This window comes from Ascaphus truei, chromosome 18 (genome assembly GCF_040206685.1).
Source record: "Ascaphus truei isolate aAscTru1 chromosome 18, aAscTru1.hap1, whole genome shotgun sequence".
Taxonomy (NCBI): Eukaryota; Metazoa; Chordata; class Amphibia; order Anura; family Ascaphidae; genus Ascaphus; species Ascaphus truei.
The window spans coordinates 31,497,972-31,570,060 of record NC_134500.1 but is presented as its reverse complement, the minus strand read 5'-3'; the positions used below and the strand labels follow the sequence as shown (position 1 = coordinate 31,570,060).

General features: G+C 48.6%; 1 protein-coding gene across 1 annotated transcript; it reads left to right on the top strand.

Annotated features, from left to right (window-relative positions):
* The first annotated feature begins 16,461 nt into the window (after positions 1-16,461).
* LOC142469117 (cathepsin S-like) lies at positions 16,462-56,444 on the top strand. Its single transcript, XM_075576042.1, has 8 exons — positions 16,462-16,561; positions 19,720-19,823; positions 26,416-26,558; positions 28,127-28,321; positions 29,861-30,043; positions 41,252-41,411; positions 52,042-52,141; positions 55,547-56,444. The coding sequence occupies exons 2-8, from the start codon at positions 19,721-19,723 to the stop codon at positions 55,665-55,667; spliced, it is 1,005 nt and encodes a 334-aa protein (XP_075432157.1). The 5' UTR covers positions 16,462-16,561; position 19,720; the 3' UTR covers positions 55,668-56,444.
* Positions 56,445-72,089: the final 15,645 nt, after the last annotated feature.

Genomic DNA, 72,089 nt, shown 5'->3' with positions numbered 1-72,089 from the left:
GGAGAAGGATTTAGGGGTGCTTGTAGACAGCAGGCTTAGCAATAGTGCCCAATGTCATGCAGTAGCTGCAAAGGCAAACAAGATCTTATCTTGCATCAAACGGGCAGTGGATGGAAGGGAAGTAAACATAATTATGCCCCTTTACAAAGCATTAGTAAGACCACACCTTGAATATGGAGTACAAATTTGGGCACCAATCCTAAGAAAAGACATTATGGAACTAGAGAGAGTGCAGAGAAGAGCCACCAAATTAATAAAGGGGATGGACATTCTAACTTATGAGGAGAGGCTAGCTAAATTAGATTTATTTACATTAGAAAAGAGGCGTCTAAGAGGGGATATGATAACTACATACAAATATATTCAGGGACAATACAAGGAGCTTTCAAAAGAACTATTCATCCCACGGGCAGTACAAAGGACTCGAGGCCATCCCTTAAGGTTGGAGGAAAGGAGATTTCACCAGCAACAAAGAAAAGGGTTATTTACCGTAAGGGCAGTTAAAATGTGTAATTCATTACCCATGGAGACTGTGATGGCAGATACAATAGATTTGTTCAAAAAAAGGTTGGCCATCTTTTTAGATGGGAAAGGTATACAGGGATATACCAAATAAGTATACATGGGAAGGATGTTGAACTAGAGATTAATCCGATTGCCAATTCTTGGAGTCAGGAAGGAATTAATTTTTCCCCTTAATGGTTTTTTTTGTTTGCCTTCCTCTGGATCAATAAGTAAGTATAGATATAGGATAAAGTATCTGTTGTCTAAATTTAGCATAGGTTGAACTTGATGGACCTACGTCTTTTTTCAACCTCATCTACTATGTAACTATTAGGGAATATTTGATTACTTGTATTGGGACTGTCCACTATTTTCCCTTTAGTGTTACCTATCACCCTTCTGTTTTAATTGTTTTTATGATAATTAGAGTATGCGTCGTTGTTTTTGAACCAACAAAACTTTATTATTTTGGCCTGCAATAGGCTTTTAGTGGCAACTGTCCTCCCACAGTGTTGGGAGCGGTTACTTCTTGTACCCCATACAGCTCATTAGACAATTTGTCAGGGAGTATTATACCCCTATATATTACAGCAGCCTGGTTGTTCAATTAATAGGGATCTTTGGGAGACATTTTGATCTCCTTGTTTGCTTTTGTGTGTTGTCACCATTCCTTTGCACCGGCTGTGTTTTGATCACTTACCCTATTTATCTATATGTATTGGTGAGCGGTTTACCACAAGTTATATATATTTCACTTAAGGGGGCATCGCATTACTTTACAGTCAGTTTGAGCGACTACAATCAAATACAATTATTTTGTTACACAAGAGTCCGGCAGAAAGAGCCAGAATTATAATAATACATGTTTGCATTAAATGAACAGAGATTATACATTCAGTTTACAGACATCTCATGGACAGTTAGGGATATGATTATGGGCATAAGTTATATTTACAGACAAACTAAATATTGTGTTAGAAGGGGCAGGATAGGCCTGCAGTGTGCTGTGTTAGTAGAGGTAGGATAGGCCTGCAATGTGCTGTGTTAGGAGAGGTAGGATAGGCCTGCAATGTGCTATGTTAGAAGAGGTAGGATAGGCGTGCAATGGGCTGTGTTAGAAAAGGTAGGATAGGCCTGCAATGTGCTGTATTAAAAGGTAGGATAAGCCTGCAATGTGTTGTGTTAGGAGAGGTAGGATAGGCCTGCAATGTGTTGTGTTAGGAGAGGTAGGATAGGCCTGCAATGTGTTGTGTTAGGAGAGGTAGGATAGGCCTGCAATGTGCTGTGTTATAGGAGGTAGGATAGGCCTGCAATGTGTTGTGTTAGAGGAGGTAGGATAGGCCTGCAATGTGTTGTGTTAGAGGAGGTAGGATAGGCCTGCAATGTGTTGTGTTAGGAGAGGTAGGATAGGCCTGCAATGTGTTGTGTTAGGAGAGGTAGGATAGGCCTGCAATGTGCTGTTTTAGTAGAGTTAGGATAGGCCTGCAATGTGCTGTGTTAGTAGAGGTAGGATAGGCCTGCAATGTGCTGTGTTAGGAGAGGTAGGATAGGCCTACAATGTGCTGTTAGACGAGGTAGGATAGGCCTGCAATGTGCTGTGTTAGGAGAGGTAGGATAGACCTACAATGTGCTGTTAGACTAGGTAATATAGGCCTGCAATGTGCTGTGTTAGATGAGGTAGGATAGGCCTGCAATGTGTTGTGTTAGGAGAGGTAGGATAGGCCTACAATGTGCTGTTAGTCGAGGTAGGATAGGCCTGCAATGTGTTGTGTTTGATGAGGTAGGATAGGCCTGCAATGTGCTGTGTTAGGAGAGGTAGGATAGGCCTGCAATGTGCTGTGTTAGGAGAGGTAGGATAGGCTGCAATGTGCTGTGTTAGGAGAGGTAGGATAGGCCTGCAATGTGTTGTGTTTGACGAGGTAGGATAGGCCTGCAATGTGCTGTGTTAGGAGAGGTAGGATAGGCCTACAATGTGCTGTTAGTCGAGGTAGGATAGGCCTTCAATGTGTTGTGTTTGACGAGGTAGGATAGGCCTGCAATGTGCTGTGTTAGGAGAGGTAGGATTGGCCTACAATGTGCTGTTAGTCTAGGTAGGATAGGCCTGCAATGTGTTGTGTTTGACGAGGTAGGATAGGCCTGCAATGTGCTGTGTTAGGAGAGGTAGGATAGGCCTACAATGTGCTGTTAGTCGAGGTAGGATAGGCCTTCAATGTATTGTGTTTGACGAGGTAGGATAGGCCTGCAATGTGCTGTGTTAGGAGAGGTAGGATAGGCCTGCAATGTGTTGTGTTAGGAGAGGTAGGATAGGCCTGCAATGTGCTGTGTTAGGAGAGGTAGGATAGGCCTGCAATGTGCTGTGTTAGGAGAGGTAGGATAGGCCTGCAATGTGTTGTGTTAGGAGAGGTAGGATAAGCCTGCAATGTGTTGTGTTAGGAGAGGTAGGATAGGCCTGCAATGTGCTGTGTTAGGAGAGGTAGGATAAGCCTGCAAGAGGATATGATAACTCTATACAAATATAGTTGGGCACAATACAAGGAGCTCTCAAAAGAACTATTCATCCAAAGGGCAGTACAAAGAACACGGGGTCATCCCTTAAGACAGGGGTGCGCAATCGTCCCCCCCTGCGCACCCATGCCTGCTCTCCTTACCTGCTCGCGCCCCCCTCCTCCCTTGTCTTCGGAATCAAATGATGTCACGTTGCCGCCATGGCAAAGTGACACCTCGAGACCCCGCAGCGGCATTTGACGCCGCGTTGCCATGGCGACACATCGCCGAAGACAAAGTAGGAGACATTGCAGAGGCCTCACGCGATCCCCAGGCATTTAATTTAAATGCCTTAGGGAAGAGAGCGGGTCCTTTGAGACCGCCGCACCCCACTTTGCGCAACCCTGCCTTAAGGTTAAAGGAAAAGAGATTTCACCAGCAACAAAGGAAAGGGTTCTTTACAGTAAGGGCAGTTACAATGTGGGACTCATTACCCATGGAGACTGTGATGGCAGATACAATAGATATGTTAAAAAAGAGATGGACATCTTTTTAGATAGATTGGTATATAGGGACATACCAAATAAATAAACCTGGGAAGGATGTTGATCCGGAGAGTAATCTGATATTTGGAGTCAGGAAATCATTTCTTTTCCCCCTTATGAGATATCATTGGATGATATAACACTGGGGTTCTTTGTTTGCCTTCCTCTCGATCAATATACTGTAAGTACGGATATAAGATAAATTTAGCGTAGGTTGAACTTCATGGACATATGTCTTTTTTCAACCTCAACTACTATGTAACACCAATAGTTCAGTAATAATAACCAGGGCAATCATTTTACACATACATACTTGGCTAGATAAGCCACGATAGGATGAATATACAGGGCTACTGTATCCTGTTTATCCATCCAAACGGTGGGGCAATGGCTGGGACTTACCCTATATTTAGAAGAGCCACATTGCACCTAACGTCACAATCATATCAAGAGATCTAAAAACAATGGAAGAAAGCCGTGTAATAGGAAAGTATAATCACTGCAACTTGACAAAGGGTAAATATCCACCAAAGCTCCTTCCTGCAGGGCTGTCTCTTCACCTAGATTCCCAAAGGGGCTAGATCTGAACACCAATTAGGGATAGCAGGGCCACAAGGTCATTTTGACTACGAGACTTTGCAAATCTGTATAACACCAGCAGCGTATATATTACGTCAAAATAAATTCAAATTACTATTTCTTTCAAATGCATGAAGGAGTGGGGAGGAGAGGCTAAAGGAAGAGAAACATTTTGCACCATATTAATTCTGGTTTTAGGTTTTAACCGGAAAAACACCACCGTCTGATCATCTTACACGTTCAGTTAAAACGGAAAACGGAAATGAAGCCTCAATTCATATTGGGTTCCATCTTTTTTAGTAACCCAGCCACAGGAAGGAGGTGAAGGCAACGCAATGGAGTATGGAAACATACTTAAAGTGCACACATCAACTGATAAACACTGATTATTAATAATACATTTTAAATATCGGTTTCACAAAACAATATACACCGTGTAACCCCTCCTGGCCCGGCTCTTACTTAAAGGAGGGTCACGGGTGTGTGAGGTAGTGATGTAGACTCTCATACATATTTCCCAGGGTGCTGGTGTTCGGGCTGGCTGGTTCTGCAAGCTGCTGTATTAAGACGGGTTACCTGGGACTTTTAAATTACAATACAGGTTTCTTTATTGAGACAAGATGATAGGTCTCTAAGCACTTCTTCCCTGAGTGCCAGATAGCTTCCCAGGGAGGTACACACAGCTTATAATCACCTTCCCTTGCCTACGGTTAAGGGGAAATGCATTTCTATAACTTCAGTGATCTGGAGATTAACCCCCAGGCACTTTCCTAGGCTCAGCATAGGGGTGTAGAAAAAACAAATAGGTAGCGCTATATCCCACAGTGAGCTGGCAGCCGGTGATATAACCCTGACCCCTAGTCAGGCTATAGAAGTGGAAAAGAAGTTATATCAGTGGCGCTCAACACTGTAATGATCAAAGCAATTCTAATAGATATTATAAAATATATATTATAAAATATACAACCAGAGCCACGGAAATCGCCCGTCCGATTGGATGCTCCACGTGGTAAGGGTAAACATGTAAATATACAAAGAAATCAAATCATAGCATAATACTGTAAAACATACAAAAACAAACAACACTTAACAAACGCTGAGAACAACAGGTAACTACTCACAATGGCATTTAATATGGCATATCATTAATATCATAAAATACACTTATTACACATAAAATAGTACATAAAAACATATATTAGGTTCAGGCAAGATTCTCCAACTCGGGTGGGGGTACCTGCTTACCGAAAACAGGATGTAATCAGGCAATGGATAATTCAAAGAGTATCCCCTCTTATGGATAGCTGCTGCTGCTGCTGCTGTTGTTAACACCTGGGCTCAGACGAGGAGTCTATTATGGGCAGGGACAGGTTTTTCCAGCTAGCTGCGTCTGCCTCAGTCCTCTCCCAGCACTGCAGAAGCTCCAGGACCACACACAGAGATACTTCCTGGTCTGCCCGCACCACGTGCACCAAACACAGCAATGCTGAAATGTTGGATATTCCTACGCCAGCATGTGCTTTCCCACAGCTCACAGCTCACAGCTCACAGCTTCAGAAGGGTACAGCACTCACACCCGAGTAGTGGGGACCTCACAGAACCACCCTACGCGTTTCGAAAGTCTTGCTTTCTTCCTCAGGGGTACACACAGCTTATAATCACCTTCCCTTGCCTACGGTTAAGGGGAAATGCATTTCTATAACTTCAGTGATCTGGAGATTAACCCCCAGGCACTTTCCTAGGCTCAGCATAGGGGTGTACTGTGACTGCGAAGGGGTTAACCAGGCTCATCAATAAAGGTTAAGCCCACTTGATTAACCCTGACCCATGTGTTGGGGTCATAGAGTGTCAGCTCTGGGACTCAGATGTCGAAAATGCATTGCTGAGACTCTGTGCCACTTTTGTGACATTAAAGATTTATTTGTCTTTTGCCTTTACTGGGGTGCTGGGATGGGGAGATTTCTAGGCTGTAAGTTTCAGGGTGGGTTTGTCGGAGAAAGTCCTTACAGAATGCGTCTATGTATCCGGGTTCCAGAGTTATGGGATACCCCAGGAATTGGATCCGGGAATCGAGTGAGAATCTCAGACCCAGCCAAGCACATTACTCCGGGCAAACTCTGACTCTGAAAGCGCTATTACGACTCAACCGCCAGGATTCCAGCTGCAGCATCATCCAGACAAGGTAAACGGGTATGAAGGGGTTAAACTATAGCTGCAGCTACACACAGAGTACCTAGTGTAGCAGGGGTTCCCCATTATAGCAGAGGTACCCAGATACATGCCCAGGTACACTGAATCTGGTAGGGGATGCTACAGCTAAGTGATGAAGCTGAGCATGATTGCAGTGTCTAAAAGTTTTAGAAAGATATTTTTCTAATGTGTGCCATGAATGAGGCTAGTGACTGTAGGGGAATTATACAGTCACCCCATCCCTGACACCAGAATAGGAACTCACATCTTTTAGCACACAGAAGACAGGACACAATATATTTTATTAAATCGTTATGTTTTAATAGGTATATATATTGATAACCGGTATATGAACTGTGGGATTTCCAAGTCCTGGATTCCAAGGGACCATATGGCTACCAAGCTTGGTGCCTCTGTGTCTGTGCGGAGTCCGTACTTGAAAGCTTCAGGGATTCCAAGGTTTCTGCTTGAGTACCCACATCCTGGGCTAACACAAGGCTATCCGGCAAACATTTGCCATAACCCAGACTCTGGAGCCTGGACAGCTGGTGGGCGCAGTATGCAAAGAGGCAGAGGTGCCAGGTTGGCGCATGCCCCTTTACAGACTGAGAAAAGGTGCCCTCCTGGCTTTACAATACATGCAAATCAGTGATTTGCTGGCAGGAGAATTCCCACTCTCTGATAGGCTGTAGAGGTTAGTGAATGAGAGCCTGAAAGCCTTAAGAGAGCTTGCAGCCAATCAGGAGCGCAGATTCCAAGCGCCAAACCAACAGCGGCAAATTCAAAGATGCTCTGTACTGAATAGACGTGAGCCGGCTTCAAGGATTTTGAACTCAGAAAAGTTTCTACGTTCCGCTTTTGAGAACGTAGCGGTTGCGGCTGGCATTGCATGCCCAAAACAGTTCCAGGACTTTTGTGAGTAACTACCGGTCAAGGACAAGTGCTCCTAAAGACTTAATTTTTGCGAATTTCGTTCCAAGGATAGATTTATTCGTTAGCCCCGTTCCCAGTAAGTGTGTTAACCTTGTAAATTGCTTAACAAAACACAGAACCCCAGTAAGCTCTTTTTGGGAACCCCTGAGCCCCCACAAAATATATATATGTATATGTGTCAAAATGGAGTGCTATTGAGCGTGGCATATGTATACAACAGACGACAGAGAAGCCCAATGCTACATCCAACATGACAGAAATACACAGTAAAATACTTATATATTCTCTTGAAGTAGGGTCATTTCGTTTAACCCTTTGGCCAAAGCGTTGTAAGCTTGCGAGCCACGTCAACGTGGCTCGCAAGCTTACAACGCTTTGGCCAAAGGGTTAAACGAAATGACCCTACTTCAAGAGAATATATAAGTATTTTACTGTGTATTTCTGTCATGTTGGATGCAACCTTGTAAATTGTGTTACATTGTGTGTATTTCTTTTCCTGAAATAAATTACAATTTATTTTTCCTCCTTGTTTTGCTCAATCATATGATCCCGGTATAAAAAGATGTTAAGAAACCTGGTCTCCCGTGACATGTACTTCAATCCAGGTTCCCACCTATCTATCATCCTTACAATATCCTACCAGTCTTCACTTAGCTGGTGTGCCATATACAAAGAGTTGGCGTTACAGCAACCTTAGTTGTGACTAGTGGCGTAGCTATAGCCCGGGTGAAGCCCGCTGGCCCATACTCATAATGGGCCTGCACCCTCGCAGTTATCCCCGACTGCATTCACGAATCTGGCAACCTGCTCGGCACCTGCCGACTGCGCATGAGCGATCGGCCTGTGCCGATAACTCATGCACATGTGCGACCGGCAAGCTCCGACTGCGCATGCACAGGAGCAGCCGGCAACATTTTATCCCGCAACACCCCTGGTTGTGACAGTCCCAGGAACCCTGGTTTAGGGATCCCTTGCTTTGAACTGTCACACCTCCTTGAGAAATAGATGTGGTATCTTCATGAGACATTAGGGGCCCTATAGCTGGGGACCCTTTTCCCTAACTGCAAAACAATAAAAGGTGAAAAGGGCATTTTCATTTAACGTTACACATAAAAGTCATACCATTAACCCCATACATTTAACACATTGAGAGAGACTCCTCTCCTGTGGGGTCCTCCAGAAGCCTGAGGTCTGGAAGCTTCTCCTGCTCCTTTTATACCCTAAGTGATGTCACCGTCCTGCCCATGTAACTGGACAAGATGCAAACATCCTTAACCAAGAGGATCTACCGCTAGCAGGTGCTAGTTCCAGCACGTTCTGGAACGAAGAAGGGGCTGGTCAACTGACTGGGACTTCTCTGGCAACATCACTGGTCTGTGACAAAAAATGTTACATAGGCGCTCCTATATAGAGGGTAATTAAAGTGATGTGTTGTTATAACAATATAAAATCACCAAAAAGTGTTAAGAATGTTTAAATTGTGCACTAATAAATCTTAGGGGCCTATGCACTAAAGGTTCATAAAAAAAAATCACCGGGCCATTTAAATCACCGTTTTTATGAGCGTTGCTATCACGGTATTCAGAAAGCCTTCATTACCTGTCATAGCAAAATTCACAAAACGGGCGATAAGCCGGTGATCTGATGAACGACCCTCTGAAAAGGCCTAACCCGACGAGTTGTATCTGCTGCAGAGAGAGCTGCTCTGAGAGAGCCGTCTCTCCCTGTGCAAATCTCGCCTGAAATGCATGTGTATACATTTTAATTTTGTTAATATTTTAGATGAGCAGGGGGTCTCCTGAGCTGAACCGCATTGGTTTCAGCCTTAGGGACCCCTTACTTCCCGAGATACAGGCCCCGTTATGGGGTGTCGGTATCTCCTATGCATTTTATTCCCACGGTCACGTGACGCGGACATTTAAATGCATAGGAGATACTGGCCCCCCATAACGGGGCCTGTATCTCGGGAAGTAGGGGGTCCCTGAGGCTATCCCCTATGGTAATGAAGTTTACTGTAAATGCATTTTTATTGCATAGGATTCATGCTAGGGGTCTCTGGTGCTAATATTAATGGATATCAGCTCCAGATTCCCGGTATCAATCCTAGGCAGGAAAAATGCATTTTTTTTCCAAAGTCCCATCTCGCCGCTTTTCTGTTGGCTTCCAACACCTTCACGCCAACTTTTTCTGGCGTGAGGATTTTGTGATAAAATCACCATTCTAGAGCGGCGATAGGCATTCATCGCCTAATCACTGCTACTAGAATTGCGTCAGTTTATGAACATGCCGAAAAGCGGCCATAAGTGGCTTATCACCGCTGCCTCAGTGATTTTTTTATGAGCAATTTTTTTGGGACATGTACTTATGCTAGGGACATTTACCATTTATTCCCTCGTTTCTTTCAGTGTTTCTACTAGGAATGAAGGGCACATTAGTCAGCATATTGCTTTGGTTTATGCGCAGGGGATCTATGCCGTGTTTTGAAAATTTCTGTGCTATCTTTTATTTCTTTTTGTGACTTCTAATAAATAAATGTGTTTTTGATATTGCCAACGGTATACCAGAGTGCTATTTCTTGTTCCTTCCATATACTCATTGGCCCTATAGCACCACTGACATATCTACTAAGTATATATACCATTGTCAGTTTTTTTGGTTACCTTTATTGTGCAGTCTTGTGGATGCGGGATCTACTCTTTCTCTTAGCCTATATATATATAGCCATGCATAATAATGGTATATTGCTTTCCTCTCTGTTGGCAGTAAGTCCTGGTAAGAACAGGTATGCCAGCAGTAGTTATGGAGGTTTTCCCTCATCCAATGGTGAGGTGCCCTATGTATGGAGGGGAGTGGCTGTATGCTCTGAGTCCCTGGATAGTGACATCAGGGCTGCGCCTGCCTCCTGAAGTATATAAGGCACAACACAGTTAGTTAGTCAGAGAGTTCGACAAGTGTTCTACCTGTAGTTCTACAGTATTCTCTACAGTGGAAGATAAGCCTGCATAAGGGATTGTGGGAACACTTTGTGACCCTAGTGAAGTAACTAGCGGTCCAGGTTGGTCTATCAGCCTGTCCAGCCACTCTGTGCCCAGGGACCTGGCACAGAGAGGGTCTCCCTAGGAGAAGAGGGAACCCCACTTCAATTCAGGAGGGCGTACCTGGCGAAGGGACAGCACGGAGAGATGTGCGGCTAGAGCCGGCAGCTGCATGTGGCAGTCTGCCACATCACCGTCTACAATAAAGATGCCCTATTTGAATATACCTCCACTGTGTGAGTGTGAAATTACTCGCAAGTGGATGGCACCACCAAGAAGGAGTTCCTCACCAGGACCATCTCCCTGCGGAAGCATAGACCCTGATGAGGTGGAGGCGCTGCACATGATGTAAGTTGAACTCGCACCCACTACCTCAGCTACCTGCCTGTTGATAATCCCCTACTAACATCAAGCGGGAGACTCAGGAGTTCTGTTGCCTACAGGTGCACCACCAGACACATACACGTAATGGGAGGTTGGTTAATAGAGTACCCGGGCCAATGTGAGATTGGGGGGGGGATAAACCCGTTACATATATATATATACACACACTGTGGAGGGTTTTTGTAACTTTTTTTACCCACCATAACCTTAATAAATAATATATATACAGTATATATATATATATATATATATATATATATATATATATATATATAGTTGTATTTCCATTTGCTATATGCTTTGCTGTGGAGGGATGTGTCACTTTTTTTACTCACCATAACTTAACTAAGTATGGTAAACCCCATCCTTATTGCTTCTGTGCATAGCCAGTTAACCAACCCCACACTGATGAGACCCATTAAGGTCGAAACAGCTGTATATAGTGCTCATTTGCATGTCATCTCCCAGAATCCCTTGCTGCAGTGGGAGAACCGTATACGAGGTGATAATGGCTGAAAGGCAGGGTTGCAGACCTGTCTAACACATGTGAATGTGCTCACTAGTGATATTCTTTATTGGCTATATGCTAACGGTGGCGGTTATTTTTTCTGCTTTTTTTATACATGCATCTTGAGTCAAGTTTGCGCTTTCGATTTGTTGCTAAAATGCTGCAGAACATTAAATGCTAGAGTATCAAGAGGTAACAAAATCTTAATGTTACAAACTTTTTTAGCACCATCACTCAGAAGAATATAAGGGTCACTTTAGGTACTTTTTTTTCGTACGTTCAACGTAGCATAAAAGGTTCTGAAATTTCCCGATTTAACGATGCCAGTGTAGCTTCTTTGCATTTTATCAGCCTTCCTGTTCTGATTCACAGCAACCACTTGACATCTCAACGGCTCAATCCGTTATCTAACAGAACAAATGACGATAAGTTTCTTCCTTCAAACCATCCTCAGGAACAATGCATTGTTTGCCCTTTAGCTGCAGCTGATCCAGCAAAGCAACAATTGTGTAGCAAAGGAGTTAATCTCATGTGTTATAACAGGGTATTGTGATACATTTATACATACTTGAAAATGAGAGGTAACTCTCAATGTGCTATTTTCTGGTAAAACATTTAAAAAATCTATCTATCTATGGCCGCAGACAGATGTCCCAGGGCCCAGGACCAGAGTTACGATAGCCCCCGCTCCCTGATCTTGCAAGCCCCCCCCCCCATTTGATAATTCGCGAGCCCCCTCTATTTCCCTGCATCTTCTCTTACCCCCTCACCACCTCTCTTACATCCCCTCTCTACATCAATTACCCCACTGTCACTCAATCTTATCTCCTCACACTCATTCCCTCCCCACTCCCAGACACACAATCCCACGCCCACAAAAACATACAACCCCCCTACCCCTCAAATACACAAATCACCCCCCAAATACATACAACCCACCCACCCCCCAAATACATACCACTCCCCATTACATACAACCCCCCCAAATACATACAAATCCCCCCACCCCCCCAAATACACACAACCCCCCAAATATATACAAAAAAAACACTCAAAATACATACAAAATCCCCCCAAATACCTACAACCCCCACCCCCCAAATACATAAAAAGCCCCACAAATACCTACAAAAATACATACAACCCCCCCACCCTCCAAATACATACAACCCCCCACCCTCCAAATACATACAACCCCCCACCCTCCAAATACATAAACAAAATTCCCCCCAAATACATACAACCCCCACCCCCCAAATACATACAAGAAACCCTACCCCCCAAATACATATGATCCCCCACCCCAAAATACATAAAAATGCCCCCCAAAATATATACAACCCCCCCAAATACATTTTAACCCCCCCCCCCCCACTAAATACTAACTTACCTACCTTGGGTATGGTCTCGGGACTCTGGCCGGGCCCGGCTGCCTGTCCTCTCGTTGCCACTGGGCCCTGGCTCTCCTGAGCAGCGGGCCTCCCTCACTGATTGTCCCATGCTGAGCTTCTGGTGCCAGCACACCAGGCCTCCCTCTGATGCTGGTGCGCACCGGAAGCCGAGTCCAGCTTGCTCCCGGCGCGCGCCTACGTCAGAGGGGCCCGGCGCGTACCAGCATCAGCAGCCCAGCGTAAGGCAGTCAGTGAGGGAGGCCACTGCTCGGGAGAGTCTGGGCCCAGTGGCAACGAGAGGGCTGGCAGCCGGCAACCACCGGGCCCGGAACAGAAGGTTGTTTTAGAATTGTGTGTGTGTCCCTACATGTCTTTCTGGCTGAAGTGGTTTTTAGCATTAGTTGAAATGTAATCACGTGTTTTTAGTTAGCTAGAATATAGGTTATTTAATTCCTTATTCCACTGAGTCCAATCCATGTCCATTTTTTGTTTGGATTCTTCATGAGTGTCACAGAAATAAATAAAAGGGTGTGTTTGCCGAGCGTGCGCATTTTAAGTGAAACTTCTTTGTCTTTTGTCACACAAATTGTATTTGTGATGGCGACGGTTTTAATTAAAAAACAAAACACAATTTCAGTTCCAAAACAGAAAGAAGTTTGACCGCGTTTTAGGTATTTGCCTGTCTATAGTAACTGAATTCCTTGTGTCTGTGTGTGTCAGTCAGTGTATGTCTCTCTCTGTGTCCTGTGGTAGTGTAAAGATGGTCAGCGCAAACCTCATGGACCTCACGATATTGATGAAACCGGATGGAGTTGAATAAAAAGGGAATAAAAAGGGAATAAAAACACAGTATTAGTGCATAACATCCATATGTGTGGGGGATGAGGGGGGGGGGGGGGGGAAAGGTGTGAATGGAGGATACGCTGGAAGGGATGATGGTGAATTTCCACTATATAATCAAAGAAAACATAAATATATGGATTCAGTGACTCACACGGGCTTGTGTGGTATTTCTCCCTCAACGCAGACTGTAGTGGGTTAATGCAGACTCATATGCTGGAGTCTCAATAAACATAAAACTCACACGGCCTAATGTGAGTTCTTGCCCTCAGAGGGTGGTGTCCTGTATGGATGGTGTGTGGTCGTCTCAGCAAAATATCCCCCAATAGGTATGGTGTGTGAGTGTCTCCTCTCCCCGTTTCCCAGAAGACCAAAAAAATATGTGCAAACCAGGGTTAGCAATACTGTATAACAGGTCTTTATTTGGTTAAAAGTGAAGACATGAGCATAGACAAGCATACATGTTGTAAAAACATAAAGGTTATAAAACAATTTCTAACAAGGGGAAATAGACAAAACAAAAAGCACACTCACACTTAATTACAGCTTCTGCTGCCCAGCATCAGCCGCTTTGTTCAATCCTATACGATCTCCTCCTCCGTTGTTGCTCTCACTGGCGCGTCCGGCAGTGGAACCGGAAGAGGGGATCTGCACCGGATGTCCTGCGGTCGGCTGGGTCCCTCTCTCAATGAGCTCCGGCAGGGAACAACGCGTTTCGCAATAAGCTTCGTCAGGTTCCTGTTAGAAAGACCTGTAAAGACCTGTTATATTGTTAACCCTGGTTTGCACACATTCTTTTTGGTCTTCTGGGAAACGGGGAGAGGAGACACTCACACACCATACCTATTGGGGGATATTTTGCTGAGACGACCACACACCATCCACACAGGACACCACCCTCTGAGGGCAAGAACTCACATTAGGCCGTGTGAGTTTTATGTTTATTGAGACTCCAGCATATGAGTCTGCATTAACCCACTACAGTCTGCGTTGAGGGAGAAATACCACACAAGCCCGTGTGAGTCACTGAATCCATATATTTATGTTTTCTTTGATTATATAGTGGAAATTCACCATCATCCCTTCCAGCGTATCCTCCATTCACACCTTTCCCCCCCCCCTCATCGCCCACACATATGGATGTTATGCACTAATACTGTGTTTTTATTCCCTTTTTATTCCCTTTTTATTCAACTCCATCCGGTTTCATCAATATCGTGAGGTCCATGAGGTTTGCGCTGACCATCTTTACACTACCACTGCCACGTTAAGAAGGACATGGGGTTCCCTTCTTCAAGGTCAAGCAGCAACCACAAAATCATCAAAAGGGCCAGTATATATTTTATATACTCTTTTACACTACGAACACAACCTTTTATTCATATCTTTTATTATTCTTAATATAGTAAAGGCGTTGTAGCATTTTTTAGCCGCACAATTTAGGGAGCGCCCCAGTTCAAACATCCTCTCTCTGTGTCCTGCCACCCCTCCTCTCCTGACTCCCCCCATCCCGGCGGAGCTGCGGACACGGGGGCTCTGTCTGAGTCTCCCCCCCGGTGGAGCTGCGGGCTGTGTGTTCTGCTGCAGCCAGCCCCCCAGCGGAGATACGGGGACATGGGGGGGGGTACTCGGCAGCTCACTGGGAGGGGGGGGATAGGCACATCACACGGGGGCGGTGTTCAGTGCATCCCTGGGGGTGTGTGTGTCAGTCAGTGTATGTGTGTCAGTCAGTGTGTGTGTGTCAGTCAGTGTGTGTGTGTCAGTGTGTGTCAGTCAGAGTGTGTGTCAGTCAGAGTGTGTGTCAGTCAGAGTGTGTGTGTGTGTGTGTGTGTCAGTTAGTGTTTGTGTGTGTGTGTCAGTCAGTGTGTGTGTCAATCAATGTGTCAGTCAGTGTGTGTGTCAGACAGAGTGTGTGTGTGAGTCAGTGTGTGTATGTATGTCAGTCAGTGTGTGTATGTGTGTCAGTCAGTGTTTGTATGTGTGTCAGTCAGTGTATGTGTCTCTCTGTCCTCCCCCCACTCCCGGCAGAGCTTGGGACATGGGGGCCTCTGTCTGAGACTCCTGAGCAGCCCCCCTCCCCCCCACGGACATGACCGGAGCAGCCCCCACTCTCTCCCCCAGCAGAGCTGCGGACTCGGCTGTGTGTCCTGTTGCAGCAAGCCCCCCGGTGGAGGTATGGGCCACGGTAACGCATGTATGTGTGCACGCGCTCAGCGCTCTTCCTCCCCCTCTGGTGGTGCTGGGGGACACAACGCGCTCAAACCCCCCTGCTCCCGGACCGGAGCAGGAGGCGATGGCACGGTAACGTGCATGCACGCCTGGTAACGCGCATACTTAGTGCTCTTCCTTCCACCCCCCCCCCCAAATCCCCAAATGTGGGCATGAAGGTAATTAATTTGGCCTGATCTGCCCCTTGTGCCTTCCAATGGTGCCACGCGTGCTCGTGCACGCACCTCACATCCGTTTCACTTTTGCGTCTCCACGATGCAGGTTTGTCCCATCAAAATGTAGTAAATGCCACTAAAGAAGTTTCACTTCAAAAAATCACACATCTCAGGCAGGTCTGCAGCCCTCCCCCAATATTTCTTAGCATGCAGCGCTTCCACTGCAGCAAGGGACTCTGGGTAATGACATGCAAATGGACACTCACGGTGTGTCACTTTTTTGCTTCTTGTCCATTTCAACATGGATCCCTAGAAGCTTAGGCCTGCCGTATAACACCGCTCCTTTCAGAATGAATTCACTAAGGAGAGGTTTTAATATTTGGCAAATTCTACCAATCTGCCTCCAAGTTCATTCCTGTTGTAACTATATTTACCAAATAATGCTTCATCTCTCTGCTGGGCACCAAACTTGGCATTGAATTCTCCCATACGGAGGTTAAGGTGACACGCCGCGCACACGCGGCGCACACGCGGCACACACCAAATATTTATGCTCACACATTCACAGGCCTTACATTTTCTTTTGCAGTTAGACTGCTCAGTTGCTTAACTACATCTGTAATCTTATCAGCACTGTGACACGTTAAACAGCTCCCCCTAATCTGATCTGATCTCAGGGATGATATTGAGGTTGCATGGCAGTTGGTGATACGATGGGCTTTAAATAGGCTGACAGACCAACATTTATCACAAGTGAAAACAGAAGATTGAACTGAACATCCAGGTTAGTAACATTTGCTTTCAAAGTCCAGATACTGACCAGCATATTACTGTATACAGTATTAAATGCCTTGGGAATTAGGTATTTAAGCAGGAAGAGTATCTTAGAGCAGAGGTGCTCAACTCCAGTTCTCAAGACCACCCAACAGGTCAGGTTTGAAGGATATCCCTACTTCAGCACAGGTGGCTTAATTAGTGGCTCAGTTAAGACTGAGCATCTGATTGAGCTCCCCTGTGCTGAAGCAAGTACCAGTTGAGCCACCTGTGCTGAAGCAGGGACAAATTGAGCACTGATTGCACCACCTGTGCAGAAGCAGGGACTGATTGAGCCACCTGGGCTGAAGCAGGGACTGATTGAGCCACCTGTGCTGAAGCAGGGATATCCTTAAAACTTGTCCTGTATGGGGGGGTCTTTAGGACTGGAGTTGAGCACCCATGTCCTAGAGCTAAAACATTGCCTTCAAATCCCAGTGTGAGCTTCTTGTAACCTTGGGCACTTCACTGTATATCTCTGCACCTCACACATCTGCGTTAGATTGTTAGCTCTGCAGGGCAGGGAATCTCTCTCAGCATTGTATGAACAAGACATATGATCAGTTCCACAAAAACACTATTAAACCATCATTTAGAAAAGTAGGGTACCCACGAATCTATTAAATAACTTAATACATTCATTAAACCAATTAATATATAAATACTTATGATTTAAAAAAAAATGCTTTTTCAACTTAGCCTGGGTTTTGATAATGCAGAATTTAATATTTTTAAAAACAAGGAATAATGGAAGGTTTTTTTTACTTGCAAACCTACAGATTTGCTTTCTTTTTAAAGAAAGAAAAATGATTGCATTCACAACGACTCTCTTAGCTTTTTATTCTCAGAATATATGACATATCTTGGGTAAAAGAGGCAGTCCGCACGGCACAAAAAATAAAATATATATATTGTTTTTATATACGCAGCCTTTGATTACCTTGATTGAATACCAATTGACTAAGTTGCCAATCGATTCATTCTCCCGTGATCAATCAGCAAAGATCCAGCTTCCCAGGGTTCTAAATCTCTGCCTCTCATTTTCAATCAATCCTTCACTCAGTGTAACTCAGCAGCTACAATGTATCCTTATATTACTAAGGTAGCATTACTATTGTTACAGTTCACAGTTCAAACTGCTAAGAATATTGGCAACAAATCATTACAAACAGGAAAGTGTTGCAAAGATCTTGCTCTGCTGGGGAGGTGGGCTAAAGCCTGCTATAGAAATCAAAGGATGCCCACTATATTAAAACTCATTAAAATGGCATTAAGACTTGAATAATAATTGGAAAAAAAAACCAGTCACTATTAAACACCCTACGCGTTTCATCAGCATCAGCTGACTTCATCAGGGGAAAACTGACGGCTTCACTAGCGGGAGGCGATTTGGACTCTAACTCTCCACCAGGCATACCATGTGGAGGTTCCCCCAGCAAACGGTTGTTAACCACTGCGGCACCGGTATCAAAGAAACCTTTCAATGTTCTTTTATTTTATTCCTCTTGTAAGTGGGCATTGTCTTCCCTCTTCTTTTCAATAAACCTAACATTTGTGTTCATGTACTAGGGGCGTGCACTGTTTCTCTCCTTTTTTATACAGATTCTTCTTGGGAAGTGATTCTTCCCGGACACAGCAGCCCCCACTCCTGCGTTTTTGACTCATCAACACAAGAATTGTGTGATTGGACTGCAAATACGTTTTTCCGCTCAACTGGACCGCACTTGTGACTGTGTTGCTAATATGCTATATATTTACTGATATGTGAATATTGTATATACCCAATTTGCATATATTTTATTTTGAATTTGAGCACTGGTATATCTATAGGGATATAAATCCCTGCCCCGGAGAGCTTACAATCTAAGTGGTATGTTGGGAGAGATACAGAGACAGCAAGTGAAGGAATAAGTGCTGTAGATGGCAGTGCTTGGCCACAATGATTTGTGACTGTGGGTGTGGGACAGTAGCTATGAGTGCAGGGTGTTGGGATGCTTCCTTTGCGATGTGAGGTTTAAGGTTGGTCGGTATTACCTTAGATGGGTTAACACCATTAGCAGGGAAAGAGGTGGCAGGGAGGTGTGGGCGAGAGCAGGCGTGTATATGGCTGGGTCCAGGATTAGGAGAAATATTCCCAGCAGCAGGAAGGAGGAGTAGAGAGAGAGGAGGTGAATAGAGGATCTCTGGGGGTGCTTTTTATTGAGGGGTGTAGAAGTTGCTGGGTAATGTGTGTACACAGGGGTGTAGTGTATGGGCACATGCATAAGTGGAGGGGAGGAGAGATGAAGAGATGTGGATAGAAGGGGGGGAGTGGGGACGTTGGAGAGAACAGAAATGTTTACAAAAGGAGTGAGGAAACAGCAAACAGGAAAAGCAATAGGGATGGCTTAATGAGATGCAGGGAGAGAGGTAGGAGGGGAGAGGTCCCAGGTACTGGTTGATACAAATAGTAGGAGGTGAGAGCAATGTGTAAATCAGGCCTGGGAGGGTATAATGAGATGCAGGGTGAGAGGGGAGAGGTCCCAGGTATTGGAGGAAATGAGGAGTAGGAGGTGAGAGAGGTGTATAAATCAGGCCTGGGAGGGTATAATGAGATGCAGGGAGAGAGGGGAGAGGTCCCAGGTATTGGAGGAGATGAGGAGGAGTAGGAGGTGAGAGCAGGTGTATAAATCTGGCCTGGGAGGGTAGTGTTGCACTAAAGGTAAAGCAGCAGCTTAGAAAGTGATTCTGTAGATATGTAAAAATTGTCAGAGCATTTAGGAAATAAAAATCCCACATTGTGAGAACATTCACACGTCTCAGCCCGGTCTGTAAACCCGCCCGTCCCCGTTACCGCGTAGCACAAAGCGCTAGGAGATAATGATGAAACGCAGGGCTGCTGAGCGGTCAGAGCATTTAGAAAGCCAAGTTCTCACAGGTGCAGGGCTGCCGAGCGGTCAGAGCATTTAGAAAGCCAAGTTCTCACAGGTGCAGGGCTGCTGAGCGGTCAGAGCATTTAGAAAGCCAAGTTCTCACAGGTGCAGGGCTGATGATGAAAAGCAGAGTCCAGTTCTTGTATTCTTCAAATCCAATTTGAACTCCACAGACGCTTCGTACTATGTGAGCCTCACGATGACAATTTGTTTTTAGGATGAATTTGGAGAAGACCTTGGTTGTTCTCTCAGCAAGTCTCTTATTTGCTTCAGCTGCACATTTTCTTGACCAAGAGTGGAATACCTGGAAATCTAAATATGGTAAGTGTATATTGTGTGTACTGTATGTTTGGTAACAGACCAATTAGCCTTAATGCCTGACACCAGGGGTGCGCAAACTTATCTTCATGCGCCCCCCGTTCTCCTCTTCCCTCCGGCTCGCACCCCCCCTAACGGCCCCAGCGTCAAAGAATGTCGCGGAGTCGTGTGAAACAAGATAAGTAAACCAGTTACAGAGACCTCACGCGATCCCTGGCATTTATTTTAAATGCCTTTGGGGAAGCATGGGGCCTTTGTAAATCCCACCCCCCCCACCAGACAATCTAGCCCCCCACTGGGGGCGCACCCCCCACTTGGCGCACCGCTGCTTACGCAACTCCACTTCCGTGCCTTCTTCTCTATCGCCACAAGATGGCACATGGAAACCACCACTGTATAGCATCTTTCCTACATTTGCACGGTTTATTATCTGTATCGCCCTCTACCTTTCACACAGCAATTTCCATAGATGGGGGTATAGTGCCCATATAATCAGAAAGCACAGGCCTCCAATGTCAGCAGTATACTCTGCATGTACACGTGTCAGTATGCGTGTGTAGGGCATTGCTTCCAGATCTGATGCTAACTGCCATTGATGAGTGGATTGGGTGTGATACACTGTATCAGAATTTTGTAGATCTATATAATTGTATATATCTGTGTGCCTGTGTTTTGAATTTGTATATCACAGTATATGTGCGTGTATCAGAATATATACGTGTGTGTGAATGGTGTGTATCAGAGTATATATGTGTGTATCGGAGTATGTGTGTGTGTACGGTGTGTATCAGAGTATATATGTAGGCACAGTGTGTATCAGAGTATATATATGTACAGTGTCTGAGTATATAGGTGTGTTATTATATATCTCAGCATTGTATTATATCTCTCTGGATGTTATTATATTGCTCTGTCTGTTATTATATCGCTGTGTGCGCTATTATATCGCTCTGCGTGTTATTATATCACTGTGTGAGCTATTACAGAGGCGGCACACTTTATCCTCACTCGGCTAGTGCCGCAAGCCGGGAGGTTTCCCGGCTTGCTCGTTTTTTTCCCCGGGAGCCCTGGGTTCCTCTAATATGGGGGATGGCGGTGGGGGGCTCCGGGGGACCCGGTGGACCCGGAGAGGGGAGGGGGGTGCCTCGATCGGAGGACCGATCCTCCGAGGCTCTGGCACGCGCACGGGACACCTCGGCGCGCGCCCGGTATCTTTCGCGGCCGAGACCGGGTAAATGTTAGAATAAACTCGGCCGTGACAGTATATCGCTCTGCGTGTTATTATATCGCTCTGCATGTTATTATATCGCTGTGCATGCTATTATATCGCTCTGCATGTTATTATATCGCTCTGCGTGTTATTATATCGCTCTGTGTGTTATTATATCGCTGTGCATGCTATTATATCGCTGTGTGTGTTATTATAAAATGGTCGGATCTAGGGCCCAAAAGCCAAGGCAGAAACAAAGCAAAATACATTTTTGACTCATATTTGGGTCCCTCTTCCAACACCTGACCATCCGATGCTTCCCCTCTATGGCTTGGGGGCTGGGGGGGGGGGGATAGAGCTCAGGTGTGGTTGGGGGCGAGGTGGGTCCATCCCCTGCAAATACTGCCCCCAAAACATTCCACCTAGTGGGTTCCTACCTCCTCCAGTGCAGCTGTAGGAACTGCCTGTGTTAACTGTATGGAGGAGGAGGTCTATTTTGATCTGGTTTTGCCGGTTGGCTGGCAACGCCGGCCAACCAGTTAAACAGCAATTCTACTTGGTTAGGACCAAGTAGAACAAAGTAAAACCAGCCAAACAAATATAAAATTAAACCAACAACAATTGCACTGTAAATAAAATAAAGTGCACTAAAATTGAAGGGTTAGTACAAAATAATCCAAAGTGTTTGATACCGAGCAGAGCACCCCGCCTGACGCCCACTGAGAGGCAAACTTTGAAACCGTCCGAGTGGACTCGGCCTACGTTTACTCTGCCCGGATACGGAAGTGCAACAGTGCCTTGAACATGGCCATGATGTTTGTTGGGGCCCCCCTCTCCAGTCACTGCTTCCTGGTCTTATAAATGGCTAGCTTAGCCAATACCAGGAGCAGGCTCATGAGGAGATACCTAGGCTTATTGTCCCGAGACACTGGGCACCCAAAGATAAAAAGGTGAGGGGAAAAATGAAGCCAGAACTGCAGGAGAAGGCCCCACAAGGTGGGTAAGAGGGGCTGCATTCTGGCGCAGCTAAAATAAATATGGTATACGGACTCCCGCTCAGCACAGAAGGGGCAGGTGATGGGGGAGCCCGTAAAGTGGGGCAAGTACTCTCCTGTGCTCAGTGCACCATGGAGCACTCTCCAACTCAAATCCCCGGTGGGGCGGAAACCAACTCTCAATAGAGTTCCCTCCATTGGGGCCTCTCGTCCTCGTTTGTAGGCAATACCTGCCTCCAGATGGTATCGGGGCGGGCGACAAGGGTGAGGTAGTGCACTGTATGGAGCATGAGAGAGTACAGGCCTTTCCTCGGCATGCTGCGGAATCATGCTGGGGACATGCTGAGGTTGGGGACGAGAGGAGCCTTTTGGGGTTGCCGTGGCTTTGGTCCCACGCAAAGAGCCTGAGAGCTGGGGGTGATGGGTGGGTAGGGCTCTCCGGTCTGCAATATCCCCTCGATGAAGGTGCATGATTCGGGGGAGATGGCATCTTTAATCTCCTGGATCAGACGATGAAGGATGCGGGCAGTAGGCAGACCCATACGGTGCACGAGAACCTCTGCCCCTACCCAGTCCTGTCGCACATAGTCCAGGAGATCTGACTCTGGTCACCCGCACCAGGATTCTTTGGTGGCAGATATAGGCTGAATCCAACATCCGAGCCCTCACTGCTGGATTAAACAGCAGGGGCTCGGCGAGGAAACCAACCCCCACCGCCACCTGTCTTTTCCTGGTCACAGAGACCTGTCTCCAGGCCCTTCGTAAGTCCCGGTAGTATGCTGGTAGCACCAAGAGGACTCTATCTAACCCCTTGGGCTTGATGATAAACAGTTGCCTCTGAGCCCTATCTCGGGTTTTAGAGTGTCAGCTCTTCAACCTGTGTATGGTACCTGCAATGAATGTAATTGTATGTCAATACAATTACAAGGGGGATAGAATATATAGGGGCGCTAAATATTAATCTATAATGGTATAGGTGGGACCTAATTACACGGATTAACAACACATTTCTGCATTTTAGGTAGATGGTGGGGGATTCTCAGTTCCCCAAAAACAAAGTATTGGAAAGGAAATAGCATGAACCTTAGTGCATCAAATGGGTGTATTAATTTAGAAGAGGCAAATAGTGCCAAAGATCCCTAGGACTCAACAATTAAATGTATAAAAACACAAATGTTATTCAAATGTACTAAAAATAAATAAATAGACACAACATTTAGAGTAACACCAAAGTGAATAACTTGGTGTAAGTAGACTGTGTTCCAGCTTAAACTCAAAACTAAACAACAATAAAGGAAAACCCTCAAAACTATATCTCAATTCTCAGACCATACTAGATTTAACCTAAGACTGCAACTAAAGGGTAAGACTGTTGTCAAACACTCTGCTGATATACATCACATACTTGCAAAGAGACAATTGAAGGAACTTTCAACTAACAACATACAAATTAACATACTACCAGAAAACCCTACATATGATTTATCAGCTCACCACCAATGTTGGAACAATGCATCTCCTCTATAAAGGGGTAATCCACTCCTGGGAAGTGGTAGAGAATATATAATGTTTCCTTAGGAATAGGTTAATATGTGTAACACTTATCTTTGGGGGGTTAGAATGTAATTGTAGCACAGCAACTTGTTTGCAATGCATTTTATTGTTTCATTATAACTACTAAATCGCTTCTCAGGCACTTAAGTATTTGCTGGAAATTATATTCCTTTTTTTTCCTTTCCATATTCTGCAATTCCAGCAATACCAGTATGGTCTGAGAAGTGAGACATATTGTAGTTTTGAGGTTTTTCCTTTACAGTATTGTTGTTTAGTTTTGAGTTCAAGCTGGAACACAGTCTAGGTACTGTACACCAAGTTATTCACTTTGGTGTTACTTTAAATTTTGTATCTATTTTTGATTTTTTAGTACATTTTAATACAATTTGTGTTTTATACATTTAATTGTTGTGTCCTTGGGAACCTTGGCACTATTTGCCTCTTCTACACCAATTTCATGCGCTAAGGTTCATGCTATTTCCTTTCCACAATTACAAGGGGGTCTTGCGGTAAAAGTGTTGTCAGATTGTCTAGGTACAGTAGCAGGGGTCCAGAGTTGCTGGATACCTCAAAAATGTATCCGGGAATCAGGTCATATTCCTGTGGATTTAGACACCTCACTCCGGTCAAAATCTTCCTTGAAAACAGTTATGCGGCTCACCGTCAGGTTTCCCTGCTTCAGCACAGACCAGAGAGGTTGGGGCATAGGGATTTGTATATCCCGGGTACCGTCATGGTTCCCTAAATTAGTGAGGGTCCCCCAGTATATGCCCAGGCACCCCAGAATCAGTATAGAGTTTCAGGGGGGTTTCTCCAACTGTGTACTAAGTTGCGAGAGGTTTTATGAAACTTAAGTCCTAGTTTCAGTAAAGAAAGGAGATACAGCCCTGGGAGTGTGCCTAAGCGTTTTTGGTTCTAAAGAAAATTAGGTTTCTTTAAGGGAAGGAGCTACAGCTCTGAGATTGAAGCTAAGCATCTTTCATTTCACTGTGTGACTTAGAAGAAAAATGGGAAATATTATTTTTTGTTTCATAAAATGTTTAATTGCCAATGTGGCTATACGGTTTACAGCCTAACTCAGGTTTACAGTGTATGATGGATATGGCTAGTGGGAATAAAAGTAAATAGTCCCATTCTACCCCTCATAGCCCAAAAGACTTAGACAAAGTAAAAATGTAAAAGTATATTTTTATTAAACTGAGATGTTTGTAATGCATTATACTTATAAGCTGGGACTTTCAAAGATGGTTATCTGAGGGGGGCTAGTGGGCTACCAATTTGTGGTTACTCCGCTCCTTCTCCTGCTTCACACTCAGTGCCAGTCAGCCAGTGTCTTCACTCACTGAGCTGCTCCCTCTCCTGCTTCACACTCAGTGCCAGTCAGTGTCTTCACTCACTGAGCCGCTCCCTCTCCTGCTTCACACTCAGTGCCAGTCAGTCAGTGTCTTCACTCACTGAGCCGCTCCCTCTCCTGCTTCACACTCAGTGCCAGTCAGTGTCTTCACTCACTGAGCCACTCCCTCTCCTGCTTCACACTCAGTGCCAGTCAGTCAGTGTCTTCACTCACTGAGCCGCTCCCTCTCCTGCTTCACACTCAGTGACAGTCAGTGTCTTCACTCACTGAGCTGCTCCCTCTCCTGCTTCACACTCAGTGCCAGTCAGTCAGTGTCTTTACTCACTGAGCCGCTCCCTCTCCTGCTTCACACTCAGTGCCAGTCAGTGTCTTCACTCACTGAGCCGCTCCCTCTCCTGCTTCACACTCAGTGCCAGTCAGTGTCTTCACTCACTGAGCCGTTCCCTCGCCTGCTTCACACTCAGTGCCAGTCAGTCAGTGTCTTCACTCACTGAGCCGCTCCTTCTCCTGCTTCACACTTAGTGCCAGTCAGTCAGTGTCTTCACTCACTGAGCCGCTCCCTCTCCTGCTTCACACTCAGTGCCAGTCAGTGTCTTCACTCACTGAGCCACTCCCTCTCCTGCTTCACACTCAGTGCCAGTCAGTCAGTGTCTTCACTCACTGAGCCGCTCCCTCTCCTGCTTCACACTCAGTGCCAGTCAGTGTCTTCACTCACTGAGCCGCTCCCTCTCCTGCTTCACACTCAGTGCCAGTCAGTCAGTGTCTTTACTCACTGAGCCGCTCCCTCTCCTGCTTCACATTCAGTGCCAGTCAGTGTCTTCACTAACTGAGCCGCTCCCTCTCTTGCTTCACACTCAGTGTCAGTCAGTGTCTTCACTCACTGAGCCGCTCCCTCTCCTGCTTCACACTCAGTGCCAGTCAGTGTCTTCACTCACTAAGCCGCTCCCTCTCTTGCTTCACACTCAGTGTCAGCCAGTGTCTTCTCTCACTGAGCCGCTCCCTCTCTTGCTTCACACTCAGTGCCAGTCAGTGTCTTCACTCACTGAGCTGCTCCCTCTCTTGCTTCACACTCAGTGTCAGTCAGTGTCTTCACTCACTGAGCCGCTCCCTCTCCCACTTCTTGGTTTTGCTCAGTGATGATCCTGGTATAAAGGTGTAAATTCCTGTTCGACAAGAAGAGGGCTTTCATTTGTGTGTGTGTGTAGTCCAGCGGTGGCCAACTTCAGTCCTCAAGGACCACCATTGAGTCAGGTTTTCAGGATATCCCTGCTTCAGCACAAGTAGCTCAGTCATAATGACTGCATCACCTGTGCTGAAGCAGGGATACCCTGCAAACCTGACCTGTGGGTGGCCCTTGAGGACTGGAGTTGGCCACCCCTGCTGTAGCCGGGCTTTAACATGCCACTGATATTACTACAGTCTGGTGTGAGGTGGGACTGCACCTTCAATTATGTTCCAATCTTTCATTATATTCTATGGCAGAAAAGAAATATATCACTCGGGGAGAGGAGGACTTGCGCAGACAAACCTGGGAGGAGACGTGGGAGAAAGTGCAGAAACATAACGTTTTGGCTGACCAGGGCGTGAAAAGTTACAGGCTGGGGATGAATCACTTTGCGGACATGGTACGTTTACAGTTCTATGCGCCTGACGAAAGAACATGGGCGTGGCTAGGTGTGAGGGTGGGTGGCTAGGTGTGAGGGTGGGTGTCTGTGTGTGAGGGGGTGTCGGTAGGTGTGAGGGTGGGTGTCTGTGTGTGAGGGGGTGTGTCTAGGTGTGAGGGTGTGTGTCTAGGTGTGAAGGGGTGTGTCTAGGTGTGAAGGGGCGTGTCTAGGTGTGAGTGTGGATGTGTGCGTGTGAGGGGCATGGCTAGGTGTGAGAGTGGGTGTCTGTGTGAAGGGGCGTGACTAGGTGTGAAGGGGTGTGGCTAGGTGTGAAGGGTGGGTTTCTGTGTGAGGGGGTGTGTGGCTAGGTGTGAAGGGGTGTGTCTAGGTGTGAGGGTGGGTGTCTGTGTGAGGGGGTGTGGCTAGGTGTGAGGGTGTGTGTCTGTGTGTGAGGGGGTGTGGCTAGGTGTGAGGAAGCGTGTCTGTGTGATGGTTGGTGTTTGTGTGTGGCTAGGTGTGAGGGAGCACAGCTAGGTGTGAGGGCGCATAGCTAGGTGTGAGGAAGCGTGTCTATGTGAGGGTTGGTGTCTGTGTGTGAGGGGGCGCGGCTAGGTGTGAGGGCGCATAGCTTGGTGTGAGGAAGCGTGTCTGTGTGAGGGTGTGTGGCTAGGAGTGTAGGGGCATGTCTAGGTGTGAGGGGGCACAGCTAGGTGTGAGGAAGCGTGTCTGTGTGGGGGTTGGTTTCTGTGTGTGTGAGGGGGTGTGGCTAGGTGTGAGGGGGCACAGCTAAGTGTGAGGGGGCATGTCTAGGTGTGTCGGGGCGTGTCTAGGTGTGTGGGGGCATGTCTAGGTGTGAGGGGGAGTGGCTGAGGGTGAGGGGTGTGGCTAGGTGTGATGGGGATATGGCTAGGTGTGAAGGGACACGGTTTTAGTGGGATAGAGTATCACTGCTTTTATATTTGCACACGCAGAGTACCACCACTGGTACTTTTTATTTACACACCCAGAGTACCACTACGTTTCTATAGAAATAAAGACAAACACATTTTCATTATTTGCAAACCATGAAGAGCACTAATCAGTGAACAAGAGTTTGCGCAGACAAACTGACCATTAGAATATGTCCCCCCCCCCCCCCCCTCATTGCAAGGCTTAGAAGAAAAATCTTCCTGATGTCTAAAGCAACCAAAACCTACCACATATTTGCATCTAAAGCAGCTGCAGCCCAACTAGGAATCAAGGAAACAAAATCCTCCCAGCGACGTGTTCCCAGTGTTAGACGTATCTCTGCTGCTGGGTCAGTGACATCGTCTCTTCCTGTCACAAGGGGAGAGCTGGCCGTTCTGTGACATCACACCAATGTCTGTCACACCTGGAACTTCCTGCTCATTAATGACATCACGGTGACAACACGGGAACTTCCTATTCTACTTTAAAATATTTATACCTGCAAAACATTGAGAAAGAGAGTAGATTTTTTGTTTGTTTAAAGAGAAGATTATTAGTCAGATTGTTCTCTTAACTAGAAAGGGGTTTTTATAGTCAGATATAAAGGGTATTTAATATTTGATACGACCATTTTGTTTCAGACCGCTCAAGAACGGAGTTCAAAAAACTGCCTGTCTTGTACAGAACAAGAGAGACCAAAAGCAGCAGACGCCCCCACATACTCTTATGGAAGAGACCATACAATTCCAGAAGAGGTTGACTGGAGAGAGTCAAAGTGTGTTACTCCCGTGAGAAACCAGGGAGAGTTCTGTGGTTCCTGTTGGGCTTTTTGTACGGTAAGAGCTATGTTCCGTCCTTCCGTTGGGAGATAGTGTACAAGGTCATAGCCGGACAGCTCTCCCGTAGAAACAGGTTTCACACTTGTTGGGCGAGTGTGCCAAACTGGATTTTTAAATAGCTCATGTTTAGCAGTCTCACAGACTTCAATAGAGTCTCACTGATATAACTCAGGAATTTTCATTAGCGACAATCCAAGCGGCACTTTAAAAAGAAAAAATTATCTCGTTTTAGTTTTAATATATGCAGCCTTTGATTACGTTTTTTGACAACAAATTACCTAAACTGCCAATGGATTTTTTTCTCCATTGGTCAATCAGCAAAGATCCTGCTTTCCAGGGTTCACTAAAGTACTACCTTTCAGTTCCGATCAATCATTCAGTCAGTGTAACTCAGCAGCTACAATGTAGTCTAAGGTAACATTATCTACTGTTACATTGGCTTGGAACATTGGCAACAAAAGATCCCAAACAGGAAAGTGTTGCAAAGATCTTGCACTGTTGGGGAGGTGAGAAAAAACCTGCTATAGAAATCAAAGGATGCTCAGTGTATTAAACTCATGAAAAATTGCATTAAAGCAGCATTCCAAGCTGCTGTTTAAAAAAAGTTACAGATCAATCCGTTCTCCTGTTATTGATTGGCGAACATTCGGCTCAGGGGTTCACTAAATGGCTGTCAGTGCAGCAGAAAAGGACCCAATATGCAAAGTTCTGTGGGGAAGACCATGTGATCAGGCAGTCACTAGATACTGCTGCGGCCAAGTTTATTCGAGCATTTGCCCGTTCTTGGCCGCAGCAGTAGCCTGGCGCGCGCCCGAGAGTGACGGGCGCGTGCCGAAGCAGCGGAAGAGCGCCCTCCGATCGGGGCGCTCTCCCTACCGCTGCCGGGTCCGCCGGGTCCCCCGGAACCCCCTGCCGCTGTCCCGCGATCACGGGACACCAGGGCTCCCTCGGGGAGCCCTGGACGCGCGTGCAGGGGGCGCAGGCTCCCGAAGACGCGTGACCGCGCGTCTATGACGCGCGGCACGCCGAGGGGCGGCCACTAGCAAGCCGGGAAATCTCCCGGCTTGCGGTACCGGCCACACTTTAATAAAGTGTGTCGGTAGTGTACAATTGGTGCACTGCTAGAGAGAGGGCAGGGCTCACAAAGGGGTGTGCCAGAGCCTGTTTCAGAAGAGGAAGGGGATGTGACTTTGTAAATGGTTGATATAGAAATAAAAAATGTTTGTTGCATTATAGTACATTAAAAATTCATTCTGAGTTTAAAAAAAAATGCTACAAATATTTCTCATAGCACAGAATTGATTTATTTAAAAAAAAACACACACATATGAAGGCTATTGCTTGGTCTGCAGCTTTAAGAGTTGAGTAAAAAATCAAATGCAGCGAGTATTATTTAATACTACAGAACTGATGTATTTTAAAAAAAAACACACATTAGATATTGCATAGATTGCTCCTTTAAATTGAATTTTTTTGTTTTGTTCTGAACCCTGTAATGTTTTTTAATGGGTTGACATTTCTGTGATTCTTTTGCAGGTGAGCGCCATAGAAACGCGTTACTGCATTAAGCACAATCAGCTTCTCAGCTTCAGCGAGCAGCAGCTTGTAGATTGCGACGCTAAGAATAGCGGGTGCTGCGGGGGGATGCCCATCACAGCGTTGCAGTATATCTACGACAACGGTGTCATGGAGAGCACGGACTACGAATATACCCAAGCCGTACGTTCCCTGATCATTCTAGGGGGTTCCATGCAAACATTGTTTGAACTCCTTTTCCAATACATGTGTCTTCTCTGCAGTTACGCAAATTGACTTAAAAAGAAAGCGGCCAACCCAAAATGTCATTGGAATAAGTATATGTTTTCCCAATGAGGCCCTGTATGTTTCTGGATTGTTAAAAAAACAAACAAAAAAAAAAAACAAGACAAATATACTGTACAGGCATACCCCGGTTTAAGACACTCACTTTAAGTACACTCGTGAGTAAGGACATATCGCCCAATAGGCAAACGGCAGCTCGCGCATGCGCCTGTCAGCACGTCCTGAACAGCAATACCGGCTCCCTACCTGTACCGAAGCTGTGTGCAAGCGGGGAGACTATAGAGCCTGTTACACATGCGTTACTTGCATCAGTTATGCACGTATATGACGATTGCAGTACAGTACATGCATCGATAAGTGGGAAAAAGGGAGTGCTTCACTTTAAGTACATTTTCGCTTTACATACATGCTCCGGTCCCATTGCGTATGTTAATGCGGGGTATGCCTGTGTTACATAGTTACATACATGCTCCGGTCCCATTGCGTACGTTAATGCGGGGTATGCCTGTGTTACATAGTTACATACATGCTCCGGTCCCATTGCGTACGTTAATGCGGGGTATGCCTGTGTTACATAGTTACATACATGCTCCGGTCCCATTGCGTACGTTAATGCGGGGTATGCCTGTGTTACATAGTTACATACATGCTCCGGTCCCATTGCGTACGTTAATGCGGGGTATGCCTGTGTTACATAGTTACATACATGCTCCGGTCCCATTGCGTACGTTAATGCGGGGTATGCCTGTGTTACATAGTTACATACATGCTCCGGTCCCATTGCGTATGTTAATGCGGGATATGCCTGTGTTACATAGTTACATACATGCTCCGGTCCCATTGCGTATGTTAATGCGGGGTATGCCTGTGTTACATAGTTACATACATGCTCCGGTCCCATTGCGTACGTTAATGCGGGGTATGCCTGTGTTACATAGTTACATACATGCTCCGGTACCATTGCGTACGTTAATGCGGGGTATGCCTGTGTTACATAGTTACATACATGCTCCGGTCCCATTGCGTACGTTAATGCGGGGTATGCCTGTGTTACATAGTTACATACATGCTCCGGTCCCATTGCGTATGTTAATGCGGGGTATGCCTGTGTTACATAGTTACATACATGCTCCGGTCCCATTGCGTACGTTAATGCGGGGTATGCCTGTGTTACATAGTTACATACATGCTCCGGTCCCATTGCGTACGTTAATGCGGGGTATGCCTGTGTTACATAGTTACATACATGCTCCGGTCCCATTGCGTACGTTAATGCGGGGTATGCCTGTGTTACATAGTTACATACATGCTCCGGTCCCATTGCGTACGTTAATGCGGGGTATGCCTGTGTTACATAGTTACATACATGCTCCGGTCCCATTGCGTACAGTACGTTAATGCGGGGTATGCCTGTGTTACATAGTTACATACATGCTCCAGTCCCATTGCGTACGTTAATGCGGGGTATGCCTGTGTTACATAGTTACATACATGCTCCGGTCCCATTGCGTACGTTAATGCGGGGTATGCCTGTGTTACATAGTTACATACATGCTCCGGTCCCATTGCGTACGTTAATACGGGGTATGCCTGTGTTACATAGTTACATACAGGCTCCGGTCCCATTGCGTACGTTAATGCGGGGTATGCCTGTGTTACATAGTTACATACATGCTCCGGTCCCATTGCGTACGTTAATGCGGGGTATGCCTGTGTTACATAGTTACATACATGCTCCGGTCCCAATGCGTATGATAATGCGGGGTATGCCTGTGTTACATAGTTACAAACATGCTCCGGTCCCAATGCGTAAGTTAATACGGGGTATGCCTGTGTTACATAGTTACATACATGCTCCGGTCCCAATGCGTACGTTAATGCGGGGTATGCCTGTGTTACATAGTTACATACATGCTCCGGTCCCAATGCGTACGTTAATACGGGGTATGCCTGTGTTACATAGTTACATACATGCTCCGGTCCCATTGTGTACGTTAATGCGGGGTATGCCTGTGTTACATAGTTACATACATGCTCTGGTCCCATTGCGTACGTTAATGCGGGGTATGCCTGTGTTACATTTACATACATGCTCCGGTCTCATTGCGTAAGTTAATGCGGGTATGCCTGTGTTACATAGTTACATACATGCTCCGGTCCCAATGCGTATGTTAATGCGGGGTATGCCTGTGTTACATAGTTACATACATGCTCCGGTCCCAATGCGTACGTTAATACGGGGTATGCCTGTGTTACATAGTTACATACATGCTCCGGTCCCAATGCGTACGTTAATGCGGGGTATGCCTGTGTTACATAGTTACATATATGCTCCGGTCCCAATGCGTACGTTAATACGGGGTATGCCTGTGTTACATAGTTACATACATGCTCCGGTCCCAATGCGTACGTTAATGCGGGGTATGCCTGTGTTACATAGTTACATACATGCTCCGGTCCCAATGCGTACGTTAATACGGGGTATGCCTGTGTTACATAGTTACATACATGCTCCGGTCCCATTGTGTACGTTAATGCGGGGTATGCCTGTGTTACATAGTTACATACATACTCTGGTCCCATTGCGTACGTTAATGCGGGGTATGCCTGTGTTACATTTACATACATGCTCCGGTCCCATTGCGTAAGTTAATGCGGGGTATGCCTGTGTTACATAGTTACATACATGCTCCGGTCCCAATGCGTATGTTAATGCGGGGTATGCCTGTGTTACATAGTTACATACATGCTCCGGTCCCAATGCGTACGTTAATACGGGGTATGCCTGTGTTACATAGTTACATACATGCTCCGGTCCCAATGCGTACGTTAATGCGGGGTATGCCTGTGTTACATAGTTACATACATGCTCCGGTCCCAATGCGTACGTTAATACGGGGTATGCCTGTGTTACATAGTTACATACATGCTCCGGTCCCATTGCGTACGTTAATGCGGGGTATGCCTGTGTTACATAGTTACATACATGCTCCGGTCCCATTGCGTACGTTAATGCGGGGTATGCCTGTGTTACATAGTTACATACATGCTCCGGTCCCATTGCGTACGTTAATGCGGGGTATGCCTGTGTTACATAGTTACATACATGCTCCGGTCCCATTGCGTACGTTAATGCGGGGTATGCCTGTGTTACATAGTTACATACATGCTCCGGTCCCAATGCGTACGTTAATACGGGGTATGCCTGTGTTACATAGTTACATACATGCTCCGGTCCCATTGCGTACGTTAATGCGGGGTATGCCTGTGTTACATAGTTACATACATGCTCTGGTCCCATTGCGTACGTTAATGCGGGGTATGCCTGTGTTACATAGTTACATACATGCTCCGGTCCCAATGCGTACGTTAATACAAGGTATGCCTGTGTTACATAGTTACATACATGCTCCGGTCCCATTGCGTACGTTAATACGGGGTATGCCTGTGTTACATAGTTACATACATGCTCCGGTCCCATTGCGTACGTTAATGCGGGGTATGCCTGTGTTACTTAGTTACATACATGATCCGGTCCCATTGCGTACGTTAATGCGGGGTATGCCTGTGTTACATAGTTACATACATGCTCCGGTCCCATTGCGTACGTTAATGCGGGGTATGCCTGTGTTACATAGTTACATACATGCTCTGGTCCCATTGCGTACGTTAATGCGGGGTATGCCTGTGTTACATAGTTACATACATGCTCCGGTCCCATTGCGTACGTTAATGCGGGGTATGCCTGTGTTACATAGTTACATACATGCTCTGGTCCCATTGCGTACGTTAATGCGGGGTATGCCTGTGTTACATAGTTACATACATGCTCCGGTCCCATTGCGTACGTTAATGCGGGGTATGCCTGTGTTACATACATGCTCCGGTCCCATTGCGTACGTTAATGCGGGGTATGCCTGTGTTACATAGTTACATACATGCTCCGGTACCATTGCGTACGTTAATGCGGGGTATGCCTGTGTTACATAGTTACATACATGCTCTGGTCCCATTGCGTACGTTAATGCGGGGTATGCCTGTGTTACATAGTTACATACATGCTCCGGTCCCATTGCGTACGTTAATGCGGGGTATGCCTGTGTTACATAGTTACATACATGCTCCGGTCCCATTGCGTACAGTACGTTAATGCGGGGTATGCCTGTGTTACATAGTTACATACATGCTCCAGTCCCATTGCGTACGTTAATGCGGGGTATGCCTGTGTTACATAGTTACATACATGCTCCGGTCCCATTGCGTACGTTAATGCGGGGTATGCCTGTGTTACATAGTTACATACATGCTCCGGTCCCATTGCGTACGTTAATACGGGGTATGCCTGTGTTACATAGTTACATACAGGCTCCGGTCCCATTGCGTACGTTAATGCGGGGTATGCCTGTGTTACATAGTTACATACATGCTCCGGTCCCATTGCGTACGTTAATGCGGGGTATGCCTGTGTTACATAGTTACATACATGCTCCGGTCCCAATGCGTATGTTAATGCGGGGTATGCCTGTGTTACATAGTTACATACATGCTCCGGTCCCAATGCGTACGTTAATACGGGGTATGCCTGTGTTACATAGTTACATACATGCTCCGGTCCCAATGCGTACGTTAATGCGGGGTATGCCTGTGTTACATAGTTACATACATGCTCCGGTCCCAATGCGTACGTTAATACGGGGTATGCCTGTGTTACATAGTTACATACATGCTCCGGTCCCATTGTGTACGTTAATGCGGGGTATGCCTGTGTTACATAGTTACATACATGCTCTGGTCCCATTGCGTACGTTAATGCGGGGTATGCCTGTGTTACATTTACATACATGCTCCGGTCCCATTGCGTAAGTTAATGCGGGGTATGCCTGTGTTACATAGTTACATACATGCTCCGGTCCCAATGCGTATGTTAATGCGGGGTATGCCTGTGTTACATAGTTACATACATGCTCCGGTCCCAATGCGTACGTTAATACGGGGTATGCCTGTGTTACATAGTTACATACATGCTCCGGTCCCAATGCGTACGTTAATGCGGGGTATGCCTGTGTTACATAGTTACATATATGCTCCGGTCCCAATGCGTACGTTAATACGGGGTATGCCTGTGTTACATAGTTACATACATGCTCCGGTCCCAATGCGTACGTTAATGCGGGGTATGCCTGTGTTACATAGTTACATACATGCTCCGGTCCCAATGCGTACGTTAATACGGGGTATGCCTGTGTTACATAGTTACATACATGCTCCGGTCCCATTGTGTACGTTAATGCGGGGTATGCCTGTGTTACATAGTTACATACATGCTCTGGTCCCATTGCGTACGTTAATGCGGGGTATGCCTGTGTTACATTTACATACATGCTCCGGTCCCATTGCGTAAGTTAATGCGGGGTATGCCTGTGTTACATAGTTACATACATGCTCCGGTCCCAATGCGTATGTTAATGCGGGGTATGCCTGTGTTACATAGTTACATACATGCTCCGGTCCCAATGCGTACGTTAATGCGGGGTATGCCTGTGTTACATAGTTACATACATGCTCCGGTCCCATTGCGTACGTTAATGCGGGGTATGCCTGTGTTACATAGTTACATACATGCTCCGGTCCCATTGCGTACGTTAATGCGGGGTATGCCTGTGTTACATACATGCTCCGGTCCCATTGCGTACGTTAATGCGGGGTATGCCTGTGTTACATAGTTACATACATGCTCCGGTCCCATTGCGTACGTTAATGCGGGGTATGCCTGTGTTACATAGTTACATACATGCTCCGGTCCCATTGCGTACGTTAATGCGGGGTATGCCTGTGTTACATAGTTACATACATGCTCCGGTCCCATTGCGTACGTTAATGCGGGGTATGCCTGTGTTACATAGTTACATACATGCTCCGGTCCCATTGCGTACGTTAATGCGGGGTATGCCTGTGTTACATAGTTACATACATGCTCCGGTCCCATTGCGTACAGTACGTTAATGCGGGGTATGCCTGTGTTACATAGTTACATACATGCTCCAGTCCCATTGCGTACGTTAATGCGGGGTATGCCTGTGTTACATAGTTACATACATGCTCCGGTCCCATTGCGTACGTTAATGCGGGGTATGCCTGTGTTACATAGTTACATACATGCTCCGGTCCCATTGCGTACGTTAATACGGGGTATGCCTGTGTTACATAGTTACATACAGGCTCCGGTCCCATTGCGTACGTTAATGCGGGGTATGCCTGTGTTACATAGTTACATACATGCTCCGGTCCCATTGCGTACGTTAATGCGGGGTATGCCTGTGTTACATAGTTACATATATGCTCTGGTCCCATTGCGTACGTTAATGCGGGGTATGCCTGTGTTACATTTACATACATGCTCCGGTCCCATTGCGTAAGTTAATGCGGGGTATGCCTGTGTTACATAGTTACATACATGCTCCGGTCCCAATGCGTATGTTAATGCGGGGTATGCCTGTGTTACATAGTTACATACATGCTCCGGTCCCAATGCGTACGTTAATACGGGGTATGCCTGTGTTACATAGTTACATACATGCTCCGGTCCCAATGCGTACGTTAATGCGGGGTATGCCTGTGTTACATAGTTACATATATGCTCCGGTCCCAATGCGTACGTTAATACGGGGTATGCCTGTGTTACATAGTTACATACATGCTCCGGTCCCAATGCGTACGTTAATGCGGGGTATGCCTGTGTTACATAGTTACATACATGCTCCGGTCCCAATGCGTACGTTAATACGGGGTATGCCTGTGTTACATAGTTACATACATGCTCCGGTCCCATTGTGTACGTTAATGCGGGGTATGCCTGTGTTACATAGTTACATACATGCTCTGGTCCCATTGCGTACGTTAATGCGGGGTATGCCTGTGTTACATTTACATACATGCTCCGGTCCCATTGCGTAAGTTAATGCGGGGTATGCCTGTGTTACATAGTTACATACATGCTCCGGTCCCAATGCGTATGTTAATGCGGGGTATGCCTGTGTTACATAGTTACATACATGCTCCGGTCCCAATGCGTACGTTAATACGGGGTATGCCTGTGTTACATAGTTACATACATGCTCCGGTCCCAATGCGTACGTTAATGCGGGGTATGCCTGTGTTACATAGTTACATACATGCTCCGGTCCCAATGCGTACGTTAATACGGGGTATGCCTGTGTTACATAGTTACATACATGCTCCGGTCCCATTGCGTACGTTAATGCGGGGTATGGCTGTGTTACATAGTTACATACATGCTCCGGTCCCATTGCGTACGTTAATGCGGGGTATGCCTGTGTTACATAGTTACATACATGCTCCGGTCCCATTGCGTACGTTAATGCGGGGTATGCCTGTGTTACATAGTTACATACATGCTCCGGTCCCAATGCGTACGTTAATACGGGGTATGCCTGTGTTACATAGTTACATACATGCTCCGGTCCCATTGCGTACGTTAATACGGGGTATGCCTGTGTTACATAGTTACATACATGCTCCGGTCCCATTGCGTACGTTAATGCGGGGTATGCCTGTGTTACTTAGTTACATACATGCTCCGGTCCCATTGCGTACGTTAATGCGGGGTATGCCTGTGTTACATAGTTACATACATGCTCCGGTCCCATTGCGTACGTTAATGCGGGGTATGCCTGTGTTACATAGTTACATACATGCTCTGGTCCCATTGCGTACGTTAATGCGGGGTATGCCTGTGTTACATAGTTACATACATGCTCCGGTCCCATTGCGTACGTTAATGCGGGGTATGCCTGTGTTACATAGTTACATACATGCTCTGGTCCCATTGCGTACGTTAATGCGGGGTATGCCTGTGTTACATAGTTACATACATGCTCCGGTCCCATTGCGTACGTTAATGCGGGGTATGCCTGTGTTACATACATGCTCCGGTCCCATTGCGTACGTTAATGCGGGGTATGCCTGTGTTACATAGTTACATACATGCTCCGGTCCCATTGCGTACGTTAATGCGGGGTATGCCTGTGTTACATAGTTACATACATGCTCCGGTCCCATTGCGTACGTTAATGCGGGGTATGCCTGTGTTACATAGTTACATACATGCTCCGATCCCATTGCGTACGTTAATGCGGGGTATGCCTGTGTTACATAGTTACATACATGCTCCGGTCCCATTGCGTACGTTAATGCGGGGTATGCCTGTGTTACATAGTTACCTACATGCTCCGGTCCCATTGCGTACGTTAATGCGGGGTATGCCTGTGTTACATAGTTACATACATGCTCCGGTCCCAATGCGTACGTTAATACGGGGTATGCCTGTGTTACATAGTTACATACATGCTCCGGTCCCATTGCGTACGTTAATGCGGGGTATGCCTGTGTTACATAGTTACATACATGCTCCGGTCCCATTGCGTACGTTAATGCGGGGTATGCCTGTGTTACATAGTTACATACATGCTCCGGTCCCAATGCGTACGTTAATACGGGGTATGCCTGTGTTACATAGTTACATACATGCTCCGGTCCCATTGCGTACGTTAATACGGGGTATGCCTGTGTTACATAGTTACATACATGCTCCGGTCCCATTGCGTACGTTAATGCGGGGTATGCCTGTGTTACATAGTTACATACATGCTCCGGTCCCATTGCGTACGTTAATGCGGGGTATGCCTGTGTTACATAGTTACATACATGCTCCGGTCCCATTGCGTACGTTAATGCGGGGTATGCCTGTGTTACATAGTTACATACATGCTCTGGTCCCATTGCGTACGTTAATGCGTACGTTAATGCGGGGTATGCCTGTGTTACATAGTTACATACATGCTCCGGTCCCATTGCGTACGTTAAGGCGGGGTATGCCTGTGTTACATAGTTACATACATGCTCTGGTCCCATTGCGTACGTTAATGCGGGGTATGCCTGTGTTACATAGTTACATACATGCTCCGGTCCCATTGCGTACGTTAATGCGGGGTATGCCTGTGTTACATACATGCTCCGGTCCCATTGCGTACGTTAATGCGGGGTATGCCTGTGTTACATAGTTACATACATGCTCCAGTCCCATTGCGTACGTTAATGCGGGGTATGCCTGTGTTACATAGTTACATACATGCTCCGGTCCCATTGCGTTCGTTAATGCGGGGTATGCCTGTGTTACATAGTTACATACATGCTCTGGTCCCATTGCGTACGTTAATGTGGGGTATGCCTGTGTTACATAGTTACATACATGCTCCGGTCCCATTGCGTACGTTAATGCGGGGTATGCCTGTGTTACATACATGCTCCGGTCCCATTGCGTACGTTAATGCGGGGTATGCCTGTGTTACATAGTTACATACATGCTCCGGTCCCATTGCGTACGTTAATGCGGGGTATGCCTGTGTTACATAGTTACATACATGCTCCGGTCCCATTGCGTACGTTAATGCGGGGTATGCCTGTGTTACATAGTTACATACATGCTCAGGTCCCATTGCGTACGTTAATGCGGGGTATGCCTGTGTTACATAGTTACATACATGCTCTGGTCCCATTGCGTACGTTAATGTGGGGTATGCCTGTGTTACATAGTTACATACATGCTCCGGTCCCATTGCGTACGTTAATGCGGGGTATGCCTGTGTTACATACATGCTCCTGTCCCATTGCGTACGTTAATGCGGGGTATGCCTGTGTTACATAGTTACATACATGCTCCGGTCCCATTGCGTACGTTAATGCGGGGTATGCCTGTGTTACATAGTTACATACATGCTCCGGTCCCATTGCGTACGTTAATGCGGGGTATGCCTGTATCATGACTTTTCCATCTTTAATTTAAGGAGCGCCAACTGGTCAATTTTTCCATGTGCGCAGAAATTGTGCCAAGATGTTTTAAGATTAAAATGCAAGTTAAAAATAATGGCTACAAACGATTTTAAAGATGGAGGATACGGTAAGATCAGTGTAACAAAAGGTTATGAGAAAGCAATAGTTACAGAGGTGGATTTCCCACAAGGTTTGCTGGGCTATAGCAGTCCTTCTTCAATGGATCACCAATACAGCTTGATTTCTATCTGGCTCGCCGGACCTGCAGATCGCTTCTCTCTCCAAGGTAAGTGGGGTGGGTTGTGTCTGTGTTGAGAGGAGGGTCTTACCATCTCTGGAGCGGCCCCTCTCCTGCAGCATTGCGTTGTCATGGCGACCCGACGTGAAACGACGCCGCGTTGCCACATGCCGCTGTGATGTCGCTACGCTGCAGAAGCACTTCAAGGAATGGCCTCCGGGAGGTACGTACCCTTTTCACTTACAATGTCTAAGGCCGACCCTTTATTATTTTGCCAGCCATAGGCTCTAAGCTTATTGCTGACCCTTAATTTATTATTTTATATTTTTTTACTTAATATAAAGATCAGTGGCATTGCAAAACAAAAAACAAAAAAAACTAGGGCACTAAGCTTAGAGCATATGGGTGATAAAATGATAAATCCGCCACTGGTTACAGATAGTCCAACAAATGTCCAAAAATCTGATGTCAAATGTCTGTGCAGGTTTTGTCACAGTTTAAATATTTGGTATTTAAAAGTGTACAATGCTGAACAAAAGCCCAAAGTAAATAACATTTTGGAGTAGCTATTGAAAATTAAATTGAGAATTTTTGTAACTGTTTTTATACAGTATCTTATTATATGTATGTATGTTTACGTGACCATATTTTTGTATACGTGACCATATTTTTACCCGGACAAATGTCCCGTGTGCACGAGCACTGACGCAACCAAAAAACAGGAAATTTACTAACATTTCGGCACACCGGGACAAAGAACAAAAACACTGGACTGCCCTGGCTAAACCAGTGATGTCTGGTCACCCTACCTATATGCATCCACTTCTTTATATTTTTGGGGAGATTGGGGAACCACCTATAATTGGCAGGGTTTACATTAGTCATATGCAGACTCTTTCGATTTGTTTTTTTTCTGCTTACGATCTACACTGAGACATGTTAGTATCTGGTAGGTGTGCATGTTGGATTTGGGAAGATCTTGGTTGTTAATTTAAATCTCTCTTAATTTTCTTCTTCAGAATCAGAAATGTTCGTACAAAAACAAGGAGTCGCTGGATCTAAACATGACCAAATATTATTATCTGCCTGGAGAGGAAAATATAGCAAAGTCCGTAGCACTGGATGGACCTGTAACAATTGCATTTGGAGTTGATTTTGACTTCATGATGTATGTGGAAGGTATGTTAGCACTACCAATATTATTATTATTATTACTTATTCTTATATCGTGATGAACATATATACAACGCTGATTTGGTAATCTGAACAATACAAGAGCAAGGCAAAAGTACTAATGTCACTGTCAGCCTTTGGAGTGGGTGATCCCAGTGTCAGCTCCGTGTGACCTTGAGCAGGTCACCTTATCTCCCTGCGCCTCAGGGACTCATTGTGTACAGTGCCATGTAGACTGTCAGTTATATCAAGATACATATTTTATTTTTTGTCAATACAAGGATGAGTATTACACACATTAATGTGAGAGGGAAACTGTGCCCCCCCCCAAAAAAAATCTTACAATCTAAGCATTGTAAGTGTGGTGGAAGAGGAACAAATGCAATATTAAGTGTACAGGGTATATAATGGTGTATGTGGTGTATGTATGTATGTATGTATGTCTTTATTTGTATAGCGCCATAAAATGTACATAGCGCTTCACAGTAGTAATACATGTCATATAAATAACAAATATAAATAACACATCATGGGAATAAGTGCTTCAGACATACTGTAAAAGTAACATTAAGGAAGGAGTCCCTGCTCCGAGGAGCTTACAATCTAATTGGTAGGTAGGGAGAACGTACAGAGACAGTAGGAGGGAATACTAGTAAGTGCGTCTGCAGGAGGCCAAGCTTTGTGTCATGTGTCCATGATTATCCAGTGCTACACTGGACAACAGTGTATGTGGTGCAACAGTGTATGTGGTGTAACGGTGTATGTGGTGTGACAAATGGCCAAGTACATCATAGATGCAAGTAGGTTGGTAAAACAAACTTAAACAAACACCTAGCTCTTTTTGAGCAGCTGTCTAAGGCTGCTGGAGCCCCGGCCCACCCTGCCCTCCGGATACTCGGCCCCAGAGACCCTTAGCACCAGCCCACCCTGCTCTGCGTACACTCCACCCTAAAGACCCTTATCCCCAGCCCACCCTGCTCTCCAGTTACTCCACCACAGGGACCATTAGCCCCAGCCCACCCTGCTCTCCAGTTACTCCGCCCCAGGGACCCTTATCCTGAGCTCTCCCTGCTCTCCAGATACTCCAGCCCAGGGACCATTACCCCCAGCCCAACCTGCTCTCCGGATACTCCGGTCCAGGGACTCTTATCCTCAGCCCACCCTGCTCTCCAGATCCTCCGCCCCAGGGACCCTTATCTCCAAAAATGTAAGGGGAGCGGAGGTAGATGCCATGAAAAAGAGAAAAATCACATAGCACAATACTGTGGTGCAAACATAATTATCAAGTGAAGAAACCTATAAAATTCCTACTCACAATAGAGCAGAAAAATAAGGCAGTGTCCCAAACCGTGGCAATGTTGTCTCTAGCTAGGTAAGATGCGGGTGGTCCAGTGTGTCTCAAAGAGTAAGAGACAGACCCATAGTACAGATGCAACATAAAGCAATGTATACATTTTTCTCACAAATGGAGGCTTACACTTAGGCGCTGATCAAAAGGCAGAATAGGAAAGACAGTGTCCCAGTGTGGTGAGTAGCGATCTCACCACTTCCTCATTTGTCTGTGCCTCCAATCGCGTCCGCTCACGTTACAGCCTCCCACCTCACTTCCGGTTCCGGTATCTCGGCCGTCAGCACGTCAGAGGATGGTCTGCTCTCTTCTCTACAGATCGCGCTAGTTAGGGCTTGCCCCCGCTGCCTACTACAGTGTCCGCTGTGGCGGACGCTGCGCGCATGAGAGCCCTCCCGGCAATGGCGCCGGGCCCGCTGTGAGGGGGGGCCGCAGCGCTCGCGCGAGAGCTTCTCCTGCTCTCAATTAGATTGAGAGCAGGACTCGCGTCGAGCGATTAGGCACGCCCCCCGGCGGTTCAGCCAATGAGGGCGAACCTGCCGGGTGACGTCATGGCCGCACCCCCGTCACTCCTCCGCCACGCCCCCCCACCCCGGTCTCTCCTCCTGCAGTGAGCTGCAGACCGGGGAATCGGCTGAACGCGCCGCCAAAAGCGCGGGCGCGCATTACAGCGGAGAGACCGGGGCCTTAGCCTTAGCTATGCACTCTACGCGTTTCAATGTACTAACTGACAGCTTCCTCATGAGTAGCTCCCACCTACATCTATAGAGTTATATATTCCCCCCTAAGGTATGCAGAGCCCTCCCTATTGGCTCTGACACACAATAAGTGCACCAGTGATTACAAATGGCTAAATTTGCAATAACTATAAAATACACAATACAATTTAATCACAATACAATGTAAAATTGACCATTAGGTCTAGAATAATAAAAATTATGTACTAATAAAATGTGCATAATAAGTAATACATAATGCATAATAAATACATAAATCCTATACACTCCCTCATACATAGTTATACAATTGATAAAAAAAATCAATAAAGAACAAGTAGAACTAGAAGATTTAGCTAATCTACCTAAACTCATAAAATATCTAAAACTGAGTCTTTGATGTATTCTTTCCTCCAGATGAGATATGTAATAGAAAATAGAAGAAAATATTAGTCATAGGGAATCATTAATAAAACAGTAATGATTTACCATCACCTGTGATAGAACTATAACGATGTACAGTATAAGATCACTTATCAGCTCATAATAATCTTAAAAACCATAATAAAAATAATGCTAAAATAGGTAAAGAAGTATAACTAAAATTAACTAGAAATACTATCCACAGAATGTAAATCACCTTAAAGGAACACACCTAACTCAATATCGACATTAAGTCCCAAAGGTACCAGAATTTTTAACTTGAAGACCCAAAATGTCTCATGTTTGGGACCCTTATCCCTGGCCCACCCTGCGTTCCGGATACTCCCCCCAAGGACCCTTTGCACCATATCACTCTGCCCTCTGGAGACTCCGCCCTAGGGACCATTACCACCGCCCCCCCCCTGCCCTTCGGATACTCCGCCCCAGGAACTCTTACCACCGCCCCCCCCCTGCCCTTCGGATACTCCGCCCCAGGAACTCTTACCACCGCCCCCCCTGCCCTTCGGATACTCCGCCCCAGGAACTCTTACCACCACCTCCCCCCCTTGCCCTTCGGATACTCCGCCCCAGGAACTCTTACCACCGCCCCCCCCCCCCCTTGCCCTTCGGATACTCCGCCCCAGGAACTCTTAGCACCGGCCCACTCTTCTATCTGGATACTCCTCCCCAGGGACAATTAGCACCGGCCTACCCTTTTTACTCAGGGTGTTGGCAGTGATACGCTGTTTCCCCATCTTTTTCATACAGCTAGTGTGTAAACCTGGGGTGCGCAAATTGGAGGGGTGCCGATTAGTGGGAGCAGAGCGGCAGCAGCAGAGGTGGGCGGCGGGAGAAGACGGCTGCCCGCCAGAGCAGAGCAGGGTGGCAGAGGAGGACAGCCAGCAAGGAGCGCGCCCCAGCGGTCCGACCCGGAAGTTTTCACTGACTTCCGGTGTCTGCCGCTACTACGGCGCGCTCCTCCATGGCTGTACACCCCTGCCGCTTCCCAACTCCTCTGACACCCTGCTCTGCTTTGGCAGGCCATCGTCATCTTCTCCTGGTGCCTGCCTCTGCCACCACCCTGCTGCACTCCTGAGGTCCTCCACTGAAGCTAGGTATTGAGGGGGTGAGGAGGGGGGATGAGAGTTGATGAGGAGGATATGAGGGCATGAGGTGTGGGGGATATGAGATGAGGAGTGGGGGGTGAGAAATGAGGAGTGGGGGGGTGAGAAATGAGGAGTGGAGAGGGTGATAGATGAGGATTAGAGGGGGGTGAGAGATGGGGGGTGAAATATGTGTTTGGGGGGTGAGAGAGGAGGAGTGTGGGGTGGGTGAGATGAGGAGTTGGGGGTACAAGATGAGGACTGGAAAGGGGTGAGAGATGAGGAGTGTGTGGGGGGGTTTAGATGAGGTGTGGGGGATTGAGAGATGTGGGAGGGGTGTGAGAGATGTTGGGTGACAGAGATGATGATAAGTAGCGTGGGTGAGAGAGATGATGAGGAGGGTGGTTGAGAGAGATGATGATGAGGAGAAGGAGGGTGCGTGAGAGAGATGATGAAGAGGGTGGGTGAGATATGATGCTGAGGAGGGTGGGTGTGAGAGATGATTAGGAGGAGGAGTGTGGGTGAGAGAGGGATGAGAGATAAGGCGATATGGAGGGGATATGAGATGAGGAGGATATGTGGGGATGAGAGATGAGGAGTGGGTTAGAGATGAGGAGGGAGATGGTGGTTGAGGAGGGTGGGTGAGAGGTGAGGATGAGGGTTGGTGGGAAATGAGGAGGAGGGTGGGTGAGATACGATGATGATTAGGAGGGTGGGTGAGAGATGATGAGGAGGGTTGGTTAGAGAAATGATGATGATGAGGAGGAAGGTGAGATAAATGATGGGTGATATAAATGATGATGGTGGGTGAGACATGATGAGGAGGAGGGGGTGAGAGGAGGATGATGATGAGGAGGATGGATGAGAGAGATGATGATGAGGAGGAGGGTGGGTGAGAGATGATGATGATGATGATCATGAGGAGGAGGTTGGGTGAGAGATGAGGAGGAGGAGGGTGGGTGAGAGATCATCCGGAGGAGGGTGGGTGAGAGAGATGAGGAGGAGGGTGAGTGAGAGATGATGATGAGGAGGGTGGATGAGAGAGATGATGAGGAGGGTGGGTGAGAGAGATGAGGAGGAGGGTGGGTGAGAGGGATGAGAGATGAGGAGAAGGGATATGAGATGAGGAGGATATGTGAGGATGAGAGATGAGGGGTGGGTGAGAGATGAGGAGGGAAGGGTGGATGAGGAGGTGGGTGAGAGACGAGGAGGTGGATGGGTGAGAGATGAGGGTGGTGAGAGAGATGATGAGGAGGGTGGGTTAGAGATATGATGAGGAGGAGGGTGAGATAAATGATGGGTAAGATAAATGATGATGATGATGAGGAGGAGGGTGGGTGAGAGAGATGTGGGTGAGAGAGATGATGAGGGTGGGTGAGACATGATGATGATGAGGAGGAGGGTGGGTGAGAGAGATGTGGGTGAGAGAGATGATGAGGGTGGATGAGACATGATGATGAGGAGAAGGAGGGTGGGTGAGAGAGATGTGGGTGAGAGAGATGATGAGGGTGGGTGAGACATGATGATGATGAGGAGGAGGGTGGGTGAGAGAGATGTGGGTGAGAAAGATGATGAGGGTGGATGAGACATGATGATGAGGAGAAGGAGGGTGGGTGAGAGAGATGTGGGTGAGAGAGATGATGAGGGTGGATGAGACATGATGATGAGGAGAAGGAGGGTGGGTGAGAGAGATGTGGGTGAGAGAGATGATGAGGGTGGATGAGACATGATGATGAGGAGAAGGAGGGTGGGTGAGAGAGATGTGGGTGAGAGAGATGATGAGGGTGGATGAGACATGATGATGAGGAGAAGGAGGGTGGGTGAGAGAGATGATGAGGAGGGTGGGTTAGAGAGATGATGAGGAGAAGGAGGGTGGGTGAGAGAGATGATGAGGAGGGTGGGTTAGAGAGATGATGAGGAGGAGGGTGAGATAAATGATGGGTAAGATAAATGATGATGATGAGGAGGGTGGGTGAGAGAGATGATGGGGAGGGTGGGTGAGAGAGAGGTGGGTGAGAGAGATGATGAGGGTGGATGAGACATGATGATGAGGAGAAGGAGGGTGGGTGAGAAAGATGACGAGGAGGGTGGGTTAGAGAGATGATGAGGAGGAGGGTGAGATAAATGATGGGTAAGATAAATGATGATGATGAGGAGGGTGGGTGAGAGAGATGATGGGGAGGGTGGGTGAGAGAGAGGTGGGTGAGAGAGATGATGAGGGTGGATGAGACATGATGATGAGGAGAAGGAGGGTGGGTGAGAGAGATGATGAGGAGGGTGGGTTAGAGAGATGTGGGTGAGAGAGATGATGAGGGTGGATGAGACATGATGATGAGGAGGAGGGTGAGAGAGATGTGGGTGAGAGAGATGATGAGGGTGGATGAGACATGATGATGAGGAGAAGGAGGGTGGGTGAGAGAGATGTGGGTGAGAGAGATGATGAGGGTGGGTGAGACATGATGATGAGGAGAAGGAGGGTGGGTGAGAGAGATATGGGTGAGAGAGATGATGAGGGTGGATGAGACATGATGATGAGGAGAAGGAGGGTGGGGGAGAGAGATGATGGGGAGGGTGGGTGAGAGAGATGTGGGTGAGAGAGATGATGAGGAGGAGGGTGAGATAAATGATGGGTAAGATAAATGATGATGATGAGGAGGAGGGTGGGTGAGAGAGATGTGGGTGAGAGAGATGATGAGGGTGGATGAGACATGATGATGAGGAGAAGGAGGGTGGGTGAGAGAGATGATGGGGAGGGTGGGTGAGAGAGATGTGGGTGAGAGAGATGATGAGGGTGGATGAGACATGATGATGAGGAGAAGGAGGGTGGGTGAGAGAGATGATGGGGAGGGTGGGTGAGAGAGATGTGGGTGAGAGAGATGATGAGGGTGGATGAGACATGATGATGATGAGGAGGGTGGGTGAGAGAGATGTGGGTGAGAGAGATGATGAGGAGAAGGTGGGTGAGAGATGTGGGTGAGAGAGATGATGAGGAGAAGGTGGGTGAGAGAGATGTGGGTGAGAGAGATGTGGGTGAGAGAGATGATGAGGAGAAGGTGGGTGAGAGAGATGTGGGTGAGAGAGATGATGAGGGTGGATGAGACATGATGATGATGATGAGGAGGGTGGGTGAGAGAGATGTGGGTGAGAGAGATGATGAGGGTGTATGAGACATGATGATGATGATAAGGAGGGTGGGTGAGATGGATGTGGGTGAGAGATGATGAGGGTGGATGAGACATGATGATGATGAGGAGGAGGATGGTGGGTGAGAGAGATGTGGGTGAGAGAGATGATGAGGGTTGATGAGACATGATGATGATGATGAGGAGGGTGGGTGAGAGAGATGTGGGTGAGAGAGATGATGAGGGTGGATGAGACATGATGATGATGATGAGGAGGGTGGGTGAGAGAGATGTGGGTGAGAGAAATGATGAGGATGGATGAGACATGATGATGAGGAGAAGGAGGGTGGGTGAGAGAGATGATGAGGGTGGGTGAGACATGATGATGAGGAGAAGGAGGGTGGGTGAGAGAGATGTGGGTGAGAGAGATGATGAGGGTGGATGAGACATGATGATGATGATGAGGAGGAGGGTGGGTGAGAGAGATGTGGGTGAGAGAGATGATGAGGGTGGATGAGACATGATGATGAGGAGGGTGGGTGAGAGAGATATGGGTGAGAGAGATGATGAGGGTGGATGAGACATGATGATGATGATGAGGAGGGTGGGTGAGAGAGATGTGGGTGAGAGAGATGATGAGGGTGGATGAGACACGATGATGATGATGAGGAGGGTGGGTGAGAGAGATGTGGGTGAGAGAGATGATGAGGGTGGATGAGACATGATGATGAGGAGAAGGAGGGAGGGTGAGAGATGTGGATGAGAGAGATGATGAGGGTGGATGAGACATGATGATGAGGAGAAGGAGGGTGGGTGAGAGAGATGTGGGTGAGAGAGATGATGAGGGTGGGTGAGACATGATGATGAGGAGAAGGTGGGTGAGAGAGATGTGGGTGAGAGAGATGATGAGGGTGGGTGAGACATGATGATGAGGAGAAGGAGGGTGGGTGAGAGAGATGATGGGGAGGGTGGGTGAGAGAGATGTGGGTGAGAGAGATGATGAGGGTGGATGAGACATGATGATGAGGAGAAGGAGGGTGGGTGAGAGAGATGATGGGGAGGGTGGGTGAGAGAGATGTGGGTGAGAGAGATGATGAGGGTGGATGAGACATGATGATGAGGAGAAGGAGGGTGGGTGAGAGAGATGTGGGTGAGAGAGATGATGAGGGTGGATGAGACATGATAATGAGGAGAAGGAGGGTGGGTGAGAGAGATGATGGGGAGGGTGGGTGAGAGAGATGTGGGTGAGAGAGATGATGAGGGTGGGTGAGACATGATGATGAGGAGAAGGTGGGTGAGAGAGATGTGGGTGAGAGAGATGATGATGGTGGGTGAGACATGATGATGAGGAGAAGGAGGGTGGGTGAGAGATGATGGGGAGGGTGGGTGAGAGAGATGTGGGTGAGAGAGATGATTAGGGTGGATGAGACATGATGATGAGGAGAAGAAGGGTGGGTGAGAGAGATGAGGGGGAGGGTGGGTGAGAGAGATGTGGGTGAGAGAGATGATGAGGGTGGATGAGACATGATGATGAGGAGAAGGAGGGTGGGTGAGAGAGATGATGGGGAGGGTGGGTGAGAGAGATGTGGGTGAGAGAGATGATGAGGGTGGGTGAGACATGATGATGAGGAGAAGGAGGGTGGGTGAGAGAGATGATGGGGAGGGTGGGTGAGAGAGATGTGGGTGAGAGAGATGATGAGGGTGGGTGAGACATGATGATGGGGAGGGTGGGTGAGAGAGATGTGGGTGAGAGAGATGATGAGGGTGGGTGAGACATGATGATGAGGAGAAGGAGGGTGGGTGAGAGAGAGGTGGGTGAGAGAGATGATGAGGAGAAGGAGGGTGGGTGAGAGAGATGATTTCCCTTTAGGCCCGGGCCTAGGGCGGCAACATTTTGGGGTGGCAAAAATGTCCGCCCGCATATACTTTTGCTGCGCTTTCAAGCCTGGTGGGAAGTCATTTAGCTGTTGCGGCCGCTTCCTTACCTGCCGCCCTGCTTCTCCTTCTGAACCGCAACGTGATGTCACGGCGTCTTGTTGCCATAGCAATGCGACATCGCAGCGTCAATCGATGTCATGACATCGCGTTACCATGGCAACGTGATGCTGTGCGACATCACGTTGGCGACATGGCTGCGGTTCAGAAGGAGGAGGAGGGCGGCAGGTAAGGAGGCGGCTGCAATAGCTAAGTGCCATGGGGCGGTGGATTTTGAAATCAGTCACTACCCCTGGTGCATGCTATTAACACAGTAGCCGTCTGCACATGCGTGAGCTCTCCGACGGCTACTGTGTTAATAGCTTCTCACAAAAAGATTGTTGGAGGACCACATTATTCCCACCTTTTTTTCGCAGAAAAAATCACTGGGGGGATATATGTGATGTAAGGTTTATAATGTTATGGACTATATTATAATCTAGAATTCCTTTATTGTTTACTAAGAAGGGTGGGTTAGCAGGTTTGGTCCTTTCTTCCATGTAGTAACAAAGGAGGGAGAGGGAGTAGGGGTTAGGATACCTTTAATTGGACCAACAAGTAGTAAATATGTTACAAGCTTCCCAAGCCCGCCTACAGGGCGGGTCTGCCGGGCCCCCTGCATGACCATGACCGTTTTATTTAAAAGAAAAAAAAATGCCGGCGATCCCCGTGCGCATGCGCAGAGCAGAGGTCTCAGCGTGCATGCGCAGGGAAGCACAGGGTGTCAAGCCTGTTGTCTGTGGGCCCGCTTCCCTCTGCTCCCTCCCGCTCCCAATGTGGGGCGGTGGGGAAGCGCCGTGGCGAGCCCGCGCCCGCCAACCCAGCTCCCCCCCGCGCAGCAGCCGTGGTCCTGGGGCCAGGGAGTAATGCTCCCATGGCGGGAATTAGCCCATCAGTCTTGCCCCCCCTCAGCCTACCTCCTCTTTCCCTGACCCAAGCCTACATCCCGCGCCCCCCAGACCCTACCTCCCACCCCGGGCAGGGGGAAGCGTCTGGCGGGCAGGGGAGCAGGAAGCAGTACCCACCCGGTCAAGGTCAGTCACCCACCCACCCTGGCAGTCACTCAGTCACCCAAAGGCAGTCACCCACCCAGGCAGTCACTCAGTCATAGCAGTCACCCACCCAGGCAGTCACCCAAAGGCAGTCACTCACCCACCCACGCAGTCACTCAGTCACCCACCTCATCCGATATTCGTCTTTCTCTTTAATCTCTTCTTTTTCTCACACAAATTGTGTTGGTGCTTTACATTTATCTACTTATAGTGCATGTATCTATTTATAGTGCACATTTTACAATTTGTCCTGGTGTGGGGCAGCCCAGTGGCCATATTTGAACTTTCAGGATAGCGACCATGTGACAGCTTCGGTATCAGTCACATGGCCGTGGCTAGCCCCCTGATAATAATAATAACATGTTCTTGTATAGCGCTGCTAGTTATACGCAGCGCTTTACAGAGATATTTTGCAGGCGCAGGTCCCTGCCCTGTGGAGCTTACAATCTATGTTTTTGATGCCTGAGGCAAAGGGAGATAAAGTGACTTGCCCAAGGTCACAAGGAGCCGACACCGGGAATTGAACCAGACACCCCTGCAACAATCGCAGTGTCAATCAGTGTCGTTACTCACTGAGCCACTCCTTCTCCCAGCAAAGGCAGAGGGGGTCTCCTTCAATTCTGTTTTGATCACGTGAGCGAGATCTACATCTAATGAGAGGAAGTAGCATGACAGAGCTGGCACTGTTGCCCCTGCCAGTAGCCGTGCCGTCCTGGCACACTCAACTCCAGCATATCAGCTACTTGTGGTTATCTGTTTGACTCATTCTGTAGTTACATATACTTTCAATCAGATCTATTTGACCTATTAAACATGTCACCGTCCTTGGATAATTTTTCGTCCTAGAGGGGCTGTCCCCTTCAATGTTAATGTTTCTCTACTATTTTCCTAATTCCAGGAATCTTTGACGGGGATTGCGCTCCGGAAATTAACCACGGGATGACTATCGTGGGCTACGGCACCACTTGTGACACAGACTATTGGATAATAAGAAATAGGTGAGTTACTAAGTGGGGGTGTTTTTCCTTGCCTTTTGAAGCCCCTAAGTGGGAGACACGGGACATTAGATTAAAAACCAGGACTGTCCCGGCGAAACTGAGACGACTGGTCACCCTAGATAAGGGACATACAAAGATCCTTCATACAGATAAATTATACAATTTCAATATCAAGAGTTTTGTAAATGACCACAAGTAAATACTGAGTCCTGTGCATAGCAGCTAGCGCATACCTGGGGCATTCACAATGGAAGAGGCACAGCAACCAGGCATAACAGCGTCATAGATTTCTTAAAAAATGTTCATGTATGATAACACAACCTTACGTCTACGAACAGTCCAAGAGTAAATCTTCCAAGAGGCATAACACCCTCATGCTTAAAGAATCTTGTCTTTCACTCTGCGAGTCATAGGGAGATCTTCAGTGTGCAAATGCACGGGTGGGTGAAAGGCAGGGACGGGAGGGGGGCGGGTGGGTGAAAGGCAGGGGTGGGAGGGGGCAGGAGGGGGGCGGGTGGTTGAAAGGTAGGGGCAAGGGGGGGTGAAAGGCAGGGGCAAGGGGGGGAGGAAGGGGCAAGGGGGGGGGAAGGCAGGGGCAAGGGGGAAGGGAAGGCAGGGGCAAGGGAGGGGGAAGGCAGGGGCAAGGGAGGTGGGAAGGCAGGAGGAAGGCAGGGGGAAGGCAGGGGCAAGGGGGGGGAAGGCAGGGGCAAGGGGGGGGAAGGCAGGGGCAAGGGGGGGGAAGGCAGGGGCAAGGGGGGGGAAGGCAGGGGCAAGGGGGGGGAAGGCAGGGGCAAGGGTGGGGTGAAAGGCAAGGGGGGAAGGCAGGGGTGAAAGGCAAGGGGGGGAAGGCGGGGGTGAAAGGCAAGGGGTGAAAAGCAGGGGCAAGGGGGGGAAGGCGGGGGGAAGGCAGGGGCACGGGGGAAGGCAGGGGTGTGTGTCACTGTGTGTGCGTCAGTGTGTGTGTGTGAGTTAGTGATTGGATGGGTGGTTGAGTTAGTTAGTTAGTGACGTGGTGGGTGGGTGAGTTAGTTAGTGACTTGGTGGGTTATTTTGTGGCCTTTATTTAGTGGGTGGGTGGATTATTTAGTGACTGGGTGGATTATTTAATGGGTGGGTGGATTATTTAGTGACTGGGTGGGTGGATTATTTAGTGACTTATTTAGTGACTGGGTGGGTGGGTTATTTAGTGACTGTGTGGGTGGGTTATTTAGTGACTGGGTGGGTGGGTTATTTAGTGACTGGGTGGGTTATTTATTGACTGGGTGGGTTATTTATTGACTGGGTGGGTGTGTATGTTATTTAGTGATTGGGTGTGTGGGTTATTTAGTGACTGGGTGGGTTATTTAGTGACTGGGTGGGTGTGTGGATTATTTAGTGACTGGGTGGGTGGGTGTGTGGGTTATTTAGTGACTGGGTGGGTGGGAGTGTGGGTTATTTAGTGACTGGGTGTGTGAGTTATTTAGTGACTTGGGTGTGTTGGTTATTTAGTGACTGGGTGGGTGGGTCTTTTATTTAGTGACTGGGTGGGTTGGTTATTTAGTGACTGGGTGGGTGGGTTATTTAGTGACTGGGTGGGTGGGCTATTTGGTGACTGGGTGGGTGGGTTATTTAGTGACTGGGTGGGTTATGTAGTGACTGGGTGGGTTATTTAGTGACATCTCCCCCCTACCCCCGCCCCTCCCTCATACCTCAGGTGGAGGCCTTAAGATAGCGGGCGGGCAGGCCTGCATTCCCCCCCTGCATCTTACCCCTCCCGTGGCGGCATGAAGCTAGTGGGCGGTAAGGCCGGCGTCCCCCCCCCACATGCGGCGACTTTGGGGGCATGAAGATAGCGGGCGGGACGCCATTCCCTCCCTCCCCCCTCCCCCCCATACCTCACGCGGCGGCTGCATGAAGATAGCGGGCAGGCATAGTGGAAGCTTTGGGGAGGCAACAGGGTGGGTGGGAGGCATGTGGTGAGGTGTCCCCCAGTGGGCGCCCCAGGGGACAGTCAGCGGCGCCGCAGCCGCGGCCGCCACTGCCCTGCTCCTCCCGTCGGCATGTCCCGCAGTGCGCGGCCAAGCAGGTTTGCAGGCTGTGAGGAGAGTGGAAGGAGGCGGTAGGGCTGCTGCGTCACCCCTGAGGGTTGTGAGGTGATGGGAGCGGTAGCAGCGGCGCTAAACCCCCCACCCACGGCCAAGCAGCGTTAAGGGCACCGCGAGGGGAGGTGAGTTGCGGCCGGGTGAGGGGGGGTGATGGAGGGTGGGGGGGGGGAAGCAGGCAGGGAGGTGAGGTTTGGGTGATGGTGGGGGGGGAACCAGAGGGCCAGGCCTTGGGGTGAGGAAGAGAGAGAGAGGGAGGTGTGTGTGTGTGTGTGTCCAGCTAAGCAAGGCAGCCAATGAGAGGTGTGCGGGGGCGGGTCCGGGCCACGGACCAATCTGATTGGCCTGAGGTGGAGTGACGGGCCAAAGGACCAATGTGATTGCCCCTAGACACAGGGAGACACAGGGACATACAATGGTTTCAAAAATATAGATATAGATTGCTGGAAATGGATCACATTTTAAAAAGCTTAATATCATGTATTTATCAAGTAAGGAGAGTTTTTCGAAAGCCCCAAGTTCCCTATAAAAATAGGAACACTGTCAACAAAAATTAGAGGTACTGTACTCATGGGATGTAAATAAATACTAGTGATAAGGTGTTTTTCCATATTCAGCAGTGGCGATGCCTGAAAAAGTCATGTTACTCTGTCTGAGTGCCAGAAATGTGAGACCTGCTCTTTTGTCTGGGTCTAAAGGAGCAATCCAAGCACCTTTTTAAAAAGGTATTTCTTCCCCCCCCCCCACCCTCCCCAAGATTGAAGCAGGGGGTCTCTGGCGATGAACCCCATTCATTTCAGCTCCGGGGACTCCCTGCTTCCGGAGATACAGACCTCCGTAGGAGATGGCCGCTCTGACTGGGATAGCTGGGCTTTAAAGCTGAAAGCTCGTGGGCCAATATGAAGCCGAAGCCGATGACATCACGGCTTCCTATTGGTCTGTGGGGCGCAGGAACTTTGAACAGCGGCCATTACATGATCCCTGCTAGCTGAGCAGAGCAGCTACTGGTGCCAACTATGGAGGTAAGTATCTCCGAAAGCAGGGGGTCCCCAGAGCTGAAATTCACAAGGTTCAGCTCCGGAGACCCCCTGCTTCAATCCTGGATAATAATAATAAAAAGAATGTTTTAAATAAAAAAAAAGCTTGGATTGTCGCTTTAAGTTAAGCAGGACTTTGCGCAGGCAATGCCCACCCTGCATATTCATCAGGGGAACACGAGCTTGTTGACGGAAGACTATGACATTAAGGGGTTTTCATTGCTTTGAAAGCAGAGGGAAAATCCCGCTTTTATTTCACCTCTTCATTGATCATTTTTCCCTTGCAGTTGGGGCGAGGAATGGGGTGACAATGGATACGCGAAAGTGAAACGAAACGTTAATAAGTGCTCGATAGCAGAGTATGCAGCCACAGCAGATATCCCGGGCCCTGAAAGTGGAATGAAATAGAAGGGCGTTTGAAATGGCCGTCCTCTTCGTAAATACACAGCCGTCATGAAATGTACATGTTCAAAGCCCTCCTACCTTCCCTCTGCAAATCCCTGGGATAGAACAGCATGGCTGTCGTGATAACTGTACGCTTTCTTACTTTGCATTGTATATGTAATTGGCCCTTTTTTTTATATGATGATGTGTTTAGCGTTAAGCTGGTTTTGGGGATCGATTGCACCTTCACGTCTTATTTTCTGTACAGCTTTAAAGACTATATTTGCTCCATGTAACTTGTACGCACGCATGTGCTTGTAACACATATGTACACTATAGCAGGGATAAAAGAAAATGGATGTACTGTAGTTGGGCATTTTTTTTTTTAAAGCAGCCATCCTGGCTACAATTTTTTTTAAACGTTTTTGACAGGATTCAGGGTGTAAACCAATATTTTCAGCTCCTGGGACTCGCCGTTTTCGGAAATGCTTCCATATGGGGACACAAAATGACCACCGAATTGCTGGCCAATAAGAAGCCACAATATAATTGTTTATGGCCATTCTACTGGTTGGCCATTTAAATGGCCGGCAGAAATGCGGGTAACTTCACTGGTGAGGAGCTGGGGTGTCTGAGGAGCTAAAAATACAGCAATTTAAAGTAATAGTTAAAAAGAACGACTGGAATAAGGTTGTAACAAATTGTATTGTAGGAAGGACGCAGCCTGCCGCTAAATACCACGTTTCCATATAGCTTTCATCCTTCTTCACAACAGGATCAATAAAAGATCTCTGAAGCATGTTGGAGAGTTTTGTGAGGAGGTTATTTTGGCAAAATGTGTTTTGAGATGGATACTGAACATCATTACACAGCACTGCACGTTTATTATCAGGGGGTGGAAGTGTATTGAGATACTCGACACCATAATACAGCGCTGCACATTCATTATCCGGGGGTGGATTTGTATAGAGATACTCGACACATTACACAGCGCTGCACGTTCATTATCTGGGGGTGGAAGTGTATAGAGATACTCTTCATCATTACACAGCCCTGCACGTTCATTATCCGGGGGTGGATGTACAGAGATACTCGACATCATTATACAGCGCTGCACGTTCATTATCCAAGGGTGGATGTGTATAGAGCTATTCAGCATCATGACCCATGGATGCCCCTTATTCCTCCCTCTTCCTCCACCAATAGCAGGCATGGACACATATAAAACTCCATACTGCATATAGGGTATACCGGCCACAGCTTTTATTGACACACACATACATACATGTGTGTATATATATATATATATATATATATATATATATATATATATATATATATATATATATATATATATATATATATATATATATATATATATATATATATATATATACACACACACACATATATATATATATATATATATATATATATATATATATATATATATATATATATATATATATATATATACACACATATATATATATATATATACATATATATACACACAGTGATCGACAAATCACCCAAAAATCTACTCGCCGAACAAAAAATCTACTCGCCCTGCCCCCAGCCCCGCCCCTAGTCCCAACCCCAGACCCACTTAAAAAAAATAATAATAAATTCCTAGTAAGAACAACATTCGTTTTTGACATTAGTTTATTTATTGTATTACATTATACTACAATTACAATTAGTCCTTGTTGCGCGTGTGTGTGTGTGTGTGTGTGTGTGTGTGTGTGTGTGTGTGTGTGTGTGTGTGTGTGTGTGTGTGTGTGTGTGTGTGTGTGTGTGTAAAGGTTGGATTCAGAAAAAAAAGCCAGATGTGAATGACTAGTTTCCTGAACCCCATAACTAGTTCCTGGATGCCCCTGCGTCACAATATCTAAAGCAGCAATCCCGCCTGGGATCTTACCTGATCCGCAGTCCCTCAATGTCCAGGTACCCTCATTCCCGCAATGTTATACATTAGAGGGGAGGTGTTCCTTACCTGTCTTCTTGTTTAGGGCGGATTCTGATGTCTTCCGTGTGAAGCTCGAGAGTTAGATCTGGAAGAAAGCAGTATAGGTTATTTCGGTGTAGGTGTCATGGAACAAGAACTACATTTCTGACTCACCCCCCTCTCTCCTTTGCAGCTTCTGCCTGTCAGATCTTATTCCCAGCTGCATGGAGTTTGCACACACATACAGTGCCTGCGTAACTTGCAACAATGTTGCATTTCTTGCCTCTGGGCATGAAGGCAGTGAGCTGCTACTGCAGCCCCTGTGATACTCACCAGAATGGGCTGGTCTGCCCCCCCCTCCTGTATGGCCTAGATAGTCTGTCCCAAGGCTATTCCCTTTACCCACACTGTCCCTCACTTCCTTTTCCACCCTGGAGACAGTGAGTACAGAACCCCTTCTCTGTTCATCTCCCATGGTGAGGCCATCTCTTTTTACCGGTTTCTAACTAATAATCACCACTACATTCCATCCACAAGTATCTGTGTTCTGCTGCTGTTCCCAATAAAGTGGAGGAAATATTACAGGGCTTGGAGTGATTTTAAAGGGAACTGAGTTAATGCTATCGGGAGCCATTCACACATCAAACGTGACCCTGGCTTCAGAAAAGTTAAAAGAGGACCGTGTACCTTGGGGACACACACAGAGGAGCTGCTACCCACAGCCTTTATGCTAAAGAAACAGCAAGCAGCTTATACAGCAAACTCCACACAGCCTGCAGCTTTAACAGACAAGAAATAGCTCAAACTGCGCAGCAGCTTTGCAAACAAACAGTGCTTCTTACACAAAACCTAATGCCTTTCTCTGTCTGAGCTCACCCTCTGCACAGCCCCATAGTGAGGAGCCACCATCTCACCTACCCCTACGCACGTCCCCACGGCTAGCGCCATCAAGGGCCACGCTACCGGACACCCGCCAGGACACGGGTCAGAGCCACCGGACACCTGTGAGTACAGCTACCCCTACGCTGCACGCGGCAGGACACCGCTCGGCATTATCTGAGACAGACGCCCATCGCTGACAAAGGTAAAAGACCGCACACCACACGCACTGGCTAAAGGCCTACACACACCTACAGCATGGCAGAACTCAGAGCCTCACCAGACATCACGCAGGAAAGCGATCACTCAGACACAGAGACCGCTGCGCAACTGCAACAGGCGCAGGCAGGCGCAAGGCCCAAACGGACAGTCACACTGACACAAAAGGCCCGCGAAAAATATGAGACTGACATTGAAGCGCACCGCGCTAAATTAGAGTTGGCCTGGGAAACAACCACACTTGGGATACCCAATGTCGCCGGCGCCGGCAATTATGTACAACAGCTGGAGCAGGCAATAACTCAATTAAAGATAGATCACGCACGCTACCAAGAGCTGTCAGAGGCATATGCCACTTACTTGGCCAGGGCTAACACCGGCGAAAGCCTGCAAGAAAGGGACCTACAGCATAACATTGACTTAACACGTGACAGCCGCGAGCGAACCTCTATCACGGAAGCCGAGAGTAAGAGGAAAGACCTTTTGCTGGAAACCGCATCGCAGCGCTCAAGCACATCCAGGCATTCTTCAAGGTCAGCAAGATCAGCGCGATCTAACATGTCCAGCGCAAGAGCAAGCGCTACCAAGGCGCGAGCCACCGCAGAGGCCGCATGCGCCAGGGCTGAATATAGTCGGAGAGAGGAAGCCATAAGGGCAGAAAAAGCACGCATAGAAGAGGAGGAGCAGGTCGCCGCCGCCGCCGCCAATGCCGCCGCCGCCGCTGCTACCGCCGCCGCTGCTACCGCCGCCGCTGCCAATGCGCGTAGAAAGGCTGAATTAGACGCGGATCTAGAGGCTTTAGGCAAAGAAGAGGACGCCGCTGCCGCCATAGCCCAAGCCGAAGTCCTAGAAGCAGCTGCGAGACAGGACGGCGGGGAGCTACCGTACAGACGGATAGCCTCAGAGGATCCAGCCCAATGCACTGAAGACTACGTAAGGAGCCTCTTCAGTGTAAACACCAGTGCACCATCTCAACACGGATGGAGTGACTCCACAGACACCAAAGACTTTCTAGGTCCACGAGGAGAAGACGCTGCACCCTCAATGGTACATGCTGCCTGGGATAGCCACGGCCGCAACAGTGATCCACACGCCAGCGCGCACACGGATGCACTACAACAGGCTCGCCATCCAGGTACAGCCACACGGGAGAACACAGCCCCTCACACCGACCAGCAGTCATCACGCGTCCACGCCAAGGAAGAGGCGACCGCACGAACCCTCCCAGCAACTACCTCAGAATGGGACAAACACGCCGATGCCTCAGGCCTGACAGACATAGTCAAGTACATGATCCGGCGTGACCTGGTGCAAGCAGGACTCACCAGCTTCAACGACCGCCCTGAGAACTACCGGACGTGGAAGTTCACGTTCAAAGACGCGATCAACAGCTTGGACTTCTCAGCAAGGGAAGAGCTCAACCTGCTATTCAAGTTCCTGGGGAACGAATCCAGAGAGCACGCGAATAGACTGCGGGCGGCAAACGCGCACCAACCCCAAGTAGGTCTTGACCTAGTGTGGGAAAGGCTAGAAGAGTCCTACGGCAGCCCCGAAGCAGTCGAGGATTCGCTCTTCAAAAGAGTCGAAAGCTTCCCCAAGATCACAACCAAAGACTACTCGAAGTTACGAGAGCTCGGGGACCTGCTGCAAGAACTGGAGTTCGCAAGGAAAGACCATTCCTTAATAGGTCTCAACGTCCTAGACTCAGCTCATGGAGTGAGACCCATCGTGGAGAAGCTACCCTTCAACCTCCAAGAAAAATGGATCTCACAAGGCTCCAAATACAAAAGGGAGAAGCAAGTCGTCTACCCCCCATTCTCAGTTTTCTTGAGCTTCATTCGCGAACCAGCAAGGACGAGGAACGACCCCAGTTTCATCTTGGGTGCGCAAACCACATACAGTGCAAGCAGCCTGAGGAACGAGAGACCAGCGACGAGATATGGTAACACCCAAACACCCATCTCAGCCCGCAGGACGGACGTGCCTCCCACGACCCAAACTACTCCCGATCAGTCGGTCGCCGGAGACAAGGAACCAAGGGACCCAAACAGGGAATGTCCCATACACAAGAAGCCACACCCACTCAACAAGTGCTTTGGGTTCAGGATGAAGTCCCTAGAGGAACGCAAGAGGTTACTTGGAGAATTCAGAGTTTGCTTCAGGTGCTGCGGTTCCACGACTCACCTAGCCAGGGACTGTAAAGAAGAGATCAAATGCACAGTGTGCGAAAGTGACAAGCACGTGACAGCATTACACCCAGAGGCGCTGACACTCCACCAACTCAAGAACCCATCCTCCGTAGCGGAGCATGGCGGGGAGAAAGAAGAAGGAGAGTCAACATCCGTCACATCTCAGCGCACTGAGGTTTGCGGAAAAGAAGGTGACAAAATATCCTGCTCCAAAATATGCCTTGTCGCAGTGCACCCCCAGGGACAACCTGAGAAGGCTATTCGGATGTATGCAATCCTCGACGACCAGAGCAACCGATCGCTGGTCAGGTCAGAGTTCTTCGATATGTTTAACATACAAGACGGTGCTTCTTCTTACACTCTCAGAACGTGTGCAGGGCGAATGGAGACCACAGGGAGAAGAGTGAATGGCTACACCATATGCTCAATAGATGGCAAAGTGAACATGCCCCTTCCCACACTCATCGAGTGCAACCACATGGCCACAAACAGGGACGAGATTCCCACACCAGATGTGGCACTCCATTACCCCCACCTCAAAGGAATAGCCGACCACATCCGGCCGGTAGAACAAGACGCCAAGATCTTGCTGCTGCTCGGTATGGACATCATGAGGGTACATAAAGTTCGTAAACAGCATAACGGACCCCACAACGCGCCATACGCCCAAAGACTTGACCTAGGATTGGTGATAGTGGGCAACGCGTGCACCAACAAAGAGCACGGGCAAGACTACGTTGATGCCCGCAGAACGGTGGTGACAGAATGTGGACACACATCTCTCTCTGAACCATGTCTTGGCCATCTCCAAGTGACCGAAGGGCCAAGTGAAGAGAAAAGACAAGGTCATACCCCTGAGATCAACAAAGACATCCTCACATCGAGGGGATGCGACAATGGCCCAGGATGCTCAGCAGTCCAGACAGCTAAGGATGACGAGTTGATTCCACCGAGGGAAGGAAGTAACCTCCCAAAGGCGACCGACAAAGGGATCGTCCAGAAGGCAATGAACAATCAGACAATACTCCCGCGAGCAATGGCACAACAAAGATGTACAATTGTTCCTCTCCATAGAGTATCAAGTGACAAAGCACCCAGCTGCCACGGCTGCACAGCCGCAAAAGATTGCGCCCTACAGGTGAAGTCCCAGTGTCAAAAAGACTGTCCTCTCACACGTCTAAAAAGAGACAGCCACAGAGACATTTCATAAAGGGATTTACTAGGGCAAAAGAGACTGTTCGTTACGTCCAGGGAGAAAATAACCTCCCGATGGCAGTTAACAAAGAGACACAAAAGCGTTTAACCAAACTACGGGGAGATGTTCTCGTGCAAGAGGAATGCACCAATGACCTACGGTGCACAGCGTTCCAGACAACAAGGAACGATGACAAGCAAACGCCATCAAGGGAGATAGAGGATTCCCGAAGTTAACAGTCAAGGAGCTCTCTAAAGATGGACTAAGCAGTTGGGTGACTCCGCTACCATTCCGTTCACCAAGAAGGCGCTTCCCAAACAATGGAGAACATGCCATCTCTAGGTTCACTTCGCACCTCTGTGACCTACAAAGGGAACAAGAGACCAAAAACAACTTTGTGGCCTTCATCCAGAAGATATGCCTTACCGGCCACACAAAGCCAGCACCTCTAATGAAGGAAGGTGAAGAATGCCGGTACCTCCAATCATCTGGGGCCTACCACCCTCAGAAACCCGATCAAATCCGGATAGTGTTCAGCCCCAGCACTCAGCTTCAGGGAGTCTCCCTGAACAACTCCCTCTTTACTGGACTAGATTCGACAACCAGTCTTCCAGGAGTGTTGTTCCGCTTCCACAAGGAGCCAAAAGCCATCTCCTTCTGCCAAACGCCAGGTGATAAAGCGACAGGCTACCACGACTGGCATACCTACAAGGGGATGCATTCTGTGGGTAAAACTACAGAGACAAAAAGACTGTTCTCTCACAAAGCTAAAAGGAAACAGTGCCAGAGACCTTTACACAAAGACATTGTGGTGCAACCAGCAAACCTGGAGCTGTGCATCCACCCTGCATCCTTTGCCAAAGAACCTTGACCAAGGGACCTTGATACCAGTGATACCGGCCGGTGTCACATCGCTATGTGGACATGGACTCTTGCATCGTTTGAGAATGTGATGTTATCCTTGTTATGCATTGCACATATGTTCCACATAGTCTGTTATATAGTGGTATCTACAGATACCAGACGGGGAGTGTCATGGAACAAGAACTACATTTCTGACTCACCCCCTCTCTCCTTTGCAGCTTCTGCCTGTCAGATCTTATTCCCAGCTGCATGGAGTTTGCACACACATACTGTGCCTGTGTAACTTGCAACAATGTTGCATTTCTTGCCTCTGGGCATGAAGGCAGTGAGCTGCTACTGCAGCCCCTGTGATACTCACCAGAATGGGCTAGTCTGCCCCCCCTCCTGTATGGCCTAGATAGTCTGTCCCAAGGCTATTCCCTTTACCCACACTGCCCCTCACTTCCTTTTCTACCCTGGAGACAGTGAGTACAGAACCCCTTCTCTGTTCATCTCCCATGGTGAGGCCATCTCTTTTTCCCGGTTTCTAACTAATAATCACCACTACATACCATCCACAAGTATCTGTGTTCTGCTGCTTTTCCCAATAAAGTGGAGGAAATATTACAGGGCTTGGAGTGATTTAAAAGGGAACTGAGTTAATGCTATCGGGAGCCATTCACACATCAAACGTGACCCTGGCTTCAGAAAAGTAGGTATAGGGCAGTTAAGATATATAGGGTAAATAAGAGATCCAGAGTGTGAGAGAGAGAGAGTGTGGGTGAGAGAGAGAGACAGAGAGAGAGTGGGTGAGAGAGAGAGAGACACACAGACAGAGAGAGAGACAGACAGAGAGAGAGTGAGACAGAGTCATACAGAGAGACAGAGAGACAGAGACACACACACACACACACACAGAGAGCGGGAGAGAGAGAGACAGATACACAGAGAGAGAGAGAGACACAGAGACAGAGAGAGAGAGAGAGAGACACAGAGACAGAGAGAGAGAGAGAGATACAGAGAGACACACACACAGAGACACACACAGAGAGAGAGACACAGAGAAATAGAGACAGAGAAAGAGAGAATGAGAGAGACAAAGAGAGAGAGAGAGAACACACAGAGAGAGAATGAGAGACAAAGACAGAGAGAGAGGGCGACAGAGAGAGAGAGAGGGTGACAGAGAGAGGGAGAGGGCGACAGAGAGGGAGAGGACGACAGAGAGGGAGAGGGCGACAGAGAGAGGGAGAGGGCGACAGGTAATGGGTGAGGGCGACAGGGAAAGGGTGAGGTCGACAGGGAAAGGGTGAGGGTGACGGGGATAGGGTGAGGGCGACGGGGATAGGGTGAGGGCGACAGGGATAGGGTGAGGGCGACAGGGATAGGGTGAGGGTGACACAGGGAGAGGGTGAGGGTGACACAGGGAGAGGGTGAGGGTGAAACAGGGAGAGGGTGATACGGAGAGGGTGACACAGGGAGAGGGTGACACAGGGAGAGGGTGACACAAGGAGAGGGTGAGGGTGAGACAGGGAGAGGGTGAGGGCGACAGGGAGAGGGTGAGGGCAACAGGGAGAGGGTGAGGGTGACACAGGGAGAGGGTGAGGGGGACACAGGGAGAGGGTGACACAGGGACAGGGTGACACGGGGAGAGGGTGACACCGGGAGAGGGTGACACTCACACACACACACTCACAGACACACACACACTCACAGACACACACACTCACAGACACACACACTCACAGACACACACACTCAAAGACACACACACTCAAAGACACACACACACACACACACACACACACGCACACACACACACACACACGCACACACGCACACACACACACACACACGCACACACGCACACACACACACACACACACACACACAGACACAGACACAGACACACACACACACACACACACTCACAGACACACACACACACACACACACACAGACACAGACACAGACACAGACACAGACACAGACACAGACACAGACACACACACACACACACACACACACACACACACACACACACAGTCACTTAGTCAGTCACACATACACACACAGTCACTGTCTCACACACACTCACCCACTGTCACACACACACACACACTCACACACACACACACACACACTTACCCACAAGGCAGGGGTCGCACATGGCTAGGGTGACCAGATTTTCAAAATGAAAAACCGGAACACTTAAAAAAATTATTTATAAAACAATGTACATCACGTCACGCCCCCGTTGCCATGACAACGGCACACTAACGTCAGGCGGTGCCATGTTGCCATGACAATGTGGCATCACGTGGTGCCTTGTCACCATAATGCATCCTGTTGTCACATCAACTTGGAAGTCGCTGGAAGTCACTTCAATTTGATTTTTCCAGTGACCACAGCATGACGTCAGCGTCGCCGGCACTATAAGCGCGGCCTTAGGCTGCGCTTATTGTGCCGGCTACGCGACAAAACAAATGTATTGCCGCAGTCGCGTGCACTTATCGTAAGCGTGATGGGAGCAACGTTGGTGGCGCAAATTTCTGAAGCCGGTCAAATTAGATTTTTCTGAGGTTGTCGCCTTGTGACAGCCTCTGAACCAATCAAGGACCTGGTCCCCCGTGACGTCGCCGGAAAGCGAATTACAACTTTCGCTAGCGGCGACGGGTGACTTCAACCGTCGCGTGCACTATAAGCACGGCCTTAGGTTAATTTCACACCTCAGGAGCCCCCTCTATTTCCCACCCTCTACCCATGAATTTCTCTCTCCCCTCCGTCTCACTCACTCTCCCCCCTCCCCCTCTCCCCTGTCTTACTCCCTCTTTCCCTCACTCACTCCCCCTCTCTCCTCTCACTCGCCCCCCCTACCTTCCATCAACTACCCCACTCTGCTCACTCAATCCCCCCACAAAATACATAACAAAAAACCCCACCCCGCAATACATAATAAAAATACCCGCCCTGCCAATACATATTAAAAAGACCCTCGCCGCCTCAATACATTTTTAAAAGACCCCCACCCCCCACACATATTTTAAAAAATTGGGCCGCACAGGTTAAAACATCATCATCATCCCCATACACCCACCCTCACATCTCCCATCTCTCTACCCCCACATCTCCCATCTCTCTCCCCCCTGCATCTCCCATCTCTCTCTCCCCCCCTGCATCTCCCATCTCTCTCTCCCCCCCTGCATCTCCCATATCTCCCCCTGTATCTCCCATCTCTCTCCCCCCCCTGCATCTCCCATCTCTCTCTCCCCCCTGCATCTCCCATATCTCTCCCCCCTGCATCTCCCATCTCTCTCTCCCCCCTGCATCTCCCATATCTCTCCCCCCCTGCATCTCCCATATCTCTCCCCCCCTGCATCTCCCATATCTCTCCCCCCCTGCATCTCCCATATCTCTCTCCCCCAGCAGCTCCCATCTTTCTCCCCCCTGCAGCTCTCATCTCTTCCCCCCCACCCCTGCAGCTCTCATCGCTTCCCCCACCCCCTGCAGCTCTCATCTCTTCCCCCCCTGCAGCTCTCATCTCTCCCCCCCCACCCCCTGCAGCTCTCATCTCTTCCCCCCCCTGCAGCTCTCATCTCTTCCCCCCTACCCCCTGCAGCTCTCATCTCTTCCCCCCCACCCCTGCAGCTCTCATCTCTTCCCCCCCACCCCCTGCAGCTCTCATTTCTTCCCCCCACCCCCTGCAGCTCTCATCTCTTCCCCCCCTGCAGCTCTCATCTCTCCCCCCACCCCCTGCAGCTCTCATCTCTTCCCCCCTACCCCCTGCAGCTCTCATCTCTTCCCCCTACCCCCTGCAGCTCTCATCTCTTCCCCCCACCCCCTGCAGCTCTCATCTCTTCCCCCCACCCACCCCCTGCAGCTCTCATCTCTTCCCCCCACCCCCTGCAGCTCTCATCCCTTCCACCCAACCCCTGCAGCTCTCATCTCTTCTCCCTACCCCCTGCAGCTCTCATCTCTTCCCCCCACCCCCTGCAGCTCTCCTCTTTCCCCCCCCCCTGCAGCTCTCATCTCTTCCCCTCCACCCCCTGCAGCTCTCATCTCTTCCCCCCCACTCCCTGCAGCTCTCATCTCTTCCCCCCCCACCCCCTGCAGCTCTCATCTCTTCCCCCCTACCCCCTGCAGCTCTCATCTCTTCCCCCCCTACCCCTTGCAGCTCTCATCTCTTCCCCCCCACCCCTGCAGCTCTCATCTCTTCCCCCCCACCCCCTGCAGCTCTCATTTCTTCCCCCCACCCCCTGCAGCTCTCATCTCTTCCCCCCTGCAGCTCTCATCTCTCCCCCCACCCCCTGCAGCTCTTATCTCTTCCCCCCTACCCCCTGCAGCTCTCATCTCTTCCCCCCTACCCCCTGCAGCTCTCATCTCTTCCCCCCACCCCCTGCAGCTCTCATCTCTTCCCCCCACCCCCTGCAGCTCTCATCTCTTCCCCCCACCCACCCCCTGCAGCTCTCATCTCTTCCCCCCACCCACCCCCTGCAGCTCTCATCTCTTCCCCCCACCCCCTGCAGCTCTCATCCCTTCCACCCACCCCCTGCAGCTCTCATCTCTTCCCCCCAACCCCTGCAGCTCTCATCTCTTCTCCCTACCCCCTGCAGCTCTCATCTCTTCCCCCCACCCCCTGCAGCTCTCCTCTCTTCCCCTCCACCCCCTGCAGCTCTCATCTCTTCCCCCCCACCCCCTGCAGCTCTCATCTCTTCCCCCCCCACCCCCTGCAGCTCTCATCTCTTCCCCCCACCCCCTGCAGCTCTCCTCTCTTCCTCCCACCCCCTGCAGCTCTCATCTCTTCCCCTCCACCCCCTGCAGCTCTCATCTCTTCCCCTCCACCCCCTGCAGCTCTCCTCTCTTCCTCCCACCCCCTGCAGCTCTCATCTCTTCCCCTCCACCCCCTGCAGCTCTCCTCTCTTCCCCACCACCCCCTGCAGCTCTCATCTCTTCCCCCCCTTGCAGCTCTCATCTCTTCCCCCCCTTGCAGCTCTCATCTCTTCCCCCCCCCTTGCACCAATCCCCTGCGGCCCGGCATGTTCAACTAAGAAGCCCAACCCCTTGCATTCAGGCTGCTGCATCCTCCTCTTCACCGCCGCTGACTCGCGCACCGCCGCAGACAACTAAAAAACGGGGCCAGGGAGAAAATCCGGGACATTTCCGGGATGGACAGGCAACCGGGACAGGAACGAAAAAAACGGGACTACTCACCCTACACATGGCAGCAGTGGGGCCTCCGCACGGCAGTGGGCCCTCCACATGGCAGGAGGGCCTCTGCAAGGCAGGGGGGGTCGCACATGGCAGCGGAGGCCTCCACACGGCAGTAGGGCCCTCTGCATGGCAGGAGAGCCTCTGCAAGGCAGGGGGGGGCCGCCCCCCCCAGAGGCGGATGCCACAGCATCACCCCCCCCCAAGCGGATGCCGCAGCACCGCAGCACCCCCCCAAGCAGATGCTGCACCCCCTTCAGAGGCGGACACCGCCGCTGCCTACCTCCTGCCCCGGGTAGCAAGCGGGGACTCCCCTCAGCCTACCTCCCACCCCGGGCTGCAAGCGGGGACTCCCCTCAGCCTACCTCCCACCCCGGGCTGCAAGCGGGGACACCCCAGCCTACCTCCCGCCCCGGGCAGCAAGCGGTGATCGGGGGCAAGGGGGGAGGAGATCGGGGGGCAGGAGGGGGAGGAGATTGGGGAGCAGGAAGGGGGAGAAGATCGGGGGAAGGGGCTAACCCAGAGCTGCTTGCCGGCCCTCTTCCCCGCGTCAACCCAATCAGGGAGGGGGATTATTTATCTATTTTTAAAAAAGCAGGGGAATTCATAGAGCCGCAGCACGGCTCGCCAGCGGCCTAAATCCACTCGCCACGGGCGTGTGGTTATGCCCATTTGTCGAACACTGTATATATATATACTAGCTGAGAGCCCCGGGATGTTTGTGGTGTGGGTGTGGCATTTGGGTGGGGAGTGGTCCACGCGGCCCATGTGCGGTGGTAGTGCTGCTGTGGCTGTACTGATGGTGATTGTATCGGTGTGCTGATTTGGGAGGGTTTGGTGCTGATGTGGGGGTGCGGATGTGGGTGTGCCGATGGGGGAGGTGCGAAGGTGCCAATGTGTGGGTGCTGATGGGGGCTGGGAATGGCGGCGAGCGAGAATGCCAGTGTGCTGGGGGGGCATGGGATACCGGTGTGCTGATGTGGTGGTGCTGACGTGTGTGTGTGTGTGTGTGTGTGTGTATACACGTGTGTGTGTGTGTGTGTGTGTATACACGTGTGTGTGTGTGTGTATACATGTTTGTGTGTGTGTGTGTGTGTGTGTATACATGTTTGTGTGTATACATTGTATGTGTGTGTGTGTGTGTGTATACATGTGTACGTGTGTGTGTATACATGTGTGTGTATACATGTGTATGTATACACATGTGTGTGTATACACGTGTATACACATGTGTGTGTATACACATGTGTGTATGTATATATTGTGTGTGTGTGTGTATACATATGTGTGTGTATACATGTGTGTGTATACATGTGTGTGTGTGTATACACGTGTGTGTGTGTATACGTGTGTGTATACATACATGTGTGTGTGTATACATTATGTGTATGTATACGTGTGTGTGTGTGTATACGTGTGTGTGTATGTCTACATGTGTGTGTGTATGTCTCCATGTGTGTGTGTACGTGTACATGTGTGAGTATACGTGTACATGTGTGTGTGTGTGTACGTGTCTACGTGTACATGTGTGTGTGTGTCCACGTGCGTGTGTGTGTACGTGTGTGTGTACGTGTGTGTGTGTCTACGTGTGTGTACGTGTGTGTGTGTCTACGTGTGTGTGTGTGTGTCTACGTGTGTGTGTCTATGTGTGTGTTTATACGTGTGTGTATACGTGTGTGTGCGTATACGTGTGTGTGTGTGTGTGTGTGTGTGTGTGTGTGTATACGTGTGTGTGTATACGTGTGTGTGTCTAAGTCTGTACGTGTGTGTGTGTGTGTCTACGTGTGTGTGTGTACGTGTGTGTGTGTGTGTGTGTGTGTGTACGTGTCTACGTGTGTGTGTGTGTCTACGTGTGTGTGTGTGTCTACGTGTGTGTGTGTGTGTCTAGGTGTGTGTGTGTGTCTACGTGTGTGTGTGTGTGTGTGTGTCTACGTGTGTGTGTCTACGTGTGTCTATGTGTGTGTGTCTATGTGTGTGTGTCTACGTGTGTGTGTCTACGTGTGTGTGTCTACGTGTGTGTTTCTACGTGTGTGTGTGTATACGTGTGTGTGTGTCTACGTGTGTGTGTGTCTACGTGTGTGTGTGTGTCTACGTGTGTGTGTCTACGTGTGTGTGTCTACGTGTGTGTGTGTCTGCGTGTCTGCGTGTCTACGTGTCTGCGTGTGTCTGCGTGTCTACGTGTGTCTGCGTGTCTATGTGTGTCTGCGTGTCTACGTGTGTCTGCGTGTCTACGTGTGTCTGCGTGTGTCTGCGTGTATAGGTGTGTCTACGTGTATACGTGTGTCTACGTTTGCCTGTGTGTATACGTGTGTCTACGTGTGTGTATACGTGTGTGTACACGTGTGTCTACGTGTGTGTTTGTACGTGTGTCTACATGTGTGTGTCTACATGTGTGTGTGTATACGTGTGTCTACGTGTGTGTGTATGCATGCGCCTACGTGTGTGTGTGTATACGTGTGTGTACATGTGTGTGTGTGTGTATACGTGTGTGTGTGTACGTGTGTATACGCGTGTCTGTGTGTATACGTGTGTATACGTGTGTCTGTGTGTATACGTTTGTTTGTGTGTCTACGTGTGTCTGTGTGTCTACGTGTGTCTGTGTGTCTACGTGTGTCTGTGTGTATACGTGTGTCTGTGTGTATACGTGTGTGTGTGTATACATGTGTGTGTGTGTGTGTGTGTATACGTGTGTGTCTGTGTGTATACGTGTGTCTGTATAGGTGTGTGTATGTATAGGTGTGTGTGTGTGTGTGTGTGTCTACGTGTGTGTGTGTCTACGTGTGTGTGTGTCTGTGTACGTGTGTGTGTGTCTGTCTACGTGTGTGTGTCTGTCTACATGTGTGTGTGTGTGTGTGTGTGTGTGTGTGTGTGTGTGTGTGTGTCTGTCTACATGTGTGTGTGTCTACATGTGTGTGTGTGTGTCTACATGTGTGTGTCTGTGGACGTGTGTGTGTGTGTGTCTGTCGACGTGTGTGTGTGCGCCTACATGTGTGTGTGTGCCTACATGTGTGTGTGTGCCTACATGTGTGCGTGTGTCTACATCTGTGTGTGTGTCTACATGTGTGCGTGTCTACATGTGCGTGTGTGTGTGTGTGTGCCTACATGTGTGTGTGTCTACGTGTGTGTGTGTGTGTGTGTGTGTGTGTGTTTGTGTGTGTGTGTGTACATGTGTGTGTGTGTGTGTGTACATGTTTGTGTGTGTGTACATGTGTGTGTGTACATGTGTGTGTGTACGTGTGTCTGTGGTCTCTGTGTGTGTGTGTGTCTCTGTGTATGTGTATGTATATATATATATAGATATATATATTATATATATATATATTTATGTATAGAGATATATATATATATAGTCTGTGTGTGTGTGTGTATGGAGGGATGAGGCTGGCGCTGAAGGAATGTGTGGGGGGGGGGAGCTGCTTACCTTGCAGTCGGCAGCATCTTCCTCGTGCAGGCCGGGAGACGGACCCTGCAGTCATCTGGTACGGAGGGGCGGGGATCAGACCGGAGCCGGACAGAGGGCATGTGGAGGGGGGGGAAGCTGCAGGGAGAGCAGCATGGGGCATGTGGAGGGGGGGAGTGTAGCACGTAGCATGTGGAGGGGGGGAGAGCAGCACGTAGCATGTGGAGAGGGGGAGAGCACATGTGGAGGGGGTAGAGCAGCACGGGGCATGTGTGGGGTCCCTCCTGCAGGGCGGGAGCCCCCCTGCTGCCCTCCGGCTCGAGGTGAGGCCTCCTGCAGGGCGGGAGCCCCCCCGCTGCCCTCCAGCTCGAGGTGAGGCTTCCTGCAGGGCGGGAGCCCCCACGCTGCCCTCCGGCTCGAGGTGAGGCGGCGGTGCCGAGGAGCGTTGCAGGCGGCGCCGGGTAGGCTGGTCTTTGCTGTGAGGGGGGGTGGGAGAGGTGAGCCGGTGCCGAGGAGCGTGCGGCGAGGCCCGTGGGTATGCTGCCTCACCCGTCCTGCCGCTGCCTCA

Bases quoted from the DNA above. Each gene is read 5' to 3' on its own strand.
- LOC142469117 (XM_075576042.1), top strand. From the start codon at position 19,721: ATGAATTTGGAGAAGACCTTGGTTGTTCTCTCAGCAAGTCTCTTATTT. The intron at 19,824-26,415 runs GTAAGTGTATAT...ATTCTATGGCAG, and splicing joins TACCTGGAAATCTAAATATG to AAAAGAAATATATCACTCGG. The intron at 26,559-28,126 runs GTACGTTTACAG...ATTTTGTTTCAG, and splicing joins TGAATCACTTTGCGGACATG to ACCGCTCAAGAACGGAGTTC.